The sequence below is a fragment of the Sciurus vulgaris genome (assembly GCF_902686455.1).
Source record: "Sciurus vulgaris genome assembly, chromosome: 1".
In the NCBI taxonomy this organism is placed as follows: Eukaryota; Metazoa; Chordata; class Mammalia; order Rodentia; family Sciuridae; genus Sciurus; species Sciurus vulgaris.
Window position 1 is genome coordinate 113,810,005 of NC_136461.1, and position 69,672 is coordinate 113,879,676.

General features: G+C 42.4%; 2 protein-coding genes and 1 pseudogene across 3 annotated transcripts; all 3 read left to right on the forward strand.

Moving 5' to 3' along the window:
* The first annotated feature begins 13,948 nt into the window (after positions 1-13,948).
* Positions 13,949-43,360, forward strand: LOC306665039 (uncharacterized protein). Its single transcript, XM_079146265.1, has 6 exons — positions 13,949-14,087; positions 14,528-14,942; positions 32,311-32,399; positions 34,786-34,992; positions 42,119-42,208; positions 42,639-43,360. Exons 2-6 carry the CDS (start codon positions 14,549-14,551, stop codon positions 43,062-43,064), a joined length of 1,206 nt encoding a protein of 401 aa, XP_079002391.1. The 5' UTR covers positions 13,949-14,087; positions 14,528-14,548; the 3' UTR covers positions 43,065-43,360.
* CRCT1 (cysteine rich C-terminal 1) lies at positions 18,031-19,488 on the forward strand. Its single transcript, XM_079155846.1, has 2 exons — positions 18,031-18,115; positions 18,923-19,488. Exon 2 carries the CDS (start codon positions 18,945-18,947, stop codon positions 19,281-19,283), a length of 339 nt encoding a protein of 112 aa, XP_079011972.1. The 5' UTR covers positions 18,031-18,115; positions 18,923-18,944; the 3' UTR covers positions 19,284-19,488.
* A 2,766-nt stretch (positions 43,361-46,126) lies between the features above and the next one.
* On the forward strand, positions 46,127-47,608 carry LOC306646816 (annotated as a pseudogene). Its single transcript, XR_013766969.1, has 2 exons — positions 46,127-46,233; positions 47,042-47,608. The product of XR_013766969.1 is annotated as an uncharacterized misc_RNA (transcript).
* Positions 47,609-69,672: the final 22,064 nt, after the last annotated feature.

Sequence of the window (69,672 nt, forward strand, 5' to 3'; positions counted from 1 at the left end):
TATCTGCCACATAATAATATCTCAATTGGTGCTTGTTGTCTTTTTTGTCTTTCTCTTATTCTGACTTCCCCAATTTTGAATGAGAGGCAAAATCACATGGGAGAGGAAGGCACACATTTGTACAACACTTTGTAGCATAAGAAACACTTTAATATTCACCCTTAAAATTGAATGCCCATAGCAACTCTGGGACGATGATCATGGCTGGTTTTTCCTTTTACAGCTCTGGCACTAATATCCTTGCTTAAGGTCTGTCTTCCTTAGTGGTCTGCAAATTACCAGAGCAGGGACTACATTTCTACAATACTGCTGTGTTCCCAGAGCCTATGCATAGCTGCTGGTAAAAAAGTATTTTTAATTTGATTGGTCAATTTGATTGGTCAATAGATGAAGAGCCACTCATGGATGATTGGGATCCCATCTGTTCTTAATCCTCAAGAAGCTAAGTAACTTTCCTAAGGTTACCTACATAATTGGTGGTGACACTGAGATACCTTCTAGTTCCTGGCTTAGAGGGTTGAAGGGGTGGACAAGGGTGCTGGTGGGAAGTCATTCACCTCCTGTTAGGCACTGCAGAGGGACATGTAACTCTGAAAAGAGAACTGAGAGTATCTTTTCCGTCACTTCCACTCTCACCTGCTGCCGCTAAGGTAGCCTGTGTTATAAGAATGTACTCACGTGTCTGCCCTCACCCCTGCCTTTATGGAGAAGCTGTTCAGTCTTACCATCTGTATTTTTAGCCAGCACAGTGCCTGGCATGTTACTGGTTCTTATGTTTCTGATGCATGAATGATTAATTGAGGGATGAGCCTTCCAATAGCAGCTCCAAATGTCTTCTTATGTGATGCTCTAAGTGCCAGGTCCCAGTGAAGCTACTCTAAGGTAGGCTTGCCCCTGAGTGGACCCATTGCAGAGATGCTGATGACGGTGTTGGATGCTGGCCACAGTTCCATGGACTACCAGCCCGCCAGGAGAAAGCCTGAGGGAGACCTGCGAGATTAGGCATGCAGAGGTGGTCTCACCCTGCTTACTCCCCATCTGCATGAGGTCGTGCTGCTCCAGGAAGGCACAGTGGCTGCACCACCCCCACTTGACATTCTGGTTTCTGAGGGCCTGCAGAACCAGTGGAGAGACTGGACTACTCACTCTCCAGTCGTCAGAATAATCCCACAGGGGTCAGGGCTGGGTCACAGAGATTAGCCATCGGGTTCATTCCTGCTTTCTTATGCTCTTTAGGCCAGGATGGTGTTTGCCCTTGCACTGTCTTCCAGGTAGGCACCAGCCAATCCCCAAAGTCACTGATGCTCAGCTTTCACCTGGAGGAAGGTCTTTCCTCTTTCAAGCCTCACCTTCCTCCAGCTCCCAGAATCACTGACATCACATAAAGCTGTAGGGTTATGTGACGGACCACACCATTTTTAGGTTGACCTTAGTTATCATCATCATCATCATTATTTGATTATGTTTATGTCATTGTTATTATTAGCTTATATTTTTATAGTACTTTGTGGCTCACCAAGTACTTGCTGTATATGAGCTCATTTGACTGGGAAGCGTGTTATTAGCCTCTATTTTAGAGATGAAAATAATTTAGGTTCAGAGAAACAATGTGACATGTCCAAGGTTGCAGGTTTAGTATGGCAGAGTTGATGCTCAAGGGCAGATTTCCCTGTATCATATTTAATTTTATTTCACTATATGTATTCTGCTCAACTCATTCTTCTTCTACATTAAAGATATGAATGGCTTACCACTGGATCTTGTGTCATTTATGCTTCTAATAGAATTCAGCCCGTCCCCCTATTCCCTTGTTCACAGTAAGAAACATGTACCTCAGTAACTGAGGCCCAAATATTGTGAGCCTAGTGCTCTTGAGACAAGGTCCTTCAACCACATTAGGGATAAGTGGTGGGGAGAGATGTGTATGGAAAGTTCCAGGAATAGAGCTAGAAAGACATAACAGCAAAATGTTTGAGGGTACCTGCTATGTGTGGAAGGATGCCCATGGACTGTAAAACTTTTGGACCTGAGGGGTTTTCTAGTCAGATAAATAATTATTTGTGTCTAAGAGTCTTGGGTTTGGTGGAGGATGGCTGCTACTCTGGGATGTGGGTTTTTGCCTCTTTTGTGGGCTGTTCAGATGCTCATAGATACTCACCCTTCTCCTGTGGTTAGCTCAATGGCAATTAGTTCAAATAGTTGCACATGGCTCAACTTCCTCCCTTCCTCTCTCTCTTCCTTCCTTCCCTATCTCTTCCTTCTTCCCACAGATATTTAAAGAGCATATACTATGCTTTAAGCATATTCTGGGTCCTAGGGATTTACTAATGAACTAGAAATCTAAAGAGTTCAACTCTCCCTGGAACATGAAGAGTTTGGCCTGGAGTCCAAGCTCTCTTTCTATATCAGAAAACCTGTGAGCATCAGCAATGTTCCAGTATCTTTCAGAAATTGACAGAGGTTCAGAAAACTAGCCTCAATCAAAGGGAGTCCTCAGAGTAACCTCTTCAGGAGGGCAGTAACTAATCCTTTCAAACCAGAGGCCCATTCCTTGCTCCCCTCAGATAGTTGCTTGGAGTAGGGGAGTCAGTGGTGGAAATTGGAGTCACTTTCCCTCCCCCTACCCTGAGAACTTCCTAGAGTCCGCTGGGTTCCCAGCACTCAACTGGGCAATAGAAGTTGAGTGGACACTCTGTTAGGAACTGTGGGACCTGGTCCTCCTGTTTATATTCCTCAGGTTCCCTCAGTTCTGGTGAGGGAGGCAGTTAAGATAGGCAGTTAAGATAGTGACCGTGGAAAGGACATGGGCTTAGTGGCTAGAGCTCTGGGTGCTAATCTGACTTCTGGAGACAGTTTCATCCTCAGGATGAGGAGGGGTGGGCCAGAACTCTGACAGACTCCAGATGACCTACGGAGTCTAAGAACAGCTCAGGCAGGACCTGAGGTCAATTTATCTAATAAAATATCTGAACTTGCAGTGTTTGCCTAGCATCCAGGGAGACCAAGGCACCATGCCAAGGAGAAGTGATTTCAGTCACAGATTCAACCGAATCAGGCTGAGTCAAGGTCAGAACCTGTGTGTGCAGTGACTGGGCTGTCTCCGTGGGCCTCCTCCCTCTATGACAATGGCAAGCTCTCCCTCTTTAATTCTTCCTTTCTTCACACAACAAAAATTTACTAAATGCTATGAGCTCTATGCTTGGCCTTGAGGATACACATGATGAATAACTTAAGGCACCTGTTCCCAAGAAGCTCTCTGCAGAGAAATAGCCTCCACTGAGTGTCGATAATATGCAGACTCTGTGATATCCCTCAGGGTCTTGCAGGAGCAGTCCATCCCTAATATGTGGAGGCCCAGAAAACATCAGGGGAGGTGGTTGGTTATCACAGAGCAGGACAGGTACCGTGCCAGAGAGGTACTCCATCACAGGAGCCATCTCTGTGTTCTGTCTGGGCAGGTTTTCCAGAGGACAGTCCTTGGCAGGATCCCAAGGATCATGTAGGAGTGGAGGGGGAAGGGTGTTCTACGCAGAGGGTGTGTCTAGGTGCACTTGGGGATGAAAATAACTTGATGTGGCCATAGTGTCCATATGGTGCAGAGAACTAAGTCCGGGGAGGTGGAAGATGTCAAGTTAATAAGAATCTGGGTATCATTTGGAGGAACTTTTCTTTCTGGATAGTGGGGGAGCCATTGAAAGTTTTAAATAGGCTCAGGCTCACCTTTTAGAAAGAGAGATAGGAAAGATATGAGGAAAGGAGGGAGTGGGGCTAGGAGAGGAAATCTGGGTACATCCTTAGATGTGGAGTTAAGGAATAGGAAGAAGATGGGTCTTGGGGTTATTTACTGAGTGAATAGAGAAGGCTTGTGGGAGGCTTCTGTGTGCATGGATTGCTATAAACTGAGGAACAAGGGTAGGGTAAAGGACAGGGACTTGGGAGGAGGGAGAGGTCCTTCGCATCAAAGGGAAGGGAAGTCCTTATGATGGAGGAATCTTTAGAGAATCTTGAGGACCTGTGGCTATTGAGGCAGAGAAGAGAGCAGAGAAGTAGTATAGAGGATAGGAAGAAGGTTTAAGACAATACTTTGGATGGAGCAAGCTGCAATCCTGGGGCGGAGACAGTTCTATTCTCAGATGGCTTTTTTGGATTTTGGCAGAAAAGACTGGCACAAAGGCAGCAGGAAATTCCTGGACATTTCATCATTAACCTAAAGACTTCAGGCATCTTTGAAATTGCTCAGACGCCTGTAAAGTGACTCAATCATACTTCACGTGTCCGCCAGAGGCAGGAGCATGACTGAGCATGCTCGGGGGAGGCCCGGCACCAGAGGGCAGGTTCAGTCCTGAGCTGGGGCGGGCATGGTGGGTGGAATCCAGCATTGAAGGAGGAGAGAGCAGAGGAAAGAGCAGCCCCAACCATAAGTCCTGGTTGCTAGGATCTATGGGTGACTTTCCTGTGTTACAAGTAGAGATTCACTTTCGGTCTCTTTTAAAAAATTATTATCAACAGAATCTCTACTTGAAGAAGAAGACATGTAGAGGGGAAGAGAACTACCTTTGTTGCTCATTTCCCTTCTCTGTTCTTTTCTTCTCTTCTTCTTCTTTTCCCTTCCTTCTTTCTCTCCTTCTTGCCCTCTTTCTGGCTCCCACTCTCTTCCTTCCCTTTAACCATGCCTTCTGTGGTGCCCAGTCCAAGCCAGGCCTCAGGTGTGCAAAGATAAATGTCTTGAGGCCCTGAGGCATGACTACAACCAATTGGGCTCTGAGATCTCAAGGGGCAAGGTGGTTTGTTTTGGGCAAGGGAATTTGTATTCCCCTGCTTCTGGAGGGGTCATTTCAATTCCATAAACACCGAGTCCCTTCCACATGTGAGCCAAGACTTGAGGCAACCCTTTGGTGGTGATAGGCACAAAGAAGAGTGAGGCTCAACATCTTGGATTCCTAGCTGGAACCCAGGACTGGGAACCACGAGGCACCTCAGTCCTCTGGCACCAAGACTGACTCTTGGGTGGGTCTTGATGCCTCCTTCCCTCCACTTGGCTCTGTTTAGCAGTTCCCAGGATATCTGGTGTTTCCCCAGCTCCATATGGTGTACATTCAATAGGAGGAAAAAACATAGTTCCTGATCTGAGTCAGGGAAGTCTGCCAGGGAAGGCCACGTAGGCAGGAGGAGGCCTTCTAGTTGTAGACAGATGGGCACTGGAGCCTCAGGAGTAGTGGGACCACAAGCATGGATTCCTGCTTGTAGTGCCCAGCATGGAGCCTGGTGCTGGTGTGAGGCCCCAACGAGTTGACTCACAAAGTTGCCAGAGCTGCTGATGCTAAAAAGGGGTTGAAAATGAAAAGCTGCGGATGAGCTGAAATCAGCCTACCTAGATAACAGGATGTCCTTGGCAGTTGATTTAGGCTGTTGCTAGGGATAACGGGGGATCCTCCTGACTGATCAAGCTGACCTCCTATAGACCAGTGGTTACTATGGGGACTAAAACTTTGCAGCTGAAGCTTTTATGTCCTGATATGCAAACAAGTACATAAACCCTCCGATTGTAAAAGAGAAACGGAGTCCCTTTGTCTGACGTGTATAAAACAGCTTGTAAATTTGTGCTCGGGGGTACTCTGCATTGACTACTAAGCTGATCTGTGTCGAGTGCCTGAGCAGCTGCTTGAATAAACTGGCTCTTTCTGTGGTTGCCTATGGCTTGGTTTCCCTTGTGGTCTCTTTGGGGGTGGTTCGAGGCTTGGGCACGAAACCTACCCAGTGGTCCAGGCACAACACTAGCAGAAACTCAAAACATTAAAAAAATTTGAATAAAAGCAAAAGTCATTTTTGTGGAATTTTCTGTGATCCTTTCAGTCTGCTTAGTAAATTTCTGTTCTAATTTAAACATTGTATCACCTGAGTAATGATCCTCATTGCAGTAAATTAGAAAATGTAGGTAAGCCAAAGGAAATATATGCTTCCCAGAAGTACTTGCTGTTATGATCTTAATACATATCCAGGCAGACTTTTTTTCTGTTTGTTTATATGTTACATATAAATCTATAGATGTATTTAGAGAGTCTTATATAAATGGAATCATCATATTGTTTATGCTTTTGTAACTTGCTTACACTTTTCTAATCCATTTCACTTAGGCTTTGGTCCATGCCCATCACCATCTTCTCCCACTGTAGATCACTGGGAAGGCGTCTCCTCCACTGGGCTGACTCTCAGTGGGCTACAAGGGCTTGGTCATCTTGGCCTTCTCATTATCTCACCTAGGTCTGGCTTCCTGTAGGTCCTCAAAGGAAGCTGGGAGAAGTATAATACTCCCTCCCGAAGATATTCTTCTGATGATGGCAAATAGAGACACATTATATAGCCATGAGGGACAACCCAGCTTCCTGGAGGGAATCATGTGGCACACCCTCTCCCCACATTGGATGGAGGTGCCCTTGCATCTGTGTGATGGGATATCTGGCTCCTCTACAGTCAGCCCCTCCCTGCATCCTGCTTCAGGTCACCCGTGCTACCAGTCAGTCTTCAGTCCTTTCCAGCTGGGAAAACAAGGTGCCTCAGTGCATGTGCTTCCAGGAGTCTCCTTGGCTATTTTTAATCCTTTTCAGTTCTCCACCCCGGATATTTATTTATTTTTCAGGAGGAGGAATTCTGCTTTCTCTGGTTACTCACTCTGGAGCCTCCCTGGGCATCCCTGCCTCAGGCTCCAGGTATGGAAATGCTCCTCATTGAGGAGATAACACTGCAGCTGGCTGGCAGTGAGCAGCTCAGGGCCAACCCACAGCAGGCTGGGGCTAGAGGCGGGACTTTTCCAGGAAGTCTGACACACCTGGTGACCCCAGCAGCTGTGAGTCATCCTCTTGTGTCCCTGTTTGACCACGTCTTGGACATTCATTTCTTAGAGGTGGGGGTGCCCAGGAAGGAAGATAGTACTACAGCTTGAGGTCAGGACAGCTAAAGGCTCTCCCACTCAGCACTTCCTTCATCTGGGGCAAGGGGAGAGCTCCATTTGAAGCCAAATTGCAGTAGTTTTCTGGAAGAGTAATAGTTATAGTCTGCTTATGTGCATTATAGTCTATAACCCACTGGGGACTCTTGGTGTTTGTGCTTCTGCTCTGACAGCATATGAAACTGGGCTAAAGGTCACTTTGGTTCAAAGATCGAGCATTCGGGAGACGTAGGGCCCAAAGAACTGAGTTTGAACTCTGGCAACATCTCTTACTCCCTGTGTCATCTTAGACCAATGGTTTGGCCTCTCTCAGCATTGATTTTTCTCTTCAAATAATAGGAGTAATAAGTGTCTGTTCTACCCAAGAGGGTTGCTGTAAAGCTTCAAATAAATGGACGAATGTAAAACACCTTATAAGTGCTGCAAGCTCTCCATAGGTGAAAGAGGGAGAAGCCCTTATTTTTCCTGGGAAGTACAAGAATGTCCCGACACTTCTAATGGGCTACATATGGTACAAGTTGACCATCCTACTCTGAGGTAACAGGGAGCTGGAGCTGTAAGGCAGAAGAGGGTTCTGGGCATGTCCTAGAAACAGTCCTGACATCTGCGGGTTTTCACTGATGATGATGAAGACAAAAGTAATAATGACAAGAATAAGAAAGATTAACATTGACTGAGTGCTTCCTTTATGCCAGGTCTAGGCTAAAGGTTTTACAGGCACTCCATCATGGAATCCGCACAGAATGGGCCTGTTATGAGCTGGGCACTATTATTATCCTCATTTTATGGATAATAAAATTCATAAACTTTGTTTATCTGTGAGGGTTTTCTCTGTCATCTCTTCACTGAGTTCTCCCTTGGCCAAAAGGCAGTCTGACAACCCGAAAGGCATCAGGTAGTCCTCTTATCCAACAGAAGATGTAAGCCTTCAATTCCATGCTATATTCTGAAACTTAAAGCTATTTTTGGAACTGTGTGTATTAGTTTGTTAATGCTGCTATAAAAATTACTATAAATTTGGTAGCTTATTAACTTGCAGTTCTATAGGTCAGAACTGGCATGGGCTTCACTAGGCTAAGCTCAAGGTGTTGGCAGAACTCTGTTCCTTTTTGGAGGCTCAGGTGAGAATTCATTTGCCTACTTTTGTCAGCTTCCAGAGATTGCTAGTATTCCTTGGTCTATGGCCTCTTCCTATAATCTTAATGCCTCACTCTAACCTTTGGTTCTATTGTCATGTCTCCTCTCTCTGACCTTGACCTTTTTGCTTCCTGTTTATAAGGACCTTTAGAATTACACTGAGTCCACTGACATAATCTAAGAAAATCTCCCCATCTCTCAAGGTCCTTAATTTAACCACAGATACAAATCTCTTTTTCTATGTAAGGTAATATATTCGCAGGTTTTGGGGTTAGGAAGTGATTTTTTTTTTTTTTTCTTTTTCTTTTTTTTTTTTTTTTTTTTTTTTTTTTTTTGGTGGGGGGAGGATGAACTTCAGTCTATCTACCAGACTGTTCATCAGGGGAACAGTGAGTAGTGAAAATTAGTCAAATAAAGAAGTTGCGTTTGAATGTTAAATGTTGGATGAGAGCAGTACCAGGCAAAGCACCCCAACAGGGAATTCCCAGACTAGGGTCAGCATAAAAGAGCACAGGGAAAGGGCAGCCAGGTACAAAAGTGTTCAAGGCCACTCACATCTGTCCAGGGTTGGAGGTGTTCAGATGACCTGATGGAGATGTCTAGCTTTGGCCACTGTCAAAACCTGAGGTCACTATTCAGCCTCACACTCACCCAAGCAGGTCTTGAAATCTATGAGGAGTTTTACCACAGGGGGAAAATGTACCTGTCAGGCCAACATTCATCACTCATGCTTCTCTTTGTAAACTGATGTCATCAGTCTCTGTGAATGAGGTGCAGTGAATCAGTGCCCCTGAGATTGATAAGCTCAGAGGCATGCACACGGTTGAACTTGGAGCCATGGAGCGGTCATCATGATGGTGCCACCCTGGGGAGGTTGCCAGCTGGCCCCTCCCTGGTACTGCCCTTCTGACACAGGTGCCTGATTCCTGGTTATGGAGGGTAGGAGAGGTAACGATGACTTCCCCCCAGATATGCAGTCCAGGCCATGATTCAACACACTTATTACTATTTCACTCCAACTTCAATAGCCATGTTTAATAAGTAAATTATAGTTGTCCTCAGTATCCTAGGGGATTTGTTCCAGGATTCCCTGTGGATACCAAAATCCTTGAATGCTCAAATCCCTTATAATAATGCTGTATTTGCATTTACCCTGTGAACCCCCTTCCCTACTTTAACTCATCTCTAGATTACTTACAATACCTGACACAATGAAAATGTGAGTGCTATGTGTACAGTTGTTATACTGTATTAGTTAAGGAATAATTACAAGAAGAAAAAGTCTGTACATATTCAATACAGATGCATTTTTTTTCCCCAGAGTATTTTCAATCTGTGGTTGGTTGAATCCATAGGTATAGAACTCATGAATACAGAAGGCTCTCTGTATATAAAATAAAGCTCACTAGAAAAAAATCACAAGAAGAAATAAATGATCATTCAAGAGACAGATGCTGTGATGGAGGCAGGACTTGAATTCTAGCTCTGCCTTTAACTGTGTGATCTAGGACTAGACTTTTTCTTTCTTTTTTTTTTGTTTTGGTTTTTAAAATAGCTTTTATTTTTTAAAAGTTAATATGTGCATTACAGGAAAAATACAAACAAGTTAAGAACAAAGTCATCCAGTCACAAGCAGCTTAGCTGGACGTGTCCCTCCAAGTCATGTGTATACATACACAGTATCCGACTTTGTGTGATTGAGATTGTAGGTGTATCATGCTTTTCCACACATCATGAATATTCACCAATTCAAAATCCCAAAGTTACATGAGTATTTTTGATAACCAAGAATACACTACACCAACTCAATCTGTTTATTCTTCCTTGGGAACAAATATTTCACTGAAAACATAAATGGCAACAGGCCTGTAGATAGACAAGTTGGCAGAGTTACGACTAAAATGCATTCTCTCATTGCTCAATTTAAAATGAGACAAAGGAACAGAATATACCTAGCTTGTTTCATTACCAGATTTCTACTACTAAAATATTAGCAAGAATGCATGTTCCCAGTGAATTAAAGCATTCCTGTAGTACAGCCAGAAGATGCTCACACTAGTGGCTCACATTGAAATGTCAATCCTTTAGCATTTGCTCCCATCTTTCCTCATGTGCTTCCACAAGTCTTGATACACACTCTGCCCAGAGATAAAGCAATTTCATGTCCATAATGCATCTTTTCTCTCAATTATAACAAGAAGATATTTACAAATTGGCTAATTCACCAGCTCTACTTTTTATGATTCACTGTGACCTCAGGACATCTAGAAAGCTTAGATGTTGTGAAATAAAACATGAACTTTGTGTACAATAAACACAAGTACTTTACCAAAAATGCACAAATAGATCTATGATTATAATCTAAACCTGTCTTCCAGATATGGAGATACTAGCAAAAAGCACTACCCCTCACCCTTCCTGTTCAGCATTCCAGTTACTAAGAGTACTACCCCCAGCTCCAGGAGGTGGATTAACAAAGGTAGGACAAAGCTCTTTCCATCTCTGAGTCTCAGTTTCCTTTTCTGTAAAAGAAGGGTGTGGTCTAAATCAGTGATTCTCAATTTTGACTGTGCTTTAGAACCACAAATGAACTGTTGGAGAGCATCAGTGTCCAGGCCTTACTGCGTGTTGAAAACCACCAGCTCTGAGTGAAGGTCAAGGTCCTTTCCATATCTTCTATCATTCCATGAAATGTCCCAAATTTGTTAATGAATGTCTGGGTCCAGATTTATTGGAAGATCTGTCCTCCTTTCTGAATAGCAAATTTAACTGAACAAGGAAATGAAAATTGAACATATAATGCCTACAAAACACCATATTAGCTCTCATAGGGGTTTCCAACTCATGTGATCAGGTAGGTGGCCATATAACCAAATAATTGTAAGTTAAAGAGAAGGACATTGTTTCTTTTAAAGTTCATAATACACATGTAGTAATATGGGTGATTTATAACTTCTATTGAGGTGCTTCTTCTGGAAGTTTTGAGCCTTATTTTCTTTCTTAGCGAGATAGGGCAGGGGGGAATAGATGAATAACCTCAGACACAGAGATCTATCTAGTAGGCAGCCTCTTTTCCTCCCCATCTGATGGTCTTTAAGCCCACTCTATACCCTGTCTGATGAAATTTAGAAGTGTCACAGCATCAGGTTTCATTTTTAACATTTATTGAGTGCTATGTATTAGGCAGTCCTCCAAGAGTTGAATGCATATGAACACATTTAACAAGCACTATGAGATACACACTATTTCTTTCCACATTTCACAGATGAGGACAGTGAGGCAGAGAGCTCTTGCAACCTGTCCAAGTACACTGCTGATAAGTGGAGGCTGGTACTCAAACCTGGAGCCTGGCTCTAGAACTAACACTTCCAACCGCTGATCAGTAGATCCTGCATCCTGCATGAAATGTTCTTCTGCATCCAAAATAATGCTCCCACAATGGATAACATGTGAAAGCTTACACTAAAATGTTAAGTGAAGAGCTAGTAAGATGAAATCTCATCAAGCTACTATCATAAAGATCATGTGAAACAATAATAAATACTGTAGAGGATGTGGAGGAAAAGGAACACTTTTACAGTGTTGGTGGGATTGTAAATTAGTACAACCTCCATGGAAATCAGTATGGAGGCTCCTCAAGAGACTAGGCATGGAACCATCATATGACCCAGCTACACAACTCCTTGGTATTTATCCTAAAGAATTAAAGTCAGCATACCTTCATGATACATGCATACTCATGTTCAGAGCAGTACAATTCACAATAGCTAAACTATGCAACCATCCTAGGTGTCTGTCAGCAGATGAATGGATAAAGAAAATGTGGCATATATACACAATGGAGTTTTATTTAGCCATAAAGAAAAATGAAATTATGCCATTTGCAGGAAGAGGGATGGAACTTGAGACCATTAAGTGAAATAAACCAAACCAGAAGGTCAAGGGTCATGTTTATCTTTCATATGTGGAAGCTAGAGAGAAGAAAAAGAAAAAGAAAGGTGGGCAGTGGATCTCATGAAAAGCAAAGGGAAATTAGTAGAATAGAGGAAAGAAACCAAGGGGTGGGAAGTAGGGAGGGAGGGGGAAAGTGCTGGGGAGTGATATTGACCAGATTATATTGTTAGTTTGTGTGTACATATAAATATGTAACAAGTCCCATCATTATGTACAGCTACAATGCATTACCAAAGATGTGGAAAATATAGACTATGTGAATCACAACAAAATACAAATCACTAAAAAGTCATACATAGTAAAAAAAGAAAGGAAAATAGCAATATACTAGTAGTAATTTTGGGATGGAATTGTAAATGACTTTAAAAAAATGACTTGTGCTTTCTTTATAATCATATCAATTTGTGGAAGTAAATATTCTTTAATGTTGGTGGTAAGAAAACATTAGCGCTAGCTTCTAATGTTACAAAAATAGTTTTTGTTCTGAAAATAGAAAGATCAATAATTTGAAATTTAGTATATAATTTCTCATAGAAACAATCCACAGTGAATAGGTTCTTCTTACTTTGAAATCCCCTAGATTTTAAAATTTAAATTTATTTTTTAAAGCTGCTACATAAAAATTGAATTTTTTATGGGGTAACATATGATATTTTGATATATTGATACAGATTCTTTCTAAACTAGCATTTTGAACTCACAGTTCCAGACAACATTCTGAAAACTTATCTGCATTTCCCTCTTCAGTGGGCTAAGAATTGTTATTAGTCTCATTTTACAGTGACAATTAAGTAACCTTCCTAAGATTGCAAACCTGGATTTGGTCTCAGACAGTCTCTTTGGAATCTGCATTATAATTGAGTCACATCACTACTTCCTGTGATCTAAATGAGACCATTTAATCCAGCATGGATCTCAGGTGCTGTATGTTTCTCTTTCTGATATTCCCCCTCTGAAGTTTTTCCCTGTGAATATGTCATATTTTAATTACCTTTTTCCAGAAAATCAATTTTGGCCACTTTCCTGGTGACCTAACTTTCCCTCAGAATATTATTTATAGGGAAAACAAGCTTTGGATTCTGGATTTTCAAAACCTATGAGCACTTCCCTTCCACCAGCCCCCAGCCCCCACCCCCTGCACCTAAACTCTCCACTTGAGGTCTTTCTTATCAAAAGGATTTTCCCAGCTCTTCCCTTGGAGATGATCAGAGCTGATGCTTCATTTCCCTGGAAACTTTCAGATGCGTCTAGTTCTCCTGCTCCACCCTCAATATATATACACAGTCCCTGCCCCTCACCTTGGTTTGACCCAAGTGCCTTCTTTAGGACCCCATGTGGACACAGAGACCATTCCTAGACTTCTGCTTATTCAAAAAGATTGTTAGCGCTGAATCAGGACTGTTTGTGACCTCTTTTGGTGTGTCAAGTTCAGGCAATGAGAAAAACCACCCACCCACACCATGCGCATCAGACCTGTCTAAAATAGCATCATCAGGACATCAAGCATTCTTATCCAGGTTATGGCACCACCTAAGAATGAAAAAAGCCATGTTAGGTCACTGGAATCTTATTTTGGATCCCACTATTCTTGTTCTTAAAAAGACCATTTAATTTCCACCTTGGGAATCTCCCCCTCCTTTTCCTGTTTCAAAGAGAAGACAGATCTTATCTCCTGTCCCCGACAGCCCCCCAAACCAGAGGTCTAGAATCAGACTGACCCAGCTCAGGAAATAGGGAGCATAGCAGAGCTGCCTGTGAGATTGACAGGTGCCATGTGCAATGTGCAAAGCTCCATCACCATCCTAGAAGCCTGTGACTCTCAGCAGATCCTCCTGTGGGTTAATACTTCAAATGCTTATGAAGGGAGGAATTGGGTCCTTGGAATAGGAGAGGAGGGAGCCACCCATGCCCCTTATGAAAGATGTTTTCAGCATCCTGCGCGTGATTTGATACCAGGTAGGTCAGAGCTGAACTGTATAAAAGGCAGCATCTTCTGACAGCACCTCAGTTCACCTGCATCCTGAGTGACCTACTCCAGTGCCTGAACCAGGTAGAGAACATCTCAGGGATCAGGATGGACTCTTGCTTGGTGTTGGTGTTTGGGCATAAAGAGGCCATGGGTGAAAGTTGAGACTAATCTCTTAGAAAGACAAGGAGAAGGGAGGATTTGGAAGGGAGGATTCTGGAGGGAAGATAGAAGATATGGGAAGGGCATGAGAGATTAGTGTTTTCTCCAAGTTGCAAAGAATTCATTTGAAAGTATAGAGTTCCTAGGTTGCAATCATTTGTGTGTGTGTGCGTGCGTGTGTGTGTGTGTGTGTGTGTGTGTGTGTGTGTGTGTGCATACGTACTTTGTAATTGGTGTTGGAAGACGGGGTTTTAAAAATCTGATTATCATAGAGAAAATCTTGCAAATTCATAGTTCAGTTTCTAAATGTAAGGAAGTTACTTTGGGCTACTTGAACTTAAAACTTCTGTATTGTCTTTCAGCTTTATTCAGTTCCTGCAAAGATGTCCTGCCAGCAGAGCCAGCAGCAGTGCCAGCCCCCTCCCAAGTGCACCCCCAAGTGCCCTCAAAAGTGCTCTGCCCCTAAATGTCCCCCCAAATGTCCCCCCAAGTGCCCTCAAGTCTCTTCCTGCTGCAGCTCCAGCTCTGGGGGTTGCTGTGGCTCCAGCTCTGGGGGCTGCTGCAGCTCTGGGGGTGGTGGCTGCTGCCTGAGCCACCACAGGCCCCGCAGATCTCTTCGACGCCGACACCAGAGCTCTGGCTGCTGCAGCAGTGGAGGCAGCAGTGGCTGCTGTGGTGGCAGTGGAGGCAGCAGTGGCTGCTGTGGCAGCAGCGGTGGCAGCAGTAGCAGTGGCTGCTGTGGCAGCAGCGGTGGTGGCAGCAGCCAGCAGTCTGGGGGTTGCTGCTAACCTGGGCCACGAGAAGCACCAAGAAGCAGCACTGACTGAAGACCTGCCCAGCCTGCGGCTTCTCTTCTTCCCTCTCTCCACAGAAGGACTTCTGAAATGCTTTGAGGCTCCCCTTCATCCTGCCCATGCTCACCCACAGTGGGGTCTTGATGTTCTCTGGCCTGGTTTCCTTCCCCCTCTCACACACCCTTCTTTGGAGGATGAAGTGTTGAAATTAAGCTATGAAGCTGTGTTTCTCTGCAACAATAAAGATCTTTATTCCTGATGTCACTGCCTCCCGATTACATTCTGTTCACCTCTCCCCGCCCTCATCAAGCCATCTTCTGTCCCTCCTTTCCCTTCTTTTAAGTGCAAATAAACATCGAACTTTAGATTACATGGAGTGAAATGAAAGGGGGTGGTTTAAAAAACGGTGGAATGAGACAGACATCATTGCCCTATGTACATGTATGATTACACGAATGGTATGAATCTACCTCGTGTACAACCATAGAAACGAAATGATGTACCCCATTTGTGTACAATGAATCAAAATGCAGTCTGTAAAAAATTAAAAAATTAAAAATTATCTATTTGGGAAGCACGTATTGGCAATCGAATTACTTAGACCTCTGGGAAGCAATATTCTCTTTAATGCTCTGAATTTGGGAACTTTCAAAATGAAGGAAAGGATCATGTCTGAGACCAGGGCGCCTGACACAAGCTCACATGCATGATGAGGGTCAGCGATGGTTTGGGGAGAGGAGGTGGGTGGTCCTCAAAAAGGTCACATGCTGGGAAGATTTCCTTCAGATTTGGGTCTCAGTTTGGGAAAGTTTCTCTCTTATGCAGGGGGCAAAAGTGCTCATTTTGAACTTCAATAAATGAACCCTAATTGGGGTAGGGAGAGTCTAGGAGGCAGGTGGGAAATGTCTAAGCCCATTTTCCCTGGATCCTGAAATGCTGAGTTTGAGTCTAAGAACCAAGAAGGATACCCCTTTCAGTCAAGACTGTCTACGGGTGTGTGTGTGTGTGTGTGTGTGTGTGTGTGTGTGTGTGTGTGTGTGTACTGAGGGTGGGGAAGAGAAGTTCTGGTCTCACTACACTAGTTTCCAGGTAACATTCCTTTAGAAAGGGGCTGGTTAGATCAAGATATACTTTAAAAAACAAACTTATGATTGAAAAGATGATTCCAAATAGCCTCTCTATATGAGATAAACAATTGGTCCCTCCTTTAATAATATTTACCAGTGATGGGTAAGCTAAGTTAGTCTGAGGTTAGAGTAGGTCCATCTGATGAGAAGCTACTTGCCCAAATAAATCTCTCCTCATATCAATTCCTATCAACCCTTTTTCTTCTCCACTCTTTTTTTGGAGGGGACCAGGGATTGAACCCACCGGTGCTTAACCAATGAGCCAGATCCCCAGCTCTTTTTATATTTTATTTACAGAGAGAGTCTCACTAAGTTGCGTAAGGTCTCGCTAAGTTGCTGAGGCTGACTTTGAGCTTTCGATCCTCCTGCCTCAGCCTCCGGAGCTGCTGGAATTACAGGTGTGCCACTGCACCCAGCTTCTCCACTCTTTTTTTTTTTTTTTTTTCTTCACTTTTTAAAAAAACTTTGCCAGAATTTCCCAGAGGAGAGCCTCTACCCCTCGTATCTATCCCTCATATTGCTTCATTACTTCCTTCTCTTTTCTAACATTGACCTCACTTCTTGAAAAATCTCACCTATACTTGCCAGGAGATGCTCTAGGTACAGGTAACCTGTTAATCAGGCTTCAAAGCCACGTTAACTGAAACTCATCTCTTTCGTGACTTACCTTTCCTCATGCCACTCCCAGCTCCCTTATCCCCCAGCTTATCTCTCACCATTAACCCTTGAATTCTGGGACTTCTCTTGTTGCTTGCATTCATGGTTATGGCCAGGCAGTTGTGCTGCTTAAGGAGAAATTTTGAGGCAATTGATGTCTAAAGCCTCCTCTAATTCTTAAAAGATAGTTTTGCCTATTGAAAGCCTGTCTCAAAATAAGAAAATAAAAAGGGCTGGGGATGTAGGTCAGTGGTAGAGCGCCCCTGGGTTCGATCCCCAGTACCAGAACCTAACTAACTAACTAACTAACTAAATAAATAAAATTTAGTTATATTAAAAGTAACAGTTATCATCCACACTTTGGGCCTTTGGAAAGCATTTTCTCTCTCATTCCTTGCTTCCCCGTCCCTCCTCCCCTGCCATCTTCCTTTCTTTGTCCTTTCTTCCTTCTTTCCTTTTTTCTCTCCCTGGTTCCTTCCCTTCCTCCCTTCCCTCTCCTTATGTTTTCCTTTCTTTCCTATTGGACAGTGGCTTCAGGGAGACCCTGTCTTCCAAGGGAGATGGGGGTGGGGTTGGGGTCGGGGAGACAGCAGAAGGTCGCCAGGCTGGCCTGCCATTTTGCATTTGGACCATCGACCTCCACACATTTTCTTCCTAGACCCACCAGGACTGTATTGTGGGGACATGGTAACCTGACTACATTCACAAATTTTTGATCTTGATGTCTCTTAACTTTGCTTAGGATTTTCTTCCTGTCTCCAGTGACAGAGAAATCACTACTGGAATTCTCATCACCATCAGATTCTTCTCTCAACATCTAGAAGTATCTGCATGAAACCTAGTAAGTTTATCACACAGCCCGCAGTCCTCAGTGACCAAGAGCAGAGAGCAGAGAGATGTGAATCAAGATAACAAGTAAACTACCAACTACCAAGTAGGAGACTGCACAGGGATGACGTGCGGGCTAGTGGAACCATGTCCACATGCACACATGTGCTTTGTAGAAGAGAACAGAAGGGTCTCCAGACCTCTCCTCACTTGAGCCCTGTGCCTTCTCTTAGCACACACACAGCCCTCCCAGCTATGAACAGTGTGCTGTTTGGAAAGTAAACATGCCACAGGAATCCTGGCACCTCTGTGAAGTGACTTGGATGCCCACGTGCACCACCTACAGTGCTACCTGAGTGATGAATGTCTCTGGGATGTGAGTGTCAGCTGAGCACATCTGTTGGGAAATGGGCCCCTCCCAAGAACCTGTGCTTAGTTGGAATATTATAAAAGGTTCTTCTGGCTGTACAGTGCTTAGTTCACTGCCTAGCAAGGTGGCACGTTCCAGTTGAAGAACTGAGTCTTCCAGTGGAACCAGGGTCTGGTAAGTTTCCAAGCAGGGTCTGGGGGAAGAGTGGGAGAACATAGCCAGAAGAAGATATAGAAGGAAGCCCTGAACAGTACCCTAAGCTTCAAGTGAGCCAAGCTCTCATGGTGCTAATGAAGACATGAAGACCAGGCAGGGGGGTGACTTTTGCTAGGTTATCCAGAAAGTCTATGGAAGAGCTATGGTTAGAACCTAGGTCTTTTTGCTCTCTGGACAGAACTGTTCCTATTCTCTGCGTGATTTGTTTTTTTTCCTAATGGTTGCAGGGGATGAGAAACACAGCAAAGAAAGAATGACCACGACTTGCTTCTGTGTCCCTGGATATTTTAACCCTAGGAGGCAGGAACACATGTGCCATCTAAGAATTTTCTAGCCCATGAGATGTTTATACAATGCTAATAACTATGAGGCTATTACTTGAACATCTGGGGTCAAAGTAAAATTGGATAGTGAGAAGAGTCAAGAGAAGGTTTTGGACTGGATTATATAGATAAATTGCCAAAATATCTTCTTTATTTTCCATTTGGGGTGGTCCTTACTCTAGTCAGAGAAACTGGAAAACTACTGATTCTTTCATAGGCTACTTCCTGCTCTATCCGTGTGTAATTCATTGGAAATGTTTAACTCACTTGGAAATACTTGGTTTGGGCTTTTTTGCTCCCAGTCTTTGTTGGTGCCCCACCCCACGCCCCTCCACCATATTGGGCCTGGTAGTCTTGTTCCCAAAGCCAAATCTCAAAAGCCCTTTGTTTCATTGATGGAAAAAAAGGTCTGTTCCTGTATGAATAGATGTCTTTTTCCTAGGTTCTCGGTGAGGAGCTCCGAGATGTCTCAGCAGTACGCCTCTTCCGCCAAAGGCTTTTCCAAGGGGTCTTCCCAGGGCCCGACTCCTTGCCCCCCTCCGGCGCCCGCCCCGGCGCCCTCCTCCTCCTCCTCTTGCTGCGGCGGAGGCTGCTGCGGCTCCAGCTCCAGCGGGGGCTGCTGCGGAGGCGGCTGCGGCGGCGACTCGGGATGCTGTGGCTCCAGCTCCACCGGCTGCTGCTGCTTTCCAAGGAGGCGCCGCCGGCAGCGCGGAGGCGGCTGCTGCTGCTGTGGGGGAGGCAGCCAGAGATCTCAGTGCTCCAGCAACAACCAGAGCTCCGGCTGCTGCTCCGGCGGCTGCTGAAACAGCCCGCGGTCAGAACAGCTGCACCAGAGCGACTCGCCGAGCCGAGAGCGGCCCCGACGCCTGCTGCTCCCCACCCTTCTGCTCCCCGTAATAAAAACAGCTCCCGCGAGGGCTGGGCCTCGGAGTTTGGCCCCTCCCAAAGCGAATTGCACTTTGATGTTGAGAAGCCCACTCTGTTCTCAGCTCCACGGAATTCCCTTAACCCCGAAGTGATATTCCTCTCTGGGGATCAAGAGCCTTGGAGGGGATACCGGACCCTACTTTCTGCAGGGCTTGCTTGCTCACAGCAGGTGCCTACTGAATTAATTGACCTTTGAAGACATCATAATAAAGCTTCTACCTCCTGAGAAGACCTATTCCTATTTATTTCTTCATTCGTGTGTTTATTAATCTTATTCTATTGCCTCATTCACTACCTTTCACAGGGAAAATATACTACGATTCATTGCCCCAACAGGAATGTGACTTCTGGTTACTATTCTGGTTAGCCAATTACTGTAGCAGCGATCACATATGGATCGTTCTAGGTATTCTAAAGATGTGGCCGGGCAAGCATCATTTAATTCTCCTAATGACTCACAGAAGTGGGTGCTGTTATACACATTTTACAGAAGAGAAACTGAGGTTAAGTCATTTGCTCAAAGTCACTTTAGTAACCATGCCTGATGGAGAAAACTGGGATTGATTCCATAGCTTGTTCTAACTGCTCTTTCTGCTTGGTCACCAAAATCTTGCAGAGCCTTGACGCCGAGGTGCTCAACCCTCCACCAGGGATAGGCAGTTCTGTAACTAAGGTTAGGATGGATAACTTTTTGGGGGTTTGGATGAGGCCAGCATCTCTCTCTTTTCCCTCCTCCTCTCCCCCCCCCCCTCGTCTTCTCCCCCACTTCCTCTTGCTCTTCTTCCTCCTTTCTTGTCTTCCTCCTCCTTCTCTTCCTTTTCCCTTTCTCCCCTTCCTCTCTGCCTGCTGTCCCTTCCTCCTCCTCCTCCTCCTTTTTCTTCACATGGAAGATCATTAGCCCTTGCTTTCTGGGATTTTTTCCAAGCTGTACAGGACACGGGGAACTGTCTTCTTCAGGTCTCATTGTGGCAGCCAAAAGCCACAGGTTTCTGGAACCCTGTGGAGTGCAACATGTTGTGCTCAGGAAATGTAGGATCTCATTCTCCAGAGATGGCAGTGGGCAGTGATAGGGTGTGTGCGCGTGTGTATGTTGTATGTATATGTGCTCATGTGCATGGGATATGGGGTCGGGGGAGGCTTCCTGAGCAGCTGAGCAGGACAAAAACCCGCCCCATGGGCATCAATTTTTATCATTCATTTTCTGGAAGAGAAAATATTTCAGGAAAAGTCCTCTGTGTTGTGTCCCTTTGGTTTAGAAGGGGTGAGATAGCAATGGTGTTAATAATAGTAGTAAAATAGTTACCACTTATTGAGGACTAACTTTTTTCCAGGCACATTTATTATCCCACTTACTCCTTACAATTACCTGGAAAAAACCTGACATTAATTTTTCTACTTTTATATGTAAGTAAAGTGGGGTTCAGAGGGTTTCGGTGATTTGACATAAGATTGTACAGGGTAGTGAGCAACCAAGATCCTCATGATGGTGAGTGATGGAGATGAGACTTGAATTGCTGACACCGAAGTCCACGTTCTCGTTCTCTCTCCTCTTCCTCCCTCCTCCTCCGCCTCCTCCTCCCTCCTCCGCCATTTATTTTATGATACTGGGAATTTATCCCAGGGTGCTTCACCATTGAGCTACATCTCAACCCTTTTGTTTTTATTTTGAGACAGGGTTTGTTAGGCCTCAAACTTGTGCTACTTCCTGCTTCAGTCTCCCCCGTGGCTGAGATTATAGGCATGTGTCACCCTGGCCATGTTCTCATTCCCAATGTCATGCTCTACAGCTTTAGAAGGCCTCTATGGACCAACCCAGCTCTTAGAAAATTGCAGCTTGACTTCTCGGTTCCTGCTGCAATCAATGACCAAATGACTGGGGAGTTCTGTCATGGTATCCACCCAGCAGCCAGCTGTGGAGGTATTTGGTTAGAGGCAAAGTCAGAAAATGCTTCCCCTTGATTCATTCAGGCTGTTTAAAGTTCAGGGCCAAATGACCTCTTGGGAGGAGGCACTGATGGGCAGTCCTGCTCTGCCTGGGAGATTCCGTGGTTCCCAAGGGGACGTGATTTGTGGAAACTGTTTACAAAACAAATGATGTCACTGAGAGCCTGACTTCTCCATCCTGATGATGTGTGTTGAAGCAACAGGCTGCAGTACTTGATGGACAGTGAGGCAGGAAGGGAGTATTGCCTGACTCAGAACAGACTGAAGGGAAGGGACAACCCCTAAGCAGGAAGCTGAAGTCTGAGTCTGGGGAAAGAAAAGAGGTGACTCACCAAGAGACATAATCCAAATGGGATCATACCTTTGTACAGAAGACACATTGACATCCATCCAGTGACCATGAATCATAGGGATGGGCGTACCACCGAGTCTCACATATTGCTGAAACCCAACAGGCACAGAGCAAGAAAGTACATGATTATGGGTTTCCTCCTTGCTTACAGGCTGAGGTGACAAGCTTTAAGGGGTACTATCGCAAGTTATCTTGGCCCCATCACACACTTTTACTACTAGAAAAGTGACTGGAATTTCAGACTGCCTGGCCACTGATTTGCTAAGATCAATCAACTCAATCATAACTGTGAGTTAGGCATATTCCTTCAGCCCTCACAAACTCTACAAGGCCAGTTTCTTCCCACCTTTTATTGATAAGAAAACCAAAACAGGGTTTTTAGATTGCCATCCCAAGATCACAACTTGTAAATGGAAAAACAGTTTTGGATTGGGTGTGCGTGGTTCCAAAATCAGCATTCTGAACCCCATGCTATATTATGATTTCCTGGAAAGTGATCTTAAAATTGAATAGAGGGAGGAAAAATGGGATCCAAGTGGAGGTGATGGTGTAGAAAGACCCTGGAGGATGCGGCCTCAGAGGAGGGGAGAGGAGGCCAGTTTACAGATGGTGAAGTGGCAATTCAGAGAATTTAAATAGTTGTATATTTGTGACATGGTGGTGGGAAAATGGCTCTGAAAGGAGTACTTTAGAAAGATGGAAGTTGACCTATATGAGATCTACAGTACTCTCTGATGTGACTGTAAGATTAACTAGGTAGCCAACGATTAGAATGCTCTAGAAGGGGAAGTGCATGGAGAGGGTATCACTGTAGACAGATGCAATGGCCCAGGCTTGCAATGGGGATTTGAAACCTTGGCAACAGTGGCAGTGGGTAAGAAAAGGAAAATGACAGGTGTGAAATGCATTGTTTAGAGGAAAGAAGACTGATATAATTGGGTGCAGTATTAGAGCTGAGGAATAGGAAGCAACTAGGGTGTCTCTTAGACTTGTTGTGACTGGTGACTGGGAAATATGATATCATTGACGAAGAATAGAGAAGGTCATGAGAAGAACTGGAGTGAGGGAGGAAGAGAGGAAGTCCCATCCAAGAAGTACCACTAGGTTTGAGGTATTGCAGGTCATGACCATGAGTCAGTGCTGTGGGGACTGGAACTCGAGGCAGAATACTTGAATTCACTGTAAAACCACAAATATACAAACTAGAATTTCAGATAAATAGTAATACGCTACACTCAGGTGAGGGAGTTCTGTTTCTTGAGAATGAATGTAGTCTCACTTCTGTGATTAGTGTTATGGGAAGGCAGACCTGGTTTATCTTATTTAGCACAGTGGAATTAGTGTAAGGAACAGAGACTGAAACACCAGAGGCATGAAATAAATAGGTGGTGAGAAGAGTGAATGAATGAATGGGCAAAACAAAAGGCTATGAGGTGAGTTGAGGGGGAAACTGAATAGCAAGGAAAAAGTTGAGTTTCAAGTGAAAGAGCAATGATAGATTGTGTCAGAGAAACTACTCAGAAACTTGGTTCAGGCAATTCATAAGTCTTCTTTCAAGTCCTAGGTTTTAGAAATCCAGGTGGAAGAGAACCAGGACAGTACAAGATTGCAGACATTAAAGGATGTCACCCAATCAAGTTAGTCACACAGGATCCTCCTTCCGGTGCCTGATGCTTTGGGGTATATTTAACCATTGAACAGTTATAGTAAGAAATTCCATTTGAAGGGATAGCAGTTTCATCTTAATTAGTTGGAACAGGTTGAACAGGCCAACTGGCATTCATAGTGAGTAAGGAAAACATCCTGTAGTCTGTGGATGATACTATAGTAGAATGAAATGATTTGGCTCTGATAAATCTGAAATATGTCAACTTGCCTCAGGCTGAATGATAGTCCTAGAAAAGCAAGCATCTCCTCTTAAAAATATTGCATCAGGACAAAAGTGATGGTTTCTAATTGATCTCATTTAATGATGTATCTCATTCTTAAGATTTATTGGTCCCATTGTCAATGATGTAGTTATATTCAACTCTGCTTATTTGGAAAATTAATTTATCATGTTCTGAGGCCATTTTTCTTTTGTTTTTTTTTCCCCAAAGGTATTTATGTTTTTTCCTCCAAAGGTCATTTTTCTGCCATATGAAATTTCATTAATGTACCCTATCCTTCTAATAATTTACTGTTCATATTCATTACTGTAATCTTTTATTCACTAAAAATTTGTTGGGCATTTACTATATTCTGGGCACTTCATGATACAAAAAAGTACCTCTTCTTCAGTAGTTTAATGTGAGCTGCAATGTCAATAACATAGAGTAAATGGGAATGATTGCTTAAAGTCAGCACAGGAAGTCAACACCACAGAGAGGGGATAGATCTTTCAGCAGAGCGACGGGCAAAAGGTATTGATTGAGCTTAATATGGAGGGATGTGTAGGGGTTGTGTGACTGGAGACCACAGAAAAATATTCAAGTTAAAGTAAACACCACCAAGTCAAAGGGCAGAGAGAGGTGAACGGGTGTTTTGTAGCAAACAATTGTGCATGGCGGGAGCTCAAGGATGCCAGAAAATGAAGAAGTGGGCTTGTGCCACTCCCTAAAGCTTTTGGAATTTTATCCTGGAAGGATGGTAGACCATGGCATTTGGGGAGCTTTTCAGGTCCCTTTCTTGTGTTCAGTCATATTAAAAATACCTTCATATGTGGAAGCTAGAGATAAAAAAAGGGAAAAAAAAGAATCTCATAAAAATAGAAGGGTTAGAGGGTAGGGTAGAGGAAAAGGGTTGGAGAAAGATGAGGGATGGGCACAGGGAGGTCCTGGGAGAGAAACTGATCAAAATTTTTATATGCATATATGAATATGCCACAATGAAACCCACTATTTGCATATTCATATGCATCAGTAAAAAAATTTAAAAAGATAACCTTAGCTTAAGAAATGGACCCATTAGCCAGACTGGTGGCACCTGCTTGTAGTCCATTAATCAGGAGGCTGTGGCAGGAAAATCACAAATTTGAGGCCAGCTTGGGCAATTTAGTGAGAACCTGTCTCTAAATAAAAAATTTACACGATGGTAAGAGCACCCCTGGACTTAATCCTCAGTTCTGGAAAAAAAGAAGAAAGAAATAGTCATGTTAACCTCATCTTCCATTACCATGCTTACCTCCTTCTTTTCTTAGTGTTCTTCTCAAACTTCAAGAGTGCCGTCCACAGTTCTCCCTTGCCCTGTCGAATGATTCTTGTCTTACCGTTAGATCATCTCACTCCCATCAGAGTCATCTTTGGAGATTTACATCCACTGACCTTCCTCAGTCTCCAGGATCCCAGCCCTCTGTGCAAATCACATCTGTACTTCCCACTGCTGATCACCCCCAGGTCTCCATTCTGGGCACTGCTCCTCCCTCAGTGTTTCCTAATTTGTTGAATCCCCTCATCCTTTTTCTCTGCTGGTCTTTGTCCTAGCCCACTTCTAAATCTGCTCATCATTCCTAAGGTTCTTTTTCTTTCTACAGAAAATCTCATTCACGTATTCGCATATTTCTTACTTAGTTGAGCCACTATCTGTTAGAGGTAAGATCAATCTTCATCGGAAAATATCTGTTTGGTTCCCACCCTTAAATGATATTTTAGCTGGGTATAGAATTGCAGATTGGCAAATATTGCCTCAGTTCATTTTTGAGATATACTTATCTATTTTCTAATACTAAAAATTGAGCAGGGTGCTGCCAGCCTAATTTTCTTTTTGGAGGGAAATAATCTGTTTCATTTTCTGGCACTTTTTACAATATTCCCTTAAGATTTGTGGTTCTCACCATTTGACCCAGCTATCCCACTCCTTGGCCTATACCCAAAGGACTTAAAAGCAGCATACTACAGAGATACAGCCATATCAATGTTCATAGCTGCTCAATTCACAATAGCCAGATTGTGGAACCAATCTAGATGTCCTTCAGTTGATGAATGGATAAAGAAACTGTGGTATATATATATATACACAATGGAATATTATTCATCCATAAAGAATGATAAAATTATGGCATTTGCAGGCAAATGGATGAAATTGGAGAATATCATGCTAAGTGAGATAAGCCAATCTCAAAAAACCAAAGGACGAATAATCTCACTGATAAGCGGATGATGACACATAATGGGTGGTGGGAGGGGGGCAAGAATGGAGGAAGGAAGGACTGTATAGAGGGAAAAGAGGGGTGGGGGGGGGGGGGAAGGGAAAAAATAACAGAATGAATCAAACAACATTGCCCTATGTAAATTTATGATTACACAAATGGTATGCCTTTACTCCATGTACAAACAGAGAAACAACATGTATCCCATTTGTTTACAATAAAAAAAAAAAAGATTTGTGGTTCTGATAATTCAGGGCTTTCATTCATTTTTGAAAATTTAGAGCCAATATCTCTTCAAATAATGCCTCTCACTCATTCTTTCTTATGCTTCTTTTTAGAACTCTCATTAGCTGTATGTAGAACTTTTGCATTCTGTATTCCAGAAATCACTGCATATTAAATCATTTCACCTTACAGTCAGTCTTCTGTGGATTCATTCGTGAATTCAATCAACCATGTATTGAAAATATTTTTTAAAAATTGCGTCTGTACTGAAAATACACAGAACTTTTTGTTATTATTATTCTCTAAATAACACAGAACAACTATTTAGTATGCATTTATATTGTATTAAGTGTTATAAGTAACCTAGAGATGATTTAAAGTATGTATGTAGGTTATATGCAAATACTATGCCATTTTATATAAGAGATTTAAGCATTCTTGGATAGAATATCCTGGGGATCCTGGAACCAATCTCCCATGCATTGCAAGGGATTACTGTGTCTTGTCTCCTCTCCCTCCCCTCCCCTTCTCTCCCCTCCCCTTCCTTTCCCTTTGCTTCCTTTCCTTCCTTCCTTCTTTCCCCCTAGCACTGGGGATAGAACCCAGGGCCTCATATATATTAGGCAAGCACTCTATCACTGAGTTACATCCTCATCTCTGACTGTGTATCTTCTAGTTCATGAATTCTCATTTCAGCTCTTTTTTTTTATTTTTATGTATTTATTTTTTGTACTGGGGATTGGACTCAGGTGTACTTTACTGCTGATCTACAATCCCCAGTTCTTTTTAAGAACATTATTTTATTCTTTTTATTTTGAGGCAGAGTATTCTTAAGTTGCTGAGGCTGTCCTTAAACTTGTGATCCTTCTGATTTGGCCTCCAGAGTCCCTGGGATTATAGGTGTATGCTGTGTCTGACTTCTTTTCAACTCTTTTAATGTACTGTTTGCTACTTAACTGTTAATTTATTTACATATTTGTGTCCCTTTCCTTCTGCATTAATAAGACTCCTAAATTTTTAGTCGAATCTGTGGCTGCTCAAAATAATTATCTTGGCTTCCCTTACAGCTGAATGTGGTCATGTGTCTTGATTATGGGCAAAAATATGCAAATGGAAGCTTCTGTAAGACATTTTTTTCAAAGGTTAGACCCAGACCCTTTGTCCTTTTCCTCCTTCATTCATTTGTCCTTCTTGTCACTTGGGATGTGTCTCAGTGACTGGAACTGCATATTGAACCAAAGGAACAAGTGTCACCAAATAGGAGTTGCAACAGAAAGACAGAAGAAGAATCAGTCCCAGAGGCTGTGGAGCCTAAATGTCAATGCTGTATGGCTTATGTGAGAAAAAATTTTACCTTTGAAAATCTTACCTTATTCACCTACTTTTTTTTTTTTAAACAAAATCTAACCTTCATCTACACCATTCATTGATTTTTTAAAAATACCAATGAATATATTTTTTAATTTCCTGTAGTTCTACTTGATTTTCTTGTCTTTCTTCATAAGTGTGTCTATATTTTCATGTTAAATTCTTATGTACTGTTTTTAATCATTTTAAGCATACTTAAATGATTTTTATTTTTACTATTTTATTAGTACATTATATTTATACATAATAGTGCTCTATTTATTTTAAAAAAATTTTTAGTTGTTGATGTACCTTTATTTTATTTATTTATTTATATGCAGTGCTGAGAATTGAACCCAGTGCCTCACACATGCTAGGGGAGTGCTCTACCATTGAGCCACAACCCTAGCCCAGTGCTCTATTTCTTTTAGAGCAGTTTTAAGTTCAACAAAATTGAGAGGAGGGCACAAAAATTTCCCGAATACTCTCTGTTCTCACCTGTGCACAATTGTCAATGTTCTCCACCAGAGAACATTGTTACAATGATGAACTTACATGTGTACAGCATGATCATTCAAAGTCTATTACATATAATGAAAATATTTTTATAATATTTATCTGGTAGTTCTTTAATCTGAAATTTTCTGGTAGTCGAATCCTATTGTTTATAGTATTTATCGACTCTGTGAAGATGAACTCTTTATCCAAAATTATAAAAAACAAACAAAAAAATCCATGTCAGTGAGACTTCATTTGTGGGTATCCTATGGGGCTTATGTTGGAGACAAGTCCCTCTAGATTAATTCTGGATTTGTTTCTGTCAGGTTTTCCCAGGTAATCTGTCACTTGCCTGAGAACAATTTTTATGTTAATTACTGAGCTTGGGGATTCTCAAACCACATGTACGGATCCTCTGGAGAGTGGCAAACAACGTGAGGTGCTGGTCATGGTTATAAACTTTAAGGGCTTATTCTTTCTACTCTTCATAAACCCAAGATAAGACACGACTTGTTTGGTATTTTTCTTTGGCATGTCTTGTGGCATTCTTTCTCTGGTAATCTTTATCAGGGAGAAAGTCTCTTTTATTACTCCCAAACTTATTTCCTTCTCATGATCTTAGACCCCAAATGTGAAACAGTAGAGACCCCCTTATAAAAAGAAAAAGGTGGAGACCCTCTGATATAGAACAAATATATCTAGTTAAGATTGACCAAACCAAAATGGGTGCAAATAAAATCATTGAGTTGTGCTGACTGTGGTAAATACAAGGACAGTACTTGAGATAAAATAATGTGGCCATGAGTTAAGAACATTTTGACCATTTTTGTGAAGCAACCCACCCCTTCGGAGGCCCCAGAAGCTGCTGGTTTCAGACGTGGGTAGTCTGGCTCCCCACTGCCTAGCTCGCCCTGCTAGCCCCAGGTGCAGCCTGAAATAGATGAGCTGGAGCTGGCTGCTTGCACTCCTTGGAAAAAAAGGAAAAAGGCCCCTATTGTAAGCCTGCCAGGATTTTTTTTTTTTTTTTATTTTCACTTTAAAAACCAGCTTGCTGAAGTCACTCCCCACTACTGTCCCACTTGGAGTAGTGGTCCTGACATGTCAGTCTGTTTTTTTTCCTTTTCTCTCTTTTCCCAAATAAACATTTTTACTACTTCAGTTTCTGGTGATCTCACTATGCGTCAATAACCAAACTCCACAACACAAACTCCTAGAAAATGACCCTCGGGCAGCTGACATATCAACTTACGAGCTTCCTATTTTGGCTTGGTTTTCAGTTCTCCTTTCCTTTATGGAACACAAAATTTATTTATTTTTCTTTCTTGTAAGCTTGCATATCATTAAAAGGTATTTGTTATAGTTTATCTAATACTTGAAAGGATTACTGTAAACAGAATTTAAAGTTTGCTAATAAAAAACACTTCCAGAACCAGTAGTTGATGCTTTGAAAGATCTAGACAGTCTCAGTTGTGCTAAAGGAAATGAAAGATTTCTGCTCTATGTAGGGGCAAGTGTGCCCCGAGGATTGCTGTGGAGGGACCACTAGCACTGAACATAAATGAATCTCAAAAGAAAGCCAAACTCTGGGGCCAACTCTTGATTCTCATTCTGTTGTTAAATGTGGCAGATCTCCCATACGACTGGTAGAGGCTAAGCTTCTTGAGGACAAGAGACCACATCCTGTTCATCTTGCAGTTTCTTGGCCTACTTGGCACTATTGTTGGTATATAGGAGTTGCTCAACACCACTGCTGATTGATTGTTGACAGCACAAACTATGTAATTTAATCCTCGCTTTATACTTTAGGGAAGCGTGTTATTAGCCTCTATTTTAGAGATGAAAATAATTTAGGTTCAGAGAAACAATGTGACATGTCCAAGGTTGCAGGTTTAGTATGGCAGAGTTGATGCTCAAGGGCAGATTTCCCTGTATCATATTTAATTTTATTTCACTATATGTATTCTGCTCAACTCATTCTTCTTCTACATTAAAGATATGAATGGCTTACCACTGGATCTTGTGTCATTTATGCTTCTAATAGAATTCAGCCCGTCCCCCTATTCCCTTGTTCACAGTAAGAAACATGTACCTCAGTAACTGAGGCCCAAATATTGTGAGCCTAGTGCTCTTGAGACAAGGTCCTTCAACCACATTAGGGATAAGTGGTGGGGAGAGATGTGTATGGAAAGTTCCAGGAATAGAGCTAGAAAGACATAACAGCAAAATGTTTGAGGGTACCTGCTATGTGTGGAAGGATGCCCATGGACTGTAAAACTTTTGGACCTGAGGGGTTTTCTAGTCAGATAAATAATTATTTGTGTCTAAGAGTCTTGGGTTTGGTGGAGGATGGCTGCTACTCTGGGACGTGGGTTTTTGCCTCTTTTGTGGGCTGTTCAGATGCTCATAGATACTCACCCTTCTCCTGTGGTTAGCTCAATGGCAATTAGTTCAAATAGTTGCACATGGCTCAACTTCCTCCCTTCCTCTCTCTCTTCCTTCCTTCCCTATCTCTTCCTTCTTCCCACAGATATTTAAAGAGCATATACTATGCTTTAAGCATATTCTGGGTCCTAGGGATTTACTAATGAACTAGAAATCTAAAGAGTTCAACTCTCCCTGGAACATGAAGAGTTTGGCCTGGAGTCCAAGCTCTCTTTCTATATCAGAAAACCTGTGAGCATCAGCAATGTTCCAGTATCTTTCAGAAATTGACAGAGGTTCAGAAAACTAGCCTCAATCAAAGGGAGTCCTCAGAGTAACCTCTTCAGGAGGGCAGTAACTAATCCTTTCAAACCAGAGGCCCATTCCTTGCTCCCCTCAGATAGTTGCTTGGAGTAGGGGAGTCAGTGGTGGAAATTGGAGTCACTTTCCCTCCCCCTACCCTGAGAACTTCCTAGAGTCCGCTGGGTTCCCAGCACTCAACTGGGCAATAGAAGTTGAGTGGACACTCTGTTAGGAACTGTGGGACCTGGTCCTCCTGTTTATATTCCTCAGGTTCCCTCAGTTCTGGTGAGGGAGGCAGTTAAGATAGGCAGTTAAGATAGTGACCGTGGAAAGGACATGGGCTTAGTGGCTAGAGCTCTGGGTGCTAATCTGACTTCTGGAGACAGTTTCATCCTCAGGATGAGGAGGGGGGTGGGCCAGAACTCTGACAGACTCCAGATGACCTACGGAGTCTAAGAACAGCTCAGGCAGGACCTGAGGTCAATTTATCTAATAAAATATCTGAACTTGCAGTGTTTGCCTAGCATCCAGGGAGACCAAGGCACCATGCCAAGGAGAAGTGATTTCAGTCACAGATTCAACCGAATCAGGCTGAGTCAAGGTCAGAACCTGTGTGTGCAGTGACTGGGCTGTCTCCGTGGGCCTCCTCCCTCTATGACAATGGCAAGCTCTCCCTCTTTAATTCTTTTCTTCACACAACAAAAATTTACTAAATGCTATGAGCTCTATGCTTGGCCTTGAGGATACACATGATGAATAACTTAAGGCACCTGTTCCCAAGAAGCTCTCTGCAGAGAAATAGCCTCCACTGAGTGTCGATAATATGCAGACTCTGTGATATCCCTCAGGGTCTTGCAGGAGCAGTCCATCCCTAATATGTGGAGGCCCAGAAAACATCAGGGGAGGTGGTTGGTTATCACAGAGCAGGACAGGTACCGTGCCAGAGAGGTACTCCATCACAGGAGCCATCTCTGTGTTCTGTCTGGGCAGGTTTTCCAGAGGACAGTCCTTGGCAGGATCCCAAGGATCATGTAGGAGTGGAGGGGGAAGGGTGTTCTACGCAGAGGGTGTGTCTAGGTGCACTTGGGGATGAAAATAACTTGATGTGGCCATAGTGTCCATATGGTGCAGAGAACTAAGTCCGGGGAGGTGGAAGATGTCAAGTTAATAAGAATCTGGGTATCATTTGGAGGAACTTTTCTTTCTGGATAGTGGGGGAGCCATTGAAAGTTTTAAATAGGCTCAGGCTCACCTTTTAGAAAGAGAGATAGGAAAGATATGAGGAAAGGAGGAGTGGGGCTAGGAGAGGAAATCTGGGTACATCCTTAGATGTGGAGTTAAGGAATAGGAAGAAGATGGGTCTTGGGGTTATTTACTGAGTGAATAGAGAAGGCTTGTGGGAGGCTTCTGTGTGCATGGATTGCTATAAACTGAGGAACAAGGGTAGGGTAAAGGACAGGGACTTGGGAGGAGGGAGAGGTCCTTCGCATCAAAGGGAAGGGAAGTCCTTATGATGGAGGAATCTTTAGAGAATCTTGAGGACCTGTGGCTATTGAGGCAGAGAAGAGAGCAGAGAAGTAGTATAGAGGATAGGAAGAAGGTTTAAGACAATACTTTGGATGGAGCAAGCTGCAATCCTGGGGCGGAGACAGTTCTATTCTCAGATGGCTTTTTTGGATTTTGGCAGAAAAACTGGCACAAAGGCAGCAGGAAATTCCTGGACATTTCATCATTAACCTAAAGACTTCAGGCATCTTTGAAATTGCTCAGACGCCTGTAAAGTGACTCAATCATACTTCACGTGTCCGCCAGAGGCAGGAGCATGACTGAGCATGCTCGGGGGAGCCCCACACAGAGGGCAGGTTCAGTCCTGAGCTGGGGCGGGCATGGTGGGTGGAATCCAGCATTGAAGGAGGAGAGAGCAGAGGAAAGAGCAGCCCCAACCATAAGTCCTGGTTGCTAGGATCTATGGGTGACTTTCCTGTGTTACAAGTAGAGATTCACTTTCGGTCTCTTTTAAAAAATTATTATCAACAGAATCTCTACTTGAAGAAGAAGACATGTAGAGGGGAAGAGAACTACCTTTGTTGCTCATTTCCCTTCTCTGTTCTTTTCTTCTCTTCTTCTTCTTTTCCCTTCCTTCTTTCTCTCCTTCTTGCCCTCTTTCTGGCTCCCACTCTCTTCCTTCCCTTTAACCATGCCTTCTGTGGTGCCCAGTCCAAGCCAGGCCTCAGGTGTGCAAAGATAAATGTCTTGAGGCCCTGAGGCATGACTACAACCAATTGGGCTCTGAGATCTCAAGGGGCAAGGTGGTTTGTTTTGGGCAAGGGAATTTGTATTCCCCTGCTTCTGGAGGGGTCATTTCAATTCCATAAACACCGAGTCCCTTCCACATGTGAGCCAAGACTTGAGGCAACCCTTTGGTGGTGATAGGCACAAAGAAGAGTGAGGCTCAACATCTTGGATTCCTAGCTGGAACCCAGGACTGGGAACCACGAGGCACCTCAGTCCTCTGGCACCAAGACTGACTCTTGGGTGGGTCTTGATGCCTCCTTCCCTCCACTTGGCTCTGTTTAGCAGTTCCCAGGATATCTGGTGTTTCCCCAGCTCCATATGGTGTACATTCAATAGGAGGAAAAAACATAGTTCCTGATCCGAGTCAGGGAAGTCTGCCAGGGAAGGCCACGTAGGCAGGAGGAGGCCTTCTAGTTGTAGACAGATGGGCACTGGAGCCTCAGGAGTAGTGGGACCACAAGCATGGATTCCTGCTTGTAGTGCCCAGCATGGAGCCTGGTGCTGGTGTGAGGCCCCAACGAGTTGACTCACAAAGTTGCCAGAGCTGCTGATGCTAAAAAGGGGTTGAAAATGAAAAGCTGCGGATGAGCTGAAATCAGCCTACCTAGATAACAGGATGTCCTTGGCAGTTGATTTAGGCTGTTGCTAGGGATAACGGGGGATCCTCCTGACTGATCAAGCTGACCTCCTATAGACCAGTGGTTACTATGGGGACTAAAACTTTGCAGCTGAAGCTTTTATGTCCTGATATGCAAACAAGTACATAAACCCTCCGATTGTAAAAGAGAAACGGAGTCCCTTTGTCTGACGTGTATAAAACAGCTTGTAAATTTGTGCTCGGGGTACTCTGCATTGACTACTAAGCTGATCTGTGTCGAGTGCCTGAGCAGCTGCTTGAATAAACTGGCTCTTTCTGTGGTTGCCTATGGCTTGGTTTCCCTTGGTCTCTTTGGGGGTGGTTCGAGGCTTGGGCACGAAACCTACCCAGTGGTCCAGGCACAACACTAGCAGAAACTCAAAACATTAAAAAAATTTGAATAAAAGCAAAAGTCATTTTTGTGGAATTTTCTGTGATCCTTTCAGTCTGCTTAGTAAATTTCTGTTCTAATTTAAACATTGTATCACCTGAGTAATGATCCTCATTGCAGTAAATTAGAAAATGTAGGTAAGCCAAAGGAAATATATGCTTCCCAGAAGTACTTGCTGTTATGATCTTAATACATATCCAGGCAGACTTTTTTTCTGTTTGTTTATATGTTACATATAAATCTATAGATGTATTTAGAGAGTCTTATATAAATGGAATCATCATATTGTTTATGCTTTTGTAACTTGCTTACACTTTTCTAATCCATTTCACTTAGGCTTTGGTCCATGCCCATCACCATCTTCTCCCACTGTAGATCACTGGGAAGGCGTCTCCTCCACTGGGCTGACTCTCAGTGGGCTACAAGGGCTTGGTCATCTTGGCCTTCTCATTATCTCACCTAGGTCTGGCTTCCTGTAGGTCCTCAAAGGAAGCTGGGAGAAGTATAATACTCCCTCCCGAAGATATTCTTCTGATGATGGCAAATAGAGACACATTATATAGCCATGAGGGACAACCCAGCTTCCTGGAGGGAATCATGTGGCACACCCTCTCCCCACATTGGATGGAGGTGCCCTTGCATCTGTGTGATGGGATATCTGGCTCCTCTACAGTCAGCCCCTCCCTGCATCCTGCTTCAGGTCACCCGTGCTACCAGTCAGTCTTCAGTCCTTTCCAGCTGGGAAAACAAGGTGCCTCAGTGCATGTGCTTCCAGGAGTCTCCTTGGCTATTTTTAATCCTTTTCAGTTCTCCACCCCGGATATTTATTTATTTTTCAGGAGGAGGAATTCTGCTTTCTCTGGTTACTCACTCTGGAGCCTCCCTGGGCATCCCTGCCTCAGGCTCCAGGTATGGAAATGCTCCTCATTGAGGAGATAACACTGCAGCTGGCTGGCAGTGAGCAGCTCAGGGCCAACCCACAGCAGGCTGGGGCTAGAGGCGGGACTTTTCCAGGAAGTCTGACACACCTGGTGACCCCAGCAGCTGTGAGTCATCCTCTTGTGTCCCTGTTTGACCACGTCTTGGACATTCATTTCTTAGAGGTGGGGGTGCCCAGGAAGGAAGATAGTACTACAGCTTGAGGTCAGGACAGCTAAAGGCTCTCCCACTCAGCACTTCCTTCATCTGGGGCAAGGGGAGAGCTCCATTTGAAGCCAAATTGCAGTAGTTTTCTGGAAGAGTAATAGTTATAGTCTGCTTATGTGCATTATAGTCTATAACCCACTGGGGACTCTTGGTGTTTGTGCTTCTGCTCTGACAGCATATGAAACTGGGCTAAAGGTCACTTTGGTTCAAAGATCGAGCATTCGGGAGACGTAGGGCCCAAAGAACTGAGTTTGAACTCTGGCAACATCTCTTACTCCCTGTGTCATCTTAGACCAATGGTTTGGCCTCTCTCAGCATTGATTTTTCTCTTCAAATAATAGGAGTAATAAGTGTCTGTTCTACCCAAGAGGGTTGCTGTAAAGCTTCAAATAAATGGACGAATGTAAAACACCTTATAAGTGCTGAAAGCTCTCCATAGGTGAAAGAGGGAGAAGCCCTTATTTTTCCTGGGAAGTACAAGAATGTCCCGACACTTCTAATGGGCTACATATGGTACAAGTTGACCATCCTACTCTGAGGTAACAGGGAGCTGGAGCTGTAAGGCAGAAGAGGGCTGGGGCATGTCCTAGAAACAGTCCTGACATCTGCGGGTTTTCACTGATGATGATGAAGACAAAAGTAATAATGACAAGAATAAGAAAGATTAACATTGACTGAGTGCTTCCTTTATGCCAGGTCTAGGCTAAAGGTTTTACAGGCACTCCATCATGGAATCCGCACAGAATGGGCCTGTTATGAGCTGGGCACTATTATTATCCTCATTTTATGGATAATAAAATTCATAAACTTTGTTTATCTGTGAGGGTTTTCTCTGTCATCTCTTCACTGAGTTCTCCCTTGGCCAAAAGGCAGTCTGACAACCCGAAAGGCATCAGGTAGTACCTTATCCAACAGAAGATGTAAGCCTTCAATTCCAAGCTATATTCTGAAACTTAAAGCTATTTTTGGAACTGTGTGTATTAGTTTGTTAATGCTGCTATAAAAATTACTATAATTTGGTAGCTTATTAACTTGCAGTTCTATAGGTCAGAACTGGCATGGGCTTCACTAGGCTAAGCTCAAGGTGTTGGCAGAACTCTGTTCCTTTTTGGAGGCTCAGGTGAGAATTCATTTGCCTACTTTTGTCAGCTTCCAGAGATTGCTAGTATTCCTTGGTCTATGGCCTCTTCCTATAATCTTAATGCCTCACTCTAACCTTTGGTTCTATTGTCATGTCTCCTCTCTGACCTTGACCTTTTTGCTTCCTGTTTATAAGGACCTTTAGAATTACACTGAGTCCACTGACATAATCTAAGAAAATCTCCCCATCTCTCAAGGTCCTTAATTTAACCACAGATACAAATCTCTTTTCTATGTAAGGTAATATATTCGCAGGTTTTGGGGTTAGGAAGTGAATTTTTTTTCTTTTTCTTTTTCTTTTTTTCTTTTTTTTTTTTTTGGTGGGGGGGGATGAACTTCAGTCTATCTACCAGACTGTTCATCAGGGGAACAGTGAGTAGTGAAAATTAGTCAAATAAAGAAGTTGCGTTTGAATGTTAAATGTTGGATGAGAGCAGTACCAGGCAAAGCACCCCAACAGGGAATTCCCAGACTAGGGTCAGCATAAAAGAGCACAGGGAAAGGGCAGCCAGGTACAAAAGTGTTCAAGGCCACTCACATCTGTCCAGGGTTGGAGGTGTTCAGATGACCTGATGGAGATGTCTAGCTTTGGCCACTGTCAAAACCTGAGGTCACTATTCAGCCTCACACTCACCCAAGCAGGTCTTGAAATCTATGAGGAGTTTTACCACAGGGGGAAAATGTACCTGTCAGGCCAACATTCATCACTCATGCTTCTCTTTGTAAACTGATGTCATCAGTCTCTGTGAATGAGGTGCAGTGAATCAGTGCCCCTGAGATTGATAAGCTCAGAGGCATGCACACGGTTGAACTTGGAGCCATGGAGCGGTCATCATGATGGTGCCACCCTGGGGAGGTTGCCAGCTGGCCCCTCCCTGGTACTGCCCTTCTGACACAGGTGCCTGATTCCTGGTTATGGAGGGTAGGAGAGGTAACGATGACTTCCCCCCAGATATGCAGTCCAGGCCATGATTCAACACACTTATTACTATTTCACTCCAACTTCAATAGCCATGTTTAATAAGCAAATTATAGTTGTCCTCAGTATCCTAGGGGATTTGTTCCAGGATTCCTGTGGATACCAAAATCCTTGAATGCTCAAATCCCTTATAATAATGCTGTATTTGCATTTACCCTGTGAACCCCCTTCCCTACTTTAACTCATCTCTAGATTACTTACAATACCTGACACAATGCAAATGTGAGTGCTATGTGTACAGTTGTTATACTGTATTAGTTAAGGAATAATTACAAGAAGAAAAAGTCTGTACATATTCAATACAGATGCATTTTTTTTCCCCAGAGTATTTTCAATCTGTGGTTGGTTGAATCCATAGGTATAGAACTCATGAATACAGAAGGCTCTCTGTATATAAAATAAAGCTCACTAGAAAAAAATCACAAGAAGAAATAAATGATCATTCAAGAGACAGATGCTGTGATGGAGGCAGGACTTGAATTCTAGCTCTGCCTTTAACTGTGTGATCTAGGACAAGACTTTTCTTTCTTTTTTTTTTTTTTTGGTTTTAAAATAGCTTTTATTTTTTAAAAGTTAATATGTGCATTACAGGAAAAATACAAACAAGTTAAGAACAAAGTCATCCAGTCACAAGCAGCTTAGCTGGACGTGTCCCTCCAAGTCATGTGTATACATACACAGTATCCGACTTTGTGTGATTGAGATTGTAGGTGTATCATGCTTTTCCACACATCATGAATATTCACCAATTCAAAATCCCAAAGTTACATGAGTATTTTTGATAACCAAGAATACACTACACCAACTCAATCTGTTTATCCTTCCTTCCTTGGGAACAAATATTTCACTGAAAACATAAATGGCAACAGGCCTGTAGATAGACAAGTTGGCAGAGTTACGACTAAAATGCATTCTCTCATTGCTCAATTTAAAATGAGACAAAGGAACAGAATATACCTAGCTTGTTTCATTACCAGATTTCTACTACTAAAATATTAGCAAGAATGCATGTTCCCAGTGAATTAAAGCATTCCTGTAGTACAGCCAGAAGATGCTCACACTAGTGGCTCACATTGAAATGTCAATCCTTTAGCATTTGCTCCCATCTTTCCTCATGTGCTTCCACAAGTCTTGATACACACTCTGCCCAGAGATAAAGCAATTTCATGTCCATAATGCATCTTTTCTCTCAATTATAACAAGAAGATATTTACAAATTGGCTAATTCACCAGCTCTACTTTTTATGATTCACTGTGACCTCAGGACATCAAGAAAGCTTAGATGTTGTGAAATAAAACATGAACTTTGTGTACAATAAACACAAGTACTTTACCAAAAATGCACAAATAGATCTATGATTATAATCTAAACCTGTCTTCCAGATATGGAGATACTAGCAAAAAGCACTACCCCTCACCCTTCCTGTTCAGCATTCCAGTTACTAAGAGTACTGCCCCCAGCTCCAGGAGGTGGATTAACAAAGGTAGGACAAAGCTCTTTCCATCTCTGAGTCTCAGTTTCCTTTTCTGTAAAAGAAGGGTGTGGTCTAAATCAGTGATTCTCAATTTTGACTGTGCTTTAGAACCACAAATGAACTGTTGGAGAGCATCAGTGTCCAGGCCTTACTGCGTGTTGAAAACCACCAGCTCTGAGTGAAGGTCAAGGTCCTTTCCATATCTTCTATCATTCCATGAAATGTCCCAAATTTGTTAATGAATGTCTGGGTCCAGATTTATTGGAAGATCTGTCCTCCTTTCTGAATAGCAAATTTAACTGAACAAGGAAATGAAAATTGAACATATAATGCCTACAAAACACCATATTAGCTCTCATAGGGGTTTCCAACTCATGTGATCAGGTAGGTGGCCATATAACCAAATAATTGTAAGTTAAAGAGAAGGACATTGTCTCTTTTAAAGTTCATAATACACATGTAGTAATATGGGTGATTTATAACTTCTATTGAGGTGCTTCTTCTGGAAGTTTTGAGCCTTATTTTCTTTCTTAGCGAGATAGGGCAGGGGGGAATAGATGAATAACCTCAGACACAGAGATCTATCTAGTAGGCAGCCTCTTTTCCTCCCCATCTGATGGTCTTTAAGCCCACTCTATACCCTGTCTGATGAAATTTAGAAGTGTCACAGCATCAGGTTTCATTTTTAACATTTATTGAGTGCTATGTATTAGGCAGTCCTCCAAGAGTTGAATGCATATGAACACATTTAACAAGCACTATGAGATACACACTATTTCTTTCCACATTTCACAGATGAGGACAGTGAGGCAGAGAGCTCTTGCAACCTGTCCAAGTACACTGCTGATAAGTGGAGGCTGGTACTCAAACCTGGAGCCTGGCTCTAGAACTAACACTTCCAACCACTGATCAGTAGATCCTGCATCCTGCATGAAATGTTCTTCTGCATCCAAAATAATGCTCCCACAATGGATAACATGTGAAAGCTTACACTAAAATGTTAAGTGAAGAGCTAGTAAATGAAATCTCATCAAGCTACTATCATAAAGATCATGTGAAACAATAATAAATACTGTAGAGGATGTGGAGGAAAAGGAACACTTTTACAGTGTTGGTGGGATTGTAAATTAGTACAACCTCCATGGAAATCAGTATGGAGGCTCCTCAAGAGACTAGGCATGGAACCATCATATGACCCAGCTACACAACTCCTTGGTATTTATCCTAAAGAATTAAAGTCAGCATACCTTCATGATGCATACTCATGTTCAGAGCAGTACAATTCACAATAGCTAAACTATGCAACCATCCTAGGTGTCTGTCAGCAGATGAATGGATAAAGAAAATGTGGCATATATACACAATGGAGTTTTATTTAGCCATAAAGAAAAATGAAATTATGCCATTTGCAGGAAGAGGGATGGAACTTGAGACCATTAAGTGAAATAAACCAAACCAGAAGGTCAAGGGTCATGTTTATCTTTCATATGTGGAAGCTAGAGAGAAGAAAAAGAAAGAAAGGTGGGCAGTGGATCTCATGAAAAGCAAAGGGAAATTAGTAGAATAGAGGAAAGAAACCAAGGGGTGGGAAGTAGGGAGGGAGGGGGAAAGTGCTGGGGAGTGATATTGACCAGATTATATTGTTAGTTTGTGTGTACATATAAATATGTAACAAGTCCCATCATTATGTACAGCTACAATGCATTACCAAAGATGTGGAAAATATACTATGTGAATCACAACAAAAACAAATCACTAAAAAGTCATACATAGTAAAAAAAGAAAGGAAAATAGCAATATACTAGTAGTAATTTTGGGATGGAATTGTAAATGACTTTAAAAAAATGACTTGTGCTTTCTTTATAATCATATCAATTAGTGGAAGTAAATATTCTTTAATGTTGGCGGTAAGAAAACATTAGCGCTAGCTTCTAATGTTACAAAAATAGTTTTTGTTCTGAAAATAGAAAGATCAATAATTTGAAATTTAGTATATAATTTCTCATAGAAACAATCCACAGTGAATAGGTTCTTCTTACTTTGAAATCCCCTAGATTTTAAAATTTAAATTTATTTTTTAAAGCTGCTACATAAAAATTGAATTTTTTATGGGGTAACATATGATATTTTGATATATTGATACAGATTCTTTCTAAACTAGCATTTTGAACTCACAGTTCCAGACAACATTCTGAAAACTTATCTGCATTTCCCTCTTCAGTGGGCTAAGAATTGTTATTAGTCTCATTTTACAGTGACAATTAAGTAACCTTCCTAAGATTGCAAACCTGGATTTGGTCTCAGACAGTCTCTTTGGAATCTGCATTATAATTGAGTCACATCACTACTTCCTGTGATCTAAATGAGACCATTTAATCCAGCATGGATCTCAGGTGCTGTATGTTTCTCTTTCTGATATTCCCCCTCTGAAGTTTTTCCCTGTGAATATGTCATATTTTAATTACCTTTTTCCAGAAAATCAATTTTGGCCACTTTCCTGGTGACCTAACTTTCCCTCAGAATATTATTTATAGGGAAAACAAGCTTTGGATTCTGGATTTTCAAAACCTATGAGCACTTCCCTTCCACCAGCCCCCAGCCCCCACCCCCTGCACCTAAACTCTCCACTTGAGGTCTTTCTTATCAAAAGGATTTTCCCAGCTCTTCCCTTGGAGATGATCAGAGCTGATGCTTCATTTCCCTGGAAACTTTCAGATGCGTCTAGTTCTCCTGCTCCACCCTCAATATATATACACAGTCCCTGCCCCTCACCTTGGTTTGACCCAAGTGCCTTCTTTAGGACCCCATGTGGACACAGAGACCATTCCTAGACTTCTGCTTATTCAAAAAGATTGTTAGCGCTGAATCAGGACTGTTTGTGACCTCTTTTGGTGTGTCAAGTTCAGGCAATGAGAAAAACCACCCACCCACACCATGCGCATCAGACCTGTCTAAAATAGCATCATCAGGACATCAAGCATTCTTATCCAGGTTATGGCACCACCTAAGAATGAAAAAAGCCATGTTAGGTCACTGGAATCTTATTTTGGATCCCACTATTCTTGTTCTTAAAAAGACCATTTAATTTCCACCTTGGGAATCTCCCCCTCCTTTTCCTGTTTCAAAGAGAAGACAGATCTTATCTCCTGCCCCGACAGCCCCCCAAACCAGAGGTCTAGAATCAGACTGACCCAGCTCAGGAAATAGGGAGCATAGCAGAGCTGCCTGTGAGATTGACAGGTGCCATGTGCAATGTGCAAAGCTCCATCACCATCCTAGAAGCCTGTGACTCTCAGCAGATCCTCCTGTGGGTTAATACTTCAAATGCTTATGAAGGGAGGATTGGGTCCTTGGAATAGGAGAGGAGGGAGCCACCCATGCCCCTTATGAAAGATGTTTTCAGCATCCTGCGCGTGATTTGATACCAGGTAGGTCAGAGCTGAACTGTATAAAAGGCAGCATCTTCTGACAGCACCTCAGTTCACCTGCATCCTGAGTGACCTACTCCAGTGCCTGAACCAGGTAGAGAACATCTCAGGGATCAGGATGGACTCTTGCTTGGTGTTGGTGTTTGGGCATAAAGAGGCCATGGGTGAAAGTTGAGACTAATCTCTTAGAAAGACAAGGAGAAGGGAGGATTTGGAAGGGAGGATTCTGGAGGGATAGAAGATATGGGAAGGGCATGAGAGATTAGTGTTTTCTCCAAGTTGCAAAGAATTCATTTGAAAGTATAGAGTTCCTAGGTTGCAATCATTTGTGTGTGTGTGCGTGTGTGTGTGTGTGTGTGTGTGTGTGGTGTGTGTGCATACGTACTTTGTAATTGGTGTTGGAAGACGGGGTTTTAAAAATCTGATTATCATAGAGAAAATCTTGCAAATTCATAGTTCAGTTTCTAAATGTAAGGAAGTTACTTTGGGCTACTTGAACTTAAAACTTCTGTATTGTCTTTCAGCTTTATTCAGTTCCTACAAAGATGTCCTGCCAGCAGAGCCAGCAGCAGTGCCAGCCCCCTCCCCAGTGCACCCCCAAGTGCCCTCAAAAGTGCTCTGCCCCTAAATGTCCCCCCAAATGTCCCCCCAAGTGCCCTCAAGTCTCTTCCTGCTGCAGCTCCAGCTCTGGGGGTTGCTGTGGCTCCAGCTCTGGGGGCTGCTGCAGCTCTGGGGGTGGTGGCTGCTGCCTGAGCCACCACAGGCCCCGCAGATCTCTTCGACGCCGACACCAGAGCTCTGGCTGCTGCAGCAGTGGAGGCAGCAGTGGCTGCTGTGGTGGCAGTGGAGGCAGCAGTGGCTGCTGTGGCAGCAGCGGTGGCAGCAGTAGCAGTGGCTGCTGTGGCAGCAGCGGTGGTGGCAGCAGCCAGCAGTCTGGGGGTTGCTGCTAACCTGGGCCACGAGAAGCACCAAGAAGCAGCACTGACTGAAGACCTGCCCAGCCTGCGGCTTCTCTTCTCCCTCTCTCCACAGAAGGACTTCTGAAATGCTTTGAGGCTCCCCTTCATCCTGCCCATGCTCACCCACAGTGGGGTCTTGATGTTCTCTGGCCTGGTTTTCCTTCCCCCTCTCACACACCCTCTTTGGAGGATGAAGTGTTGAAATTAAGCTATGAAGCTGTGTTTCTCTGCAACAATAAAGATCTTTATTCCTGATGTCACTGCCTCCCGATTACATTCTGTTCACCTCTCCCCGCCCTCATCAAGCCATCTTCTGTCCCTCCTTTCCCTTCTTTTAAGTGCAAATAAAATCGAACTTTAGATTACATGGAGTGAAATGAAAGGTTGTGGTTTAAAAAACGGTGGAATGAGACAGACATCATGCCCTATGTACATGTATGATTACACGAATGGTATGAATCTACCTCGTGTACAACCATAGAAACGAAATGATTGTACCCCATTTGTGTACAATGATCAAATGCAGTCTGTAAAAAATTAAAAATTAAAAATTATCTATTTGGAAGCACGTATTGGCCAATCGAATTACTTAGACCTCTGGGAAGCAATATTCTCTTTAATGCTCTGAATTTGGGAACTTTCAAAATGAAGGAAAGGATCATGTCTGAGACCAGGGCGCCTGACACAAGCTCACATGCATGATGAGGGTCAGCGATGGTTTGGTGGAGAGGAGGTGGGTGGTCCTCAAAAAGGTCACATGCTGGGAAGCTTTCCTTCAGATTTTGGGTGTCTCAGTTTGGGAAAGTTTCTCTCTTATGGCAGGGGGCAAAAGTTGCTCATTTTGAACTTCAATAAATGAACCCTAATTGGGGTAGGGAGAGTCTAGGAGGCAGGTGGGAAATGTATCTAAGCCCATTTTCCCTGGATCCTGAAATGCTGAGTTTGAGTCTAAGAACCAAGAAGGATACCCCTTTCAGTCAAGACTGTCTACGGGTGTGTGTGTGTGTGTGTGTGTGTGTGTGTGTGTTGTGTGTGTGTGTGTACTGAGGGTGGGGAAGAGAAGTTCTGGTCTCACTACACTAGTTTCCAGGTAACATTCCTTTAGAAAGGGGCTGGTTAGATCAAGATATACTTTAAAAAACAAACTTATGATTGAAAAGATGATTCCAAATAGCCTCTCTATATGAGATAAACAATTGGTCCCTCCTTTAATAATATTTACCAGTGATGGGTAAGCTAAGTTAGTCTGAGGTTAGAGTAGGTCCATCTGATGAGAAGCTACTTGCCCAATAAATCTCTCCTCATATCAATTCCTATCAACCCTTTTTCTTCTCCACTCTTTTTTTGGAGGGGACCAGGGATTGAACCCACCGGTGCTTAACCAATGAGCCAGATCCCCAGCTCTTTTTATATTTTATTTACAGAGAGAGTCTCACTAAGTTGCGTAAGGTCTCGCTAAGTTGCTGAGGCTGACTTTGAGCTTTCTCGATCCTCCTGCCTCAGCCTCCGGAGCTGCTGGAATTACAGGTGTGCCACTGCACCCAGCTTCTCCACTCTTTTTTTTTTTTTTTTTTTCTTCACTTTTTAAAAAACTTTGCCAGAATTTCCCAGAGGAGAGCCTCTACCCCCTCGTATCTATCCCTCATATTGCTTCATTACTTCCTTCTCTTTTCTAACATTGACCTCACTTCTTGAAAAATCTCACCTATACTTGCCAGGAGATGCTCTAGGTACAGGTAACCTGTTAATCAGGCTTCAAAGCCACGTTAACTGAAACTCATCTCTTCGTGACTTACCTTTCCTCATGCCACTCCCAGCTCCCTTATCCCCCAGCTTATCTCTCACCATTAACCCTTGAATTCTGGGACTTCTCTTGTTGCTTGCATTCATGGTTATGGCCAGGCAGTTGTGCTGCTTAAGGAGAAATTTTGAGGCAATTGATGTCTAAAGCCTCCTCTAATTCTTAAAAGATAGTTTTTGCCTATTGAAAGCCTGTCTCAAAATAAGAAAATAAAAAGGGCTGGGGATGTAGGTCAGTGGTAGAGCGCCCCTGGGTTCGATCCCCAGTACCAGAACCTAACTAACTAACTAACTAACTAAATAAATAAAATTTAGTTATATTAAAAGTAACAGTTATCATCCACACTTTGGGCCTTTGGAAAGCATTTTCTCTCTCATTCCTTGCTTCCCCGTCCCTCCTCCCCTGCCATCTTCCTTTCTTTGTCCTTTCTTCCTTCTTTCCTTTTTTCTCTCCCTGGTTCCTTCCCTTCCTCCCTTCCCTCTCCTTATGTTTTCCTTTTCTTTCCTATTGGACAGTGGCTTCAGGGAGACCCTGTCTTCCAAGGGAGATGGGGGTGGGGTTGGGGTCGGGGAGACAGCAGAAGGTCGCCAGGCTGGCCTGCCATTTTGCATTTGGACCATCGACCTCCACACATTTTCTTCCTAGACCCACCAGGACTGTATTGTGGGGACATGGTAACCTGACTACATTCACAAATTTTTTGATCTTGATGTCTCTTAACTTTGCTTAGGATTTTCTTCCTGTCTCCAGTGACAGAGAAATCACTACTGGAATTCTCATCACCATCAGATTCTTCTCTCAACATCTAGAAGTATCTGCATGAAACCTAGTAAGTTTATCACACAGCCCGCAGTCCTCAGTGACCAAGAGCAGAGAGCAGAGAGATGTGAATCAAGATAACAAGTAAACTACCAACTACCAAGTAGGAGACTGCACAGGGATGGACGTGCGGGCTAGTGGAACCATGTCCACATGCACACATGTGCTTTGTAGAAGAGAACAGAAGGGTCTCCAGACCTCTCCTCACTTGAGCCCTGTGCCTTCTCTTAGCACACACACAGCCCTCCCAGCTATGAACAGTGTGCTGTTTGGAAAGTAAACATGCCACAGGAATCCTGGCACCTCTGTGAAGTGACTTGGATGCCCACGTGCACCACCTACAGTGCTACCTGAGTGATGAATGTCTCTGGGATGTGAGTGTCAGCTGAGCACATCTGTTGGGAAATGGGCCCCTCCCAAGAACCTGTGCTTAGTTGGAATATTATAAAAGGTTCTCTGGCTGTACAGTGCTTAGTTCACTGCCTAGCAGGTGGCACGTTCCAGTTGAAGAACTGAGTCTTCCAGTGGAACCAGGGTCTGGTAAGTTTCCAAGCAGGGTCTGGGGGAAGAGTGGGAGAACATAGCCAGAAGGAAGATATAGAAGGAGCCCTGAACAGTACCCTAAGCTTCAAGTGAGCCAAGCTCTCATGGTGCTAATGAAGACATGAAGACCAGGCAGGGGGGTGACTTTTGCTAGGTTATCCAGAAAGTCTATGGAAGAGCTATGGTTAGAACCTAGGTCTTTTTGCTCTCTGGACAGAACTGTTCCTATTCTCTGCGTGATTTGTTTTTTTTCCTAATGGTTGCAGGGGATGAGAAACACAGCAAAGAAAGAATGACCACGACTTGCTTCTGTGTCCCTGGATATTTTAACCCTAGGAGGCAGGAACACATGTGCCATCTAAGAATTTTCTAGCCCATGAGATGTTTATACAATGCTAATAACTATGAGGCTATTACTTGAACATCTGGGGTCAAAGTAAAATTGGATAGTGAAGAAGAGTCAAGAGAAGGTTTTGGACTGGATTATATAGATAAATTGCCAAAATATCTTCTTTATTTTCCATTTGGGGTGGTCCTTACTCTAGTCAGAGAAACTGGAAAACTACTGATTCTTTCATAGGCTACTTCCTGCTCTATCCGTGTGTAATTCATTGGAAATGTTTAACTCACTTGGAAATACTTGGTTTGGGCTTTTTTGCTCCCAGTCTTTGTTGGTGCCCCACCCCACGCCCCTCCACCATATTGGGCCTGGTAGTCTTGTTCCCAAAGCCAAATCTCAAAAGCCCTTTGTTTCATTGATGGAAAAAAAGGTCTGTTCCTGTATGAATAGATGTCTTTTTCCTAGGTTCTCGGTGAGGAGCTCCGAGATGTCTCAGCAGTACGCCTCTTCCGCCAAAGGCTTTTCCAAGGGGTCTTCCCAGGGCCCGACTCCTTGCCCCCCTCCGGCGCCCGCCCCGGCGCCCTCCTCCTCCTCCTCTTGCTGCGGCGGAGGCTGCTGCGGCTCCAGCTCCAGCGGGGGCTGCTGCGGAGGCGGCTGCGGCGGCGACTCGGGATGCTGTGGCTCCAGCTCCACCGGCTGCTGCTGCTTTCCAAGGAGGCGCCGCCGGCAGCGCGGAGGCGGCTGCTGCTGCTGTGGGGGGAGGCAGCCAGAGATCTCAGTGCTCCAGCAACAACCAGAGCTCCGGCTGCTGCTCCGGCGGCTGCTGAAACAGCCCGCGGTCAGAACAGCTGCACCAGAGCGACTCGCCGAGCCGAGAGCGGCCCCGACGCCTGCTGCTCCCCACCCTTCTGCTCCCCGTAATAAAAACAGCTCCCGCGAGGGCTGGGCCTCGGAGTTTGGCCCCTCCCAAAGCGAATTGCACTTTGATGTTGAGAAGCCCACTCTGTTCTCAGCTCCACGGAATTCCCTTAACCCCGAAGTGATATTCCTCTCTGGGGATCAAGAGCCTTGGAGGGGATACCGGACCCTACTTTCTGCAGGGGCTTGCTTGCTCACAGCAGGTGCCTACTGAATTAATTGACCTTTGAAGACATCATAATAAAGCTTCTACCTCCTGAGAAGACCTATTCCTATTTATTTCTTCATTCGTGTGTTTATTAATCTTATTCTATTGCCTCATTCACTACCTTTCACAGGGAAAAATATACTACGATTCATTGCCCCAACAGGAATGTGACTTTCTGGTTACTAATTCTGGTTAGCCAATTACTGTAGCAGCGATCACATATGGATCGTTCTAGGTATTCTAAAGATGTGGCCGGGCAAGCATCATTTAATTCTCCTAATGACTCACAGAAGTGGGTGCTGTTATACACATTTTACAGAAGAGAAACTGAGGTTAAGTCATTTGCTCAAAGTCACTTAGTAACCATGCCTGATGGAGAAAACTGGGATTGATTCCATAGCTTGTTCTAACTGCTCTTTCTGCTTGGTCCCCAAAATCTTGCAGAGCCTTGACGCCGAGGTGCTCACCCTCCACCAGGGATAGGCAGTTCTGTAACTAAGGTTAGGATGGATAACTTTTGGGGGTTTTGGAATGAGGCCAGCATCTCTCTCTTTTCCCTCCTCCTCTCCCCCCCCCTCAGTCTTCCTCCCCACTTCCTCTTGCTCTTCTTCCTCCTTTTCTTGTCTTCCTCCTCCTTCTTCTTCCTTTTCCCTTTCTCCCTTCCTCTCTGCCTGCTGTTCCTCCTCCTCCTCCTCCTCCTTTTTCTTCACATGGAAGATCATTAGCCCTTGCTTTCTGGGATGTTTTTCCAAGCTGTACAGGACACTGGGAACTGTCTTCTTCAGGTCTCATTGGTGCAGCCAAAAGCCACAGGTTTCTGGAACCCTGTGGAGTGCAACATGTTGTGCTCAGAAATGTAGGATCTCATTCTCCAGAGATGGCAGTGTGGCAGTGATAGGGTGTGTGCGCGTGTGTATGTGTATGTATATGTGCTCATGTGCATGGGATATGGGGTCGGGGGAGGCTTCCTGAGCAGCTGAGCAGGACAAAAACCCGCCCCATGGGCATCAATTTTTATCATTCATTTTCTGGAAGAGAAAATATTTCAGGAAAAGTCCTCTGTGTTGTGTCCCTTTGGTTTAGAAGGGGTGAGATAGCAATGGTGTTAATAATAGTAGTAAAATAGTTACCACTTATTGAGGACTAACTTTTTTCCAGGCACATTTATTATCCCACTTACTCCTTACAATTACCTGGAAAAAACCTGACATTAATTTTTCTACTTTTATATGTAAGTAAAGTGGGGTTCAGAGGGTTTCGGTGATTTGACATAAGATTGTACAGGTAGTGAGCAACCAAGATCCTCATGATGGTGAGTGATGGAGATGAGACTTGAATTGCTGACACCGAAGTCCACGTTCTCGTTCTCTCTCCTCTTCCTCCTCCTCCTCCGCCTCCTCCTCCTCCTCCTCCATTTATTTTTATGATACTGGGAATTTATCCCAGGGGTGCTTCACCATTGAGCTACATCTCCAACCCTTTTGTTTTTTATTTTGAGACAGGGTTTGTTAGGCCTCAAACTTGTGCTACTCCTGCTTCAGTCTCCCCCGTGGCTGAGATTATAGGCATGTGTCACCTGGCCATGTTCTCATTCCCAATGTCATGCTCTACAGCTTTAGAAGGCCTCTATGGACACACCCAGGCTCTTAGAAAATTGCAGCTTGACTTCTCGGTTCCTGCTGCATCAATGACCAAATGACTGGGGAGTTCTGTCATGGTATCCACCCAGCAGCCAGCTGTGGAGGTATTTGGTTAGAGGCAAAGTCAGAAATGCTCCCTTGATTCATTCAGGCTGTTTAAAGTTCAGGCCAAATGACCTCTTGGGAGGAGGCACTGATGGGCAGTCCTGCTCTGCCTGGGAGATTCCGTGGTTCCCAAGGGGACGTGATTTGTGGAAACTGTTTACAAACAAATGATGTCACTGAGAGCCTGACTTCTCCATCCTGATGATGTGTGTTGAAGCAACAGGCTGCAGGACTTGATGGACAGTGAGGCAGGAAGGGAGTATTGCCTGACTCAGAACAGACTGAAGGGAAGGGACAACCCCTAAGCAGGAAGCTGAAGTCTGAGTCTGGGGAAAGAAAAGAGGTGACTCACCAAGAGACATAATCCAAATGGGATACATACCTTTGTACAGAAGACACATTGACATCCATCCAGTGACCAGTCATAGGGATGGGCGTACCACCGATCTCACATATTGCTGAAACCCAACAGGCACAAAGCAAGAAAGTACATGATTATGGGTTTCCTCCCTTGCTTACAGGCTGAGGTGACAAGCATTTAAGGGGTACTTCCAGTTATCTTGGCCCCATCACACACTTTTACTACTAGAAAAGTGACTGGAATTTCAGCTGCCTGGCCACTGATTTGCTAAGATCAATCAACTCAATCATAACTGTGAGTTAGGCATTATTCCATTCAGCCCTCACAACTCCTACAAGGCCAGTTTCTCCCACCTTTTATTGATAAGAAAACCAAAACAGGGTTTTTAGATTGCCATCCCAAGATCACAACTTGTAAATGGAAAAACAGTTTTGGATTGGGTGTGCGTGGTTCCAAAATCAGCATTCTGAACCCCATGCTATATTATGTATTTCCTGGAAAGTGATCTTAAAATTGAATAGAGGGAGGAAAAATGGGATCCAAGTGGAGGTGATGGTGTAGAAAGACCCTGGAGGATGCGGCCTCAGAGGAGGGGAGAGGAGGCCAGTTTACAGATGGTGAAGTGGCAATTCAGAGAATTTAAATAGTTGTATATTTGTGACATGGTGGTGGGAAAATGGCTCTGAAAGGAGTACTTTAGAAAGATGGAAGTTGACCTATATGAGATCTACAGTACTCTCTGATGTGACTGTAAGATTAACTAGGTAGCCAACGATTAGAATGCTCTAGAAGGGGAAGTGCATGGAGAGGGTATCACTGTAGACAGATGCAATGGCCCAGGCTTGCAATGGGGATTTGAACCTTGGCACATGGCAGTGGGTAAGAAAAGGAAATGACAGGTGTGAAATGCATTTGTTTAGAGGAAAGAAGACTAGATAGAATTGGGTGCAGTATTAGAGCTGAGGAATAGGAAGCAACTAGGGTGTCTCTTAGACTTTGTGACTGGTGACTGGGAAATGATGATATCATTGACGGAAGAATAGAGAAGTCATGAGAAAGAACTGGAGTGAGGAGGAAGAGAGGAAGTCCCATCCAAGAAGTACCAGGTTTGAGGTATTGGCAGGTCATGACCATGAGTCAGTGCTGTGGGACTGGAACTCGAGGCAGAATACTTGAATTCACTGTAAACCACAAATATACAAACTAGAATTTCAGATAAATAGTAATACGCTACACTCAGGTGAGGGAGTTCTGTTCTTGAGAATGAATGTAGTCTCACTTCTGTGATTAGTGTTATGGGAAGGCAGACCTGGTTTATCTTATTTATCACAGTGGAATTAGTGTAAGGAACAGAGACTGAAACACCAGAGGCATGAAATAAATAGGTGGTGAGAGAGTGAATGAATGAATGGGCAAAACAAAAGGCTATGAGGTGAGTTGAGGGGGAAACTGAATAGCAAGGAAAAAGTTGAGTTTCAAGTGAAGAGAGCAATGATGATTGTGTCAGAGAAACTACTCAGAAACTTGGTTCAGGCAATTCATAAGTCTTCTTTCAAGTCCTAGGTTTTAGAAATCCAGGTGGAAGAGAACCAGGACAGTACAAGATTGCAGACATTAAGGATGTCACCCAATCAAGTTAGTCACACAGGATCCTCCTTCCGGTGCCTGATGCTTTTGGGTATATTTAACCATTGAACAGTTATAGTAAGAAATTCCATTTGAAGGGATAGCAGTTTCATCTTAATTAGTTGGAACAGGTTGAACAGGCCAACTGGCATTCATAGTGAGTAAGGAAAACATCCTGTATTCTGTGGATGATACTATAGTAGAATGAAATGATTTGGCTCTGATAAATCTGAAATATGTCAACTTGCCTCAGGCTGAATGATAGTCCTAGAAAAGCAAGCATCTCCTCTTAAAAATATTGCATCAGGACAAAAGTGATGGTTTCTAATTGATCTCATTTAATGATGTATCTCATTCTTAAGATTTTATTGGTCCCATTGTCAATGATGTAGTTATATCAACTCTGCTTATTTGGAAAATTAATTTATCATGTTCTGAGGCCATTTTTCTTTTGTTTTTTTTTCCCCAAAGGTATTTATGTTTTTTTCCTCCAAAGGTCATTTTTCTGCCATATGAAATTTCATTAATGTACCCTATCCTTCTAAATAATTTACTGTTCATTCATTACTGTAATCTTTTATTCACTAAAAATTTGTTGGGCATTTACTATATTCTGGGCACTTCATGATACAAAAAAGTACCTCTTCTTCAGTAGTTTAATGTGAGCTGCATGTCATAACATAGAGTAATGGGATGATTGCTTAAAGTCAGCACAGGAAGTCAACACCACAGAGAGGGGATAGATCTTTCAGCAGAGCGACGGGCAAAAGGTATTGATTGAGCTTAATATGGAGGGATGTGTAGGGGTTGTGTGACTGGAGACCACAGAAAAATATTCAAGTTAAAGTAAACACCACCAAGTCAAAGGGCAGAGAGAGGTGAACGGGTGTTTTGTAGCAAACAATTGTGCATGGCGGGAGCTCAAGGATGCCAGAAAATGAAGAAGGTGGGCTTTGTGCCACTCCCTAAAGCTTTTGGAATTTTATCCTGGAAGGATGGTAGACCATGGCATTTGGGGAGCTTTTCAGGTCCCTTTCTTGTGTTCAGTCATATTAAAAATACCTTCATATGTGGAAGCTAGAGATAAAAAAAGGGAAAAAAAGAATCTCATAAAAATAGAAGGGTAGAGGGTAGGGTAGAGGAAAAGGGTTGGAGAAAGATGAGGGATGGGCACAGGGAGGTCCTGGGGAGAGAAACTGATCAAATTTTTATATGCATATATGAATATGCCACAATGAAACCCACTATTTTGCATAATTCATATGCATCAGTAAAAAATTTAAAAAGATACCTTAGCTTAAGAAATGGACCCATTAGCCAGACTGGTGGCACCTGCTTGTAGTCCAGTTAATCAGGAGGCTGTGGCAGGAAAATCACAAATTTGAGGCCAGCTTGGGCAATTTAGTGAGAACCTGTCTCTAAATAAAAAATTTACACGATGGTAGAGCACCCCTGGACTTAATCCTCAGTTCTGGAAAAAAAGAAGAAAGAAATAGTCATGTTAACCTCATCTCCAGTTACCATGCTTACCTACCTTCTTTTCTTAGTGTTCTTCTCAAACTTCAGAGTGCCGTCCACAGTTCTCCCTTGGCCCTGTCGAATGATTCTTGTCTTACCGTTAGATCATCTCACTCCCATCAGAGTCATCTTTGGAGATTTACATCCACTGACCTTCCTCAGTCTCCAGGATCCCAGCCCTCTGTGCAAATCACATCTGTACTTCCCACTGCTGATCACCCCCAGGTCTCCATTCTGGGCACTGCTCCTCCCTCAGTGTTTCCTAATTTGTTGAATCCCCTCATCCTTTCTTCTCTGCTGGTCTTTGTCCTAGCCCACTTCTAAATCTGCTCATCATTCCTAAGGTTCTTTTTCTTTCTACAGACAAATCTCATTCACGTATTCGCATATTTCTTACTTAGTTGAGCCACTATCTGTTAGAGGTAAGATCAATCTTCATCGGAAAATATCTGTTTGGTTCCCACCCTTAAATGATATTTTAGCTGGGTATAGAATTGCAGATTGGCAAATATTGCCTCAGTTCATTTTTGAGATATACTTATACTATTTTCTAATACTAAAAATTGAGCAGGATGCTGCCAGCCTAATTTTTCTTTTTTGGAGGGAAATAATCTGTTTCATCTTCTGGCACTTTTTACAATATTCCCTTAAGATTTGTGGTTCTCACCATTTGACCCAGCTATCCCACTCCTTGGCCTATACCCAAAGGACTTAAAAGCAGCATACTACAGAGATACAGCCACATCAATGTTCATAGCTGCTCAATTCACAATAGCCAGATTGTGGAACCAATCTAGATGTCCTTCAGTTGATGAATGGATAAAGAAACTGTGGTATATATATATATACACAATGGAATATTATTCATCCATAAAGAATGATAAAATTACGGCATTTGCAGGCAAATGGATGAAATTGGAGAATATCATGCTAAGTGAGATAAGCCAATCTCAAAAAACCAAAGGACGAATAATCTCACTGATAAGCGGATGATGACACATAATGGGTGGTGGGAGGGGGGCAAGAATGGAGGAAGGAAGGACTGTATAGAGGGAAAAGAGGGGTGGGAGGGGTGGGGGGAAGGGAAAAAATAACAGAATGAATCAAACAACATTGCCCTATGTAAATTTATGATTACACAAATGGTATGCCTTTACTCCATGTACAAACAGAGAAACAACATGTATCCCATTTGTTTACAATAAAAAAAAAAAAAAGATTTGTGGTTCTGATAATTCAGGGCTTTCATTCATTTTTGAAAATTTAGAGCCAATATCTCTTCAAATAATGCCTCTCACTCATTCTTTCTTATGCTTCTTTTTAGAACTCTCATTAGCTGTATGTAGAACTTTTGCATTCTGTATTCCAGAAATCACTGCATATTAAATCATTTCACCTTACAGTCAGTCTTCTGTGGATTCATTCGTGAATTCAATCAACCATGTATTGAAAATATTTTTTAAAAATTGCGTCTGTACTGAAAATACACAGAACTTTTTGTTATTATTATTCTCTAAATAACACAGAACAACTATTTAGTATGCATTTATATTGTATTAAGTGTTACAAGTAACCTAGAGATGATTTAAAGTATGTATGTAGGTTATATGCAAATACTATGTCATTTTATATAAGAGATTTAAGCATTCTTGGATAGAATATCCTGGGGATCCTGGAACCAATCTCCCATGCATTGCAAGGGATTACTGTGTCTTGTCTCCTCTCCCCTCCCCTCCCCTTCTCTCCCCTCCCCTTCCTTTCCCTTTGCTTCCTTTCCTTCCTTCCTTCTTTCCCCCTAGCACTGGGGATAGAACCCAGGGCCTCATATATATTAGGCAAGCACTCTATCACTGAGTTACATCCTCATCTCTGACTGTGTATCTTCTAGTTCATGAATTCTCATTTCAGCTCTTTTTATTTTATTTTTATGTATTTATTTTTTGTACTGGGGATTGGACTCAGGTGTACTTTACTGCTGATCTACAATCCCCAGTTCTTTTTAAGAACATTATTTTATTCTTTTTATTTTGAGGCAGAGTATTCTTAAGTTGCTGAGGCTGTCCTTAAACTTGTGATCCTTCTGATTTGGCCTCCAGAGTCCCTGGGATTATAGGTGTATGCTGTTGTGTCTGACTTCTTTTCAACTCTTTTTAATGTACTGTTTGCTACTTAACTGTTAATTTATTTACATATTTGTGTCCCTTTCCTTCTGCATTAATAAGACTCCTAAATTTTTAGTCGAATCTGTGGCTGCTCAAAATAATTATCTTGGCTTCCCTTACAGCTGAATGTGGTCATGTGTCTCGATTATGGGCAAAAATATGCAAATGGAAGCTTCTGTAAGACATTTTTTTTCAAAGGTTAGACCCAGACCCTTTGTCCTTTTCCTCCTTCATTCATTTGTCCTTCTTGTCACTTGGGATGTGTCTCAGTGACTGGAACTGCATATTGAACCAAAGGAACAAGTGTCACCAAATAGGAGTTGCAACAGAAAGACAGAAGAAGAATCAGTCCCAGAGGCTGTGGAGCCTAAATGTCAATGCTGTATGGCTTATGTGAGAAAAAATTTTACCTTTGAAAATCTTACCTTATTCACCTACTTTTTTTTTTTTTAACAAAATCTAACCTTCATCTACACCATTCATTGATTTTTTTAAAAATACCAATGAATATATTTTTTAATTTCCTGTAGTTCTACTTGATTTTCTTGTCTTTCTTCATAAGTGTGTCTATATTTTCATGTTAAATTCTTATGTACTGTTTTTAATCATTTTAAGCATACTTAAATGATTTTTATTTTTACTATTTTTTATTAGTACATTATATTTATACATAATAGTGCTCTATTTATTTTAAAAAAATTTTTAGTTGTTGATGTACCTTTATTTTATTTATTTATTTATATGCAGTGCTGAGAATTGAACCCAGTGCCTCACACATGCTAGGGGAGTGCTCTACCATTGAGCCACAACCCTAGCCCAGTGCTCTATTTCTTTTAGAGCAGTTTTAAGTTCAACAAAATTGAGAGGAGGGCACAAAAATTTCCCGAATACTCTCTGTTCTCACCTGTGCACAATTGTCAATGTTCTCCACCAGAGAACATTGTTACCAATGATGAACTTACATGTGTACAGCATGATCATTCAAAGTCTATTACATATATAATGAAAATATTTTTATAATATTTATCTGGTAGTTCTTTAATCTGAAATTTTCTGGTAGTCGAATCCTATTGTTTATAGTATTTATTGACTCTGTGAAGATGAACTCTTTATCCAAAATTATAAAAAACAAACAAAAAAATCCATGTCAGTGAGACTTCATTTGTGGGTATCCTATGGGGCTTATGTTGGAGACAAGTCCCTCTAGATTAATTCTGGATTTGTTTCTGTCAGGTTTTCCCAGGTAATCTGTCACTTGCCTGAGAACAATTTTTATGTTAATTACTGAGCTTGGGGATTCTCAAACCACATGTACGGATCCTCTGGAGAGTGGCAAACAACGTGAGGTGCTGGTCATGGTTATAAACTTTAAGGGCTTATTCTTTCTACTCTTCATAAACCCAAGATAAGACACGACTTGTTTGGTATTTTTCTTTGGCATGTCTTGTGGCATTCTTTCTCTGGTAATCTTTATCAGGGAGAAAGTCTCTTTTATTACTCCCAAACTTATTTCCTTCTCATGATCTTAGACCCCAAATGTGAAACAGTAGAGACCCCCTTATAAAAAGAAAAAGGTGGAGACCCTCTGATATAGAACAAATATATCTAGTTAAGATTGACCAAACCAAAATGGGTGCAAATAAAATCATTGAGTTGTGCTGACTGTGGTAAATACAAGGACAGTACTTGAGATAAAATAATGTGGCCATGAGTTAAGAACATTTTGACCATTTTTGTGAAGCAACCCACCCCTTCGGAGGCCCCAGAAGCTGCTGGTTTCAGACGTGGGTAGTCTGGCTCCCCACTGCCTAGCTCGCCCTGCTAGCCCGCCAGGTGCAGCCTGAAATAGATGAGCTGGAGCTGGCTGCTTGCACTCCTTGGAAAAAAAGGAAAAAGGCCCCTATTGTAAGCCTGCCAGGATTTTTTTTTTCTTTTATAATTTTCACTTTAAAAACCAGCTTGCTGAAGTCACTCCCCACTACTGTCCCACTTGGAGTAGTGGTCCTGACATGTCAGTCTGTTTTCTTTTTCCTTTTCTCTCTTTTCCCAAAATAAACATTTTTACTACTTCAGTTTCTGGTGATCTCACTATGCGTCAATAACCAAACTCCACAACACAAACTCCTAGAAAATGACCCTCGGGCAGCTGACATATCAACTTACGAGCTTCCTATTTTGGCTTGGTTTTCAGTTCTCCTTTCCTTTATGGAACACAAAATTTATTTATTTTTCTTTCTTGTAAGCTTGCATATTCATTAAAAGGTATTTGTTATAGTTTATCTAATACTTGAAAGGATTACTGTAAACAGAATTTAAAGTTTGCTAATAAAAAACACTTCCAGAACCAGTAGTTGATGCTTTGAAAGATCTAGACAGTCTCAGTTGTGCTAAAGGAAATGAAAGATTTCTGCTCTATGTAGGGGCAAGTGTGCCCCGAGGATTGCTGTGGAGGGACCACTAGCACTGAACATAAATGAATCTCAAAAGAAAGCCAAACTCTGGGGCCAACTCTTGATTCTCATTCTGTTGTTAAATGTGGCAGATCTCCCATACGACTGGTAGAGGCTAAGCTTCTTGAGGACAAGAGACCACATCCTGTTCATCTTGCAGTTTCTTGGCCTACTTGGCACTATTGTTGGTATATAGGAGTTGCTCAACACCACTGCTGATTGATTGTTGACAGCACAAACTATGTAATTTAATCCTCGCTTTATACTTTATGCTCATCAGAAAATTACATCAAGGTGTGGTGCATTTCAATATAGAGGAGCACATTAACCCTGTACTCCACCCCGTCCAGAAACATACAAAAAATGCCTGGGCTCATTTTTGACATTATATTCATTCTGTAACTGATTTATGATCAATAATAAAGTGGAAGTGATTAATGTATTACTTGTTTAGTGCACAATCTGCTTAAAAAAGTTTTAAGGGTAAAGAGTCCAAAATTTATGACACCTTAAGCATTTGATGGGGGTTCTTAGAGACAATATAACCTTATCACTCATTCAGTTCAGAAAAACATCCCTGTACAGTGACCTGGTTAATGTGGAATACATCTAGCAACAGGATGTGAGCTCATTGCTTCACATGATAGTTTATTTTGAAAAAAAAAATGATTTTTAAGAGAACTTTTTTATTGTTTTTATACTTACGTAACATTTCCTCTTATTACTGAAAATTATATTTAATCAGAAAAAAGATAAAATAAGCAAAAGATAACTCTAGATAATCATTTTTATCCTCTGTTGTGTGTTCATCCAGATTTTTCTTTATGGAAACTTTTTTCTTTTATTGTGTTCAGCTTGTGAATGTTATTTCTTCATCTGAAGTTTCCACCCAATAACATAATAACATCTTTTCACGACAGCAAACATTCATCCATAGCCTGCTTTTCATGCCTGAATAGTTTTCTGTTTCATGGCGAGTCCACTGTTTATTTAACAAACTCCTTCTTGTTGTGCATACTCTTGCCCCCAGTTCTTTAATATAAATAAATAGGCATGTAATTTGCATTATTTATACATTCAAAAAATATTTATCAAACCCTTTAACTCTGCCCAACACTATCCCAGGAACTGAGGATTCAGAAAGGGGAAAAAGTTGCTGATCTCAAGGTTTATTTCTGACTGGGGACAGGGAGATTGAAAATAAGCAACAGACCATGATAAGATAATCACAAACAGGGATAATTGCTATGAAAAAAATAAAACGGGGCAATGAGATAGAGAGTGGCAGGGTCCAGCCTATAATTTGGGCAGGGAAGATAGAAAGTCACATAACCACAGGATAAACTTTAGGTGAACCCGTACAGATGAAATACCACATTTTGGGCTAAGCCAACCTCCTGCCATGGTGGAGAGGGCCTGCTTAGTGTGCTCACCTGTACCAGTCTCCTGTCCTGAGGCTGGTTTCTACTTTTAGGCCCTAATTCTATCCTCTGGACCAACTCAGCACCACCTGGTCTCTGTTTGCTTCATAGCAATACCATCCCTCACATGCATACGGCCTGATGGTCTATAAAGAAGGTTCATATGCTAACCTGTGCAGTAATCATGGTATTTTTATTTTTTATTATGGAAATATTCAAATTCATAAAAATATAAAAATAATAAGACAATGAACCCTCGATTAGAACTCAGATGGTAAAAAATATAATATTTTGGAAGGAATTATTTCATCTATTCTGACATCCTCCACCCCCCAACCCCTGGACTATTTTAAAGCAAAATCCAAAAAATTACATTTTTTATCATCCATAAAGTTAAAGTGTATATCTCTAACACATAAGAACATTTCTCTCTTTTGCATAACTTCAAAGTCATCACTGTTCCTAAAAGTATTAACAATACTCCTTAATATCATAAAACATCTAGTTTGTGCTCACATTTTCACAATAATCTCCAAAATGTGGTTTTAGAGTTGGTTCATTTGAATCAGACACAAGGAAAGTCCACATATTTGGTCGATATGGGCTCATCAACAAAGTATATCCACATAATTTATTTTGTATACTCTTAAAATTACTTTCTTGATATTAAAGTAATTATAAATGTTGTATTTTTGCTGATGACACAAAAATGAACAATATGTTTTTCTTAAATAAAGGAATCAGCTTATTCATCTTGAGCAATTTCTCACATTTTGAATTTGCTTTTGTGTGTGTGTGTTTTTGTAAACTTGTAATTAGATCTAGAAGCTTAAATTAAATCCAGGTTCAGTTTTTCTTGGCAATATATCAGATGCATCATTGTTCAATTATTAGTGAAACATAAAGAAGACAATATTTTCTGGGTGTTCTACTTCTATGAGGCTAGTGATGCTAGGATGTGTAGATTTGAATAAGTGCCAGGACTGTCTAACTATTTTAGAGTTTTCTATAAACATTTCAATTAACGGCATAAACATATCTCAATGATTGTTGATAGAGCCATTATTTCTTTAGGAGATAAATAAATGGCAATTTTCCAGTTCTATCACTTATTCTTCATTAACTGGAATAGTTTTTCTTTTAATTGAAAGCTCTTTCTCTTTATTTGGTAGTCTGAAATAACAATTTTATGGGAAAAGCAGAATAAATGCTAAATTATTTCTTTTGCTAATTTTCAGAATAATGAGTTAGGTGGCCTAGCAATTTCCAAAGATAACTTAAAATTTCATTATGAAATAAAATTAATTGTTTTGATATGTATTGCTCAATCATGGTGATTATTTGTCCCATTTTTTAGCCAGTGGTCAGACTTGAAAATCTTCTCCTGTGTTTTTGACACAACTGTATAATAGTCTAATTTAGCATCCTTGCTTTCTGGTAGGGTAGATATTTCAGCAAACTTGTATGTTACCTATCTCAGAACTAGACTCAGGTATTTCTCCAAGGATCCCTACTTTCTTTCAATGGGAAATGGTATTTACAGGCCTTAATATGGGCACTGTGGTTGTAAAATGCTAAATTTTTATTGTTGATAGATCTTTTTAGTGAGCAACAAGAAAAATATTTTTAAAGTGAAAATTATTAACTAATAATGACATTTCCAATTCAAATTTAGCATTTCAGGCTATCTGCTTAACTTCTTGAATTTTAGACTTGTATGTTGTTTCTCTTATGTTGAAAAATTCAGTCTTTTTTGTTTTATCCTACACTACAACAATGTTATTTTCCAAATGATAATGCTAACATGATTATTATTGATAGGATCTTTCAATGCTGTGTAGGTTTTTTTTCAGACTCATTTGGTCCTTGGTCTTGAGTGGTAGAGTAAAAACCTTGCTTTAAAGTTACTCGAGATAATTCTTTTCTTAGTATAGGCATGCCATCAACTTGTTATAGAGTTAGATACATTTGTTTTAGTTTGGTTTTGATGTTTAAAGATTTTGACTTTATTTTTACTCATGTAAATAACATTTTTACTAATCCCAAGTAAAAACTAACGAGGCACATTAAAGTCCAACTTCTGTCCTTCTTTCTGTTTTGTAATAATTTTTATTAGTTTTTAGGCTTAGCCCACATTTTCTTTAAGTCATTATCTTTCAGTCTTATTTCCAACCCTTTCATGTAGGCAGGGAAACGATTATTATTACCTTGGTAGGTAATAGAGGAAGTAGCACCGCCCTGTTTCAACTCAAGCCACGGGAATTCCAACCCGGGGCTCCTTCCCCTGCCCCATACTGCCCTCTACAGACGGCTCAGGGAATTTCAGGGAGAGTCGGCGATTGGTTCACCCTTAGGTTAGACATCCAAATTAAAGACTTGTAGCTTCAGTGACGATTCCACCTACTCTAGAATTATGTGAAATAAGTATGAGAGCTATTTTTGGACTCCAGGTGGTGCTTACTGTGTAGGAAAATATGTGTGACTAAACGTATGTGTGTGTGTTGTTGGGGAAACAACCACCCTTAAAAGCTGTCATTTTAACACCTGCCATAATGCTACCGGATTGAAGTACACCATGGCATTAGCCCTGCACTCAACCTTGAGGCAAGTGTGGCGGCAATTTACAAGAGGAAAGTAGTTTTAAAATTAATGAGGATGACAGTTCAGGAAACAATAGTAATTTCTTGAAGTCTCACCAATTGTAGTTTGATTCCTTTTAACAGCAAAAATCTGTGAAATGTCCTAAGTTAAAATGACGACAGTTTAATTTTTTTTTCTCTAACTCAATTTTGCAGAGACATGTTTGAGTAGCCCTAGGATGGCGGCTGGCGTTAGGCCAAGAGGTGGTGCATAATTAGTGTTAACACAGCGTGATCTACTTTTGCCTGATTAGTTAATGTCTCCTCTGCACTAGTGGTCAACAGATGTTCCTCATTCTTTCTTGATTGGTACCGTGGCGCATGCTCCAACCGTGCTACTTAATCCTAAACTGATTGGCTGCCTTGGGGTATATAAGACATTCTCTTTGCCTGGGAGGAGATCGCACCTCAGGGTCCCAGATTGTAGGATGGCAGAAACAGATTGCAGGTTGCAGAACACAGAACGTAGGATGAAGAAGACAACTATAGGTCGCAGATTGCAGATCGCAGAACGCGGAACTAAGAATGCACCTCTAGATCGTGGGTTGCAGGTCACAGGATGCACTACTAAGAAGCACCTCTGATAGAAAGCACCTCTGATAGCATGCACCTCTAGCACGCACCTTTAGGACGCAGGATGCAGGACACACCTCTAAGAAGAAGCAGATCTTTGATAAGCGTAGCCTCTCTGAAAGAGTAGCATCTTTAAAATTAAGCAAAGTCTTTCTTCCTCTCAAAGCCTCTCTTCCTCTAAAACTAAAAGTAAACAAAGCCTCTCTTCCTTTATAAACAAGCAAATAAGCAGAAAGCAGCCCACTACAGATAAAGATAATAGAAGTAGTTCAGTTCCAGTCCACCTCCGATAAATTACAGCAGGATTGTTGCTGCCGGCGGCAACAGCGGGATTGTTGCTGCGGGCGGCGACACAATTTAATTTTAAATCGTGTTGAACATTAGGCAGAAAATATGGACAACTTCCCTAATAAAAATTCCTAACTGGGACTAGGCACTGTGGGGCACACTTGGAATTCCAGTGACCGGGAGGCTGAGGCATGAGAATTTCAAGTTCAAGGTCAGAGAAACCCCCTCTCAAAAAAATGAATAAAAAAGGGTTGTGATAAAGCCAGTGGGTTCAGCCTCCAATGTCCTGCCCTCCCTCACACTGGGCAATTTCACAAGTAAGACAGAGTTCAAAGCCTGTGATCCTGTTTCCCACCAGTACAGAGGGTAGCATAGAGGTGGCGCTGAACCCGTGCGCCAGTAATCTTCTCCTGCCAGCCTCAAACCCGCCCAAGTCCCTCCCTATTTTAGTTCTGTGTCCTGAGACACCTAGAGGCAAAAATAAGGATTTTTCTAGAAAGGGGCTTTAAACAGGCTCAGAATGGACCTGAAAAGTCGCTTCACCATCTTCTTATCATCCCTTCTCGGCTTAGTAAAGATCCAAGGAATGTTCCCTGAAACCTGTGGTTTTTTTTTTTTTTTTTTTTTTTTTTTTTTGTTAGAGGTAAAAGCAGAGTGTTTCAATGTCACAGGGTGTTCACACGCATACAACAGAGTTAAGTTACTTTCAAACAAGAATCAAAGTGGCAAAATGTCAGTAGAAGGTGGTAAAAGCGGGCTGTAAGTGGAACCTGAGAAGTCACCTTGAACATTAGGGCAGGTGGGGAACTTAATCGTGCCCAGCAGAGCGGTCCAATCCCCGTGGAAGCGCAACTGCCACAGGTGTGGGCAGCTCACAGCTCCTCCTTTCTGGGTAGGGGGATCTGGGGCACAGTCCTGGTCATCTTTTCTTCTGGGCAAGTGGCTGCGCTTTGTCCCGCAGAAGTGGTCCTTAGAGACAACTATTGCCCTATGACCTGGGAAGAGCAGGGACATGTGTTTCTTCTGTGATAGACCTGAGAGATGACTTATCCAGAGCTAAAGTCTTAGGTCCTTTCTTTCTCTGGGCCAGGCAGCCCCAGGACTCCTAATTCTTAGGAATCTAACCCTCCCTAAGTGTTTCCTTTCAAAAAATAAAGAAGTTATTGTCTGATATTTAGAGCATTAAATTTTGGAAAACAATGAAAACACGAAAATGTTGTGTGTGCTTACACAAATTGAGACCACACTTCATGTTCTGTATATTTTGCTTTTTCTTATTACGAGAGTTTGTCCACCTAAAAAGTTGTTATAATGATTGAGCAGTATTTCATGTATTTTATGGATACACAGTATTTTACTTAACTTTACCCTTATTGTTGGACATTGAGGTTGGTTCTACTTCATTACTCCTCTCAAGAGTGACACACACTGTTTTTTTTTTTTTTTTTTTTTTTAAACAGGAAAATAATAATTAAAAAAAAAAAAAAACTCTAATGATTCAGCTGGGGACTTTTTCCTAGAAACAGTTACCACTCTGTCAAATCATTATACTTTTTAAAGTTTTTGGGCACACCTTTGGATTGGTCACTCTCACTGCTATGCATCTCTCAAGTGCCTAGAAGCTGGAAGTTACAAAAACGAGCTAATTGGATAGGTGGATTTTTTTTTTTTTCTGAAGAGGTTGAATTTATTTTGATGTATTTTTTCCAGTTACAGTTCTTCTGTGAATTTCCTTTGTTCTTTATCAATTTTTCAAAATTCAGAAAATAAGTTTTCATGCCTTAATTTTAAGTTAGAACTTATGGCATATGACAATATGGGAATTGTGTAGAACTAATAATATGTAAGAATATTAATATTGCTGAATATATGCTATAAATTCTTTTACTCAGCTTGGACATCTGTTTCCTTTTTAGAATTTTGTTAAGTCATTTTTGCTCCCTGGTCCTGCAAATTCCATAGTCAACTCTGAGGACAACTTTTCACTGACCTGGAAGGTGTTTGTGGCCACAGATGGCTGCAACGTGGCTCTGGGTCATTCTTGCCTCACGCAATGGTTGGTGTTGCAAGCCAGCTGATATTGACCAAGCTGCGGCTGTGGCTACTGCGCCTTATCTGCCTTCAGCTGCACCTGATTATTGTCATTGACCTAGACCTGCTTTCCTTTTTCTTGCCCTTGTCATTGGTGAACAGCCCCAGCCTGTGCTTTGGGGTCCATGAGAGTCCCATTGGGTGAGTTGGAGGCATATCCATGCAATGGTTTCTGTGATCTGAAAGCACAGATACATAGTTATCAACTCACGGGGCTCCAGCCAGCCTGCTGCTGGTCACCAAGCTTGTTGGTGCACACTGACCCTGTGAGATAAGTGGCACGGTATCCTAAGTCCAAGTTGGTATAGGGGCGGGCAGGACAGTGACACACATTGCAGAACTATGAATGGGGGAAGAAGGAACAGTATGGCAAGGGTAGCCTCAGTGCTTCTTCTCTAGTGGAGATGGGTGGGTGAGTAAAGTTACATGTGCTGAATCCTATTTGGTGACGGGGAGGGAGCAAGAAGGTGTGAAGCTCCAGGGAAGAAGAGAGTTCATGGAGGAGTTGACATCTGGGTCCAGCAGGATGAGCAAAATTTCCCTAGGCCAAGGGAGCATCCCAGATCAAGCACCTGGTACAAGCCAGGCACAGAGGGTAGAATGTCTTCCAAGAACTACAGATATTCATGTGGCAGGAGCATAGGCAGGTGGGAGGACTGGAAATGGGGTTAGGCAGGTAAGCCAGATATACTGGGCATTGGGTGGAACACGAAGAGACTTGGGTATTATTGCATAGGAGGCAAACATCCTTTGGGAGTTTATCAGGTTTCTTCCTGAGGATGGATTCAGGTAACCCTTATTTAGGCAGATGCTTTTCATCCAACTTCTCAGACTATAAAATATGTATCCACCATAGAACTTGGCTTTGTGTTACCATCAGGGTGGCTGCTGGTAGCCTCCAGACAGGAAGATTGCCAGTCCCCTTTCTGTCATAGAATTTGTCACTTAAAAAGAAAATGAGGGAGAGGAGTCAGCCTTTATTGTTCTCTTCCCCATGTCTCCAGTCCGATCCAAATAGCATCCATCAGTGCATGCAAGAACTGTACAGTTCATGTCCCAAATATTTCCTAAATCTGCTGTGTCTCTCCATCTCCTTTTCCCATTGCCTTTTTAGGGTCATAATCCCCTCCTTCAAGCACTACCTTCTAAGTGGCTTCCTGTTTCCACTTTTGCCTCCTTCCCCTAGCTCCACTTCCCCCACGGGAGTCAATTATTATTTTTCATATCTGTGTTTTTAATTTTAAATTGGCATATTATATTTGTACTTATTATGGAGTAATGTAGTGTAGTTCAATGCTTGTGTATAATGTGTAATGATCAAATCAGGGATGTTAACATTTCTGTCTCCTCAAATATTATTTCTATGTGTCAAGAACCTTCAAATGCTTCTCTAGTTATTTTGAAATGTATAATTTATTTTTGTAGAATATAGTTGCCCTATTATTCTATATGACATTGTAAATAATTCTCCCTCTAGTTGGGTTTTGCTACTCATTATCTCTCCTCCCCTTGTTAGCCTCTATTCTACTTTCCACTTCTAAATCCTTTTTAGCTTCCACAAATGAGTGATACCATGCTGAGTTATTAAATGATATGAAAAAGCATAGACCAAATTAGACCTTACCTCTGCTTTAAAACACTCAGTGGCATTTGGAATAAAATCCTTGTCCTGAAGATCCTACATGACTGGTGACTTGCCTGCCTTATTCTCTCCTGCCCTACCATGTCCTCTAAACTGACTTCCTTTTTGTTTCTGGAACATGCTGAACCTGGTTCCACTTTATGGAACATCTTTGGATGTTTTTGATGAATGATTTGATTTGAGTTAGTGGAAGTCTCACCGCACGTCCCGCGTAGATGAGGGAAAGGGTTCCTGTAGGAGGAATGGGCTGGCTGCGAAATAATAGCTAAGAAATGCTTTTATCATAAAAAGCAACAGAAGACAGAATTATCTTTTGAAGCAGAGGCATGAGTGATTGAGTTGTTCATAAGGGACTGGCTCTAATAAAGGAAGGAGCCTGGTTTATTTATAGTGGTACAGATTAAAGGGGGACCAGGAGGAGCTTCTTCTGTGAGAAACAGGATGGGAAGAGTTAAGTAAGCCATTTGGCTCTAGTGGGTCATTCCCATATCCAGCGCCTGCCTTCAAACTCTGGTGGTGAACCAACTGCAGGGTAACCACATACTTCAGGCAATCTCAAACAATTTCCCATAATTGTGAGTTCCTGAAAGCCAGATTTCTCTAATAGTTCAACCAAGCTTGCTTTTTTGCAAGTCATGCGTGACACCCTGCATGGAAGCGTTATCTGTTGTTAGGGATAATGGGAAAATACAGAGAGGAGGGAGAGAAGCAGACATAGGCATTGTCTGGCAAGAGATCCAAGGGACCTGGTAAGGATACCAACACTGGAGATGAGGAGGAGCAGTTGCGTGAGTCCTCCTGGAAGCTGACTTGCTGACTCCCTAATGATGAGGGGGGGCGGGCTGAATGTGGGGAATGAGAAACCCCAAAAGCAAACAGAAAAAACTCTATGGAGCTCATTTGGATCCATTTGCAGAACATTCTGGGGCTCAGCTTCAATAGCAGAGAAGAGGAGGTTGGAAGGGACACCAGGCTGGGGCAAGTCATCCCCACTTTGTTTCTTCCAAAGTTGCTCCTCTGAAGTCCTCAGGGCTACCAACACCAGCAACCTTGAACCCATATTTTGAGGCACAAGGACAAGCACCTCTGGCCTGTGGAGAAAGTGGGGACTGAAATATAGCTGTAACTTCACAGATTCAGTTATATGTGAGCTCTAGTCTGTGCCCACCTTTTGTAATCCACTCAAAGGTGCCACATGGATTAGTGGAGTGGTCCTCAGCAACTGGAACCTGAGGACCACTGCCCTGGCCTCTTTTTTTCTTTTATTGTTTGTTCTGTTTAGTTATACATGACAGCAGAATGCATTTTGATTCATTGTACACAGATGGAGTACAACTTTTCATTTCTCTGGTTATGCATGATGTACAGTCACACCATTTGTGTGATCATACATGTACATAGGGTAATGATGTTTGTCTCATTCCACCATCTTTCGTTCCCCCAGCCCTGCCCTCCTCTCACTTCTCTCTACACAATCTAACGTTCCTCCACTCTTCCCTTACTCTCCCCCCATTATGTATCAGCATCCACTTATCAGAGAAAACATTCAGCCTTTATTTTTTGGGATTGGCTTATTTCACTTAGCATGATATTCTCCAACTCCTGTTGTAGATCCTTTCCTTTTCTATTCCTTGCCTCTTAGTTGGGGATTCCAGATCACCTTTTCATGTTCAGACTCCAACAGAGTCTGGGCACCACTTAATGCCCTTCCCATACCTGCAAATGTGCCCTGGCCTTTGATAGTCTGGTTTGACTTCTGATGGATCTCAGAGGACTAAGTTCATTCAGGAAGAATTATCCCAAGCTGGGGAGAGAGAGAGAGAGAGGAGAGAGAGAGAGAGAGAGAGAATATGAATGGAGGTGAACCACAGAGGGTATGTGTTGGGGGCCCACCAAAAGGATTGGCATTGCTGCTGATTGTGCTGACATGAAAAGGACATGGTGGTGGCAGTTCATTGAGAAGCAAAGTATCTTCACACATATATTCTAGGGTTTGTGATAATAGCTGGAGGGCAGGATTCCTGACCTATCATACACAGCAGGGGAAGAGAAAATGCCTTGGGGTCTGACTCCAGGTGGCCAGCACATATTTCTCTGTCCCCGTTTTTGTTTACTGGTAGGAAATGAATGGTGGGATCAGGCAGTGTGAGGACAGTCTTGTTGAAGGGGACGCTCCTTGTATTTCTACCCTCCAGGTCCAAATTCCCTAATTCTCCTTAGACAGAAGCCAAGAGTTTTTCTGAAGAGTTTTTAGAAAAGTTTTAGAAAGTTCTCTATGGTCTAACTACCTATCCTTTAGACCTGCTGGAGGCTTCAAGTGCTGATTTATTTTGTATTCATTTATTCATGCACTCATTCAATATGCACTGATCCTGCCTTATAAAACACACACTGTACTGAGCAAAGAGGATTTAGAAATGAATAACATAAAATTTCTATTCTTGATAGGTGACAGAGCAGTGAGGTAGACAAAGGCCCAAATAGCTATGATCTAATGTGATGGATTATGTAATATGTGTGTGTAGGAGGTTCTCATGTCTTGGGTAAGAGCTTTTGAGTGACAGTGACCCCGAGGGATGATGAGATGAGTCCTAATCTTGTTATCTGCTATCACTTGGGGTGGTGAACAAGATAAGACCTTTGACCTGGGCAATAGGACTTGGATGTGCGGCAGAAGCAGAGGTGGAGAACCCATCTCTGTACAGGATCAGCTGGTCCAACTGGGACTCCCCAGGAACAATTCATGGGACCTTAGAAGCAGCATGGGTGGAAGAAAAGGAAGGAAAAAAAAGCTTATATTCCATGAGAGGGGAGAATGGGACTGAGGAGGAAGTCAGAGAAAAGTACAAAGATGAGAAAGAATAGTATTTTTATCAGGAGCAGTAGTTTTGGGGTCAGACATTCCTAAGTTGGATTGAAGACTCTTTTTTGACTCTTCTCATAATAGATATGAATTGTTAAATGCAACCCAAGTGTCTCTCTCACACACACACACACACAGATATATATACATGCACACACATCAACTCCATCAACTCTGCCACTTGCTCGTTAGTATTGTAAGGGGGAAAATGCAGCTCAAATTGGGACCCGCGGTGGTAGCTGCTGCTGCGCGATCCTGCTGAATTGCCGCTTGCTCACTTGTCTCAGTTGCGGCTACCAATAGCTCCCAGAAAAAGTGCTCCGCAGACATGAGGTCTCACACAAGAGACTTTATTTATGTGGATCATTAACACATCTGCTCAGGGCGAAAAGAAGGGGAAAAAAGAGAAAGGTGGTATGTGGCTTCTCCCAGATATTGGACTCTCGCGGGCTGGAAGGAACCAATAGCGGAGGAGAATTCTTGCAAGCTGACTGATGAACCAATAGCATGTTAGGATGTAACGTGGGAAGCAGGAAAATGGCGGCAGCGTAAGCCGGAAATTCCTGTAGCGGAAGAAGCGGGCAGAGCGCA

Bases quoted from the DNA above. Each gene is read 5' to 3' on its own strand.
- LOC306665039 (XM_079146265.1), top strand. From the start codon at position 14,549: ATGTCCTGCCAGCAGAGCCAGCAGCAGTGCCAGCCCCCTCCCAAGTGC. The intron at 32,400-34,785 runs GTAAAGTGACTC...TTTATTTTTCAG, and splicing joins TTGAAATTGCTCAGACGCCT to GAGGAGGAATTCTGCTTTCT. The intron at 42,209-42,638 runs GTAGAGAACATC...ATTGTCTTTCAG, and splicing joins TACTCCAGTGCCTGAACCAG to CTTTATTCAGTTCCTACAAA.
- CRCT1 (XM_079155846.1), top strand. From the start codon at position 18,945: ATGTCTCAGCAGTACGCCTCTTCCGCCAAAGGCTTTTCCAAGGGGTCT.